Source organism: Ruditapes philippinarum, unplaced genomic scaffold (genome assembly GCF_026571515.1).
Source record: "Ruditapes philippinarum isolate M1 unplaced genomic scaffold, ASM2657151v2 ctg17_1_1_1_1, whole genome shotgun sequence".
NCBI lineage: Eukaryota > Metazoa > Mollusca > Bivalvia > Venerida > Veneridae > Ruditapes > Ruditapes philippinarum.
The window spans coordinates 288528-360616 of record NW_026865484.1 but is presented as its reverse complement, the minus strand read 5'-3'; the positions used below and the strand labels follow the sequence as shown (position 1 = coordinate 360616).

General features: G+C 33.4%; 3 protein-coding genes and 1 long non-coding RNA gene across 4 annotated transcripts; 1 reads left to right on the top strand and 3 right to left on the bottom strand.

Moving 5' to 3' along the window:
- Positions 1–5262: 5262 nt before the first annotated feature.
- On the top strand, positions 5263–12844 carry LOC132729287 (uncharacterized). The gene is made up of 10 exons (XM_060715013.1): positions 5263–5388; positions 5734–6035; positions 6670–6792; positions 7515–7641; positions 8192–8353; positions 8823–8980; positions 9732–9875; positions 10401–10441; positions 12118–12255; positions 12531–12844. The coding sequence occupies exons 1-10, from the start codon at positions 5263–5265 to the stop codon at positions 12734–12736; spliced, it is 1527 nt and encodes a 508-aa protein (XP_060570996.1). The 3' UTR covers positions 12737–12844.
- Positions 12845–22532: 9688 nt separating this feature from the next.
- Positions 22533–29355, bottom strand: LOC132729283 (uncharacterized). The gene is made up of 2 exons (XM_060715009.1): positions 28421–29355; positions 22533–27046 (listed from the first exon to the last, which is right to left on the bottom strand). Exons 1-2 carry the CDS (start codon positions 28999–29001, stop codon positions 26476–26478), a joined length of 1152 nt encoding a protein of 383 aa, XP_060570992.1. The 5' UTR covers positions 29002–29355; the 3' UTR covers positions 22533–26475.
- An 8122-nt stretch (positions 29356–37477) lies between these two features.
- On the bottom strand, positions 37478–39797 carry LOC132729328 (uncharacterized). The gene is made up of 3 exons (XM_060715073.1): positions 39354–39797; positions 38932–39119; positions 37478–38075 (listed from the first exon to the last, which is right to left on the bottom strand). The coding sequence occupies exons 1-3, from the start codon at positions 39508–39510 to the stop codon at positions 37533–37535; spliced, it is 888 nt and encodes a 295-aa protein (XP_060571056.1). The 5' UTR covers positions 39511–39797; the 3' UTR covers positions 37478–37532.
- Positions 39798–47841: 8044 nt separating this feature from the next.
- LOC132729311 (uncharacterized) lies at positions 47842–50569 on the bottom strand. The gene is made up of 2 exons (XR_009625598.1): positions 50432–50569; positions 47842–47933 (listed from the first exon to the last, which is right to left on the bottom strand). It is a non-coding gene; the product is annotated as an uncharacterized LOC132729311 (long non-coding RNA).
- Positions 50570–72089: the final 21520 nt, after the last annotated feature.

The following is a 72089-nucleotide window of genomic DNA, read 5'->3' as shown; positions in this document are numbered from 1 at the left end:
GTCATCGTGAAAGGAGGCTATCATTACAAAAATATGAATGTTTATGGTCGAAAATTTAATAATATTAGTGTTTAGGAAGAATTTAATGCATACATCAATAGCTGATGGATGACAGCATCCTTATCATTTGCTAGAAAAATAAAAATGTTTAGAATGCAAATGGAACCATCCATCCCTTGCAGTTGCCATTCTCCCTCCCTCAGGGCAGTTCAGTGCAGCCACAGTTTACATTGAACATGTCCCATTTTTCCATCAGATTTAATATTCTTCTTATTTTCTCTTTTGATTAACTTTTTAAAAAATTCCTGCGATTTTGACGCAAAGACATGTCTACGTCCCCGCGAGGGGTTTAGCATTAATGGAAAACAGACATACAGGCAGATAGACAGATAGATAAAGTGCCATGTTAACGAAAGATTCACCAAAATTTTTAAAATTTTCTATTTTTAGTAACAAAATGTAAACGACCGGTAAGGAGGAAGTAGTGCCTATGTAGTGTTAGACTAAGCTAGTTATTATCAATTAATTTCGATTCCCTGGACATCTCACATATTTCAATACACTTGACCCTAATAATGTTTTATTGTTGTTAACAAAGTTGTGAACATCGCGCATGTGTAGGAACACGTGAAGAAGTATTGCACGTTGTTGCGCCGTTATATGTCGCAACGCCGCTAAATGTCGCACTTACCGCTAAATGTCGCACCATTGCCGCTAAATGTCTCAACTGCCGCTAAATGTCGCAAAATCATTTGCCGTTAAATGTCGCAATGTTAACGTTAAATGTCGCACTAATTTCCGCTACCGTTAAATGTCGCAACACTACCGTTAAATGTCGCAAGATATAAATTCATGTTAAAATCATGATTAAAAGTAGTAGTATTTTAATTTAAAACGCTCTCATAGTTATTTTTACTGCAATTGCCATTTAACAAAAAGTATCTTTGTTTTAAGTGTTTCTTTTTTTATGAACCTAAATATCGAGCTTTTTAGCTGCTAAACAATGTTATCTTGACGCTAGAAAGCGTATTATAGGAAGATACAATTGAAATTCAAGTCTCAATAGATAAGTACTTTTCTTTTATCTCCCTTTTTCATTCATAACCCTGATTGACAACATCTTAAAAGTATTATGATATTGTCGCAATTTGAATTCGGTTTAAGTTATTTCATTGATTTGAAGACCTTTTTTTCTTGCTAGTACTAATAGTAATACAGTCATACTAGGGCAGTTTAAGCCCTATTTACACAGTCCCGGTTTTGTGTCCCGGTTTGCCACGGTTTAGTCAACCATGATCAACAGTAGTAAACCGGCGTTGGGTCGTTGAAATTCCGTGAAGTAAAGGGAAAAACCATGGTGAACCGGAACAAGAGATCACCACGGTTGTCTTCAAATGTTTAATACAACCGGGGCTCACCGGCACTCACCGAGAGGAAGCCCAAATCCGTGTTCTATCGGCTTGGAACAGGGAATTGCCGGGAAACCACCGTATCTATACTGCATCCATGCCGTGACAAATCGCAGTAAACCGGGATACGTGTCAGTCAATGTCCAAACGGCAAAGTTCCGGTGATGACACGATGTTGCCACGGTAAAACAGGCAGAGCTACGGTAGAGCCAGGGTACATTTAGGTCACTTGCAACAACGCTCCGGTTGGAGCCGGTAATGTCCCGGATGTTGCAGACAAGTACGGTTATACAACGATGATAGATGGTGGTGTAACATCCTCAAATTTAAAGAACAGGAATATATAAACTACTTTGGACCATTTTGTTTAGAGAAGGAACACGGGCATGGACAATTTGACAATATTTATAATGAAGCGTTACAGATTAAGATTTTCATTACAGCAAAGCAATGATATAAAAAGCCTAAATTCTGGCCAATACGATTAGCTGTCTTCAGCCAAATAGCAAGGCCAATATGAGCTAACCCATTATTTGTATTCTTATTATATGGTATTTACTGAGAATCTTTCATAGGATAAAGCGACTTGGCGAGTAAAATATCACTTGCCACAATGTCAAAGCGTAAATAGTGTTTGACAAATCGTACAATGTACTAAATCTTGTTAACTCATTCTAACTTTGACATCTGCTTACTCTGTGAGTATTTGCGTTTATTTATACTCGCCACCGTTTGTCCATATGGGCGAGTCCTCCAGAAGTGTATTAGTCATTAGTCATTTTAGATTTTGGAAATAGTGCAATTACAAGTACAGAAAGATGCCCCAATTCCAGAAGCTTCCCCTGGTTCTTTAACGTGTCAAGTTGTTTAAGCACCCATACATGGGACCTCTATTAAAAGTGTTATCCGAAAGACTGATTAGTAATTTTAGTTGGCCAGTCCGGGAATCAAACCCACCAGGTCGAGATTACAAGTCTCGCGCTCTAACCGATTGAGCTACGGAGCTGGCTGCTAACAAAAATTCCGGTGCATATTACATGTGTTAATCGTAAAATTCGGTCATATCTAACGCCCGACTGCGGATCGAATACTACATGATCAAGGAGTACTACATGATAATTTAAGTTATTATCATTAGCCGTGTTTGGGACTTAGATTTTGATATTTGTTTTATTCTAGAATCAAAGTTGGTAAAAACACGTATACATTGGAATGCAACGGGCACCCGCTAAATTTTCTATCCAGTCCGCGCGACAAACTTGTCGAAATAGGTCAACTCAAAAGTTGCAGAAATTTTAACAAAATCGGATTGACCTCCTTATTTTGAAAGAACGAATTTTAGACCAATGAGGACAAAGGAGGCAATCATCTCTAAACAAATCAAAATTACTTTTATAAAGCGGGTGTTCGATAGAACTTACAAAATCTAAAAAATTTATAACAAATTCTGCTAATTACAAACATGTAATTAATCATATGCATCCCAATGTATTCGGTTAATAACATTTAAATAGAAACCAACATAAATCACAGTGAGCCCACATTGAATTGGTCAGAAAACGTTCCTGACATGCCTTCTTCGCATGTAAGTATGCGAATTCTGTTAATTTTAAATGTAATATATTAAAATTTTTCGTCTTATTAAATTGACCTGTTATAAAAGACGATAACTTCTATAAACGTCTTGGCCAATTTTAAAATAAGTGCATTTTAATTATTAAATTTTAGAATTCTTAAACTAAGTATGGGATTGCCCCATCTTCCTCCCATGGCAGAGTTTGTACTTAAAGACTACCCTTTCATGGGGGATATCGTATGCACATAACACATGTACGGATATAACATTAAGTAAAGAAACATCAGCTCCCCCTTTTATAGGTTATAAATGAAGTATATGCTCCGCCCATATGGTCTCTTTCACGCGGCACGGCAAGGCACGTACGCACAACACACACACACACACACACACACACATGATGATTTTTGTTTTCGATTTTCGTATAGACCGTGCATTTCATACTATGTTTTACCTGCCAGGATCATCTGTCCTTTAGAAATGCATTAGTATATTTATATGAAATAAGTATTTAAGTTTAAAGTGAATATGTTTGAAATTAGCCGTAACCAAAAGGTTAATCAGAACGAAAACATCTTAGAGAAATAAACGGAATAACTTTGCAAACTGTATCTATGATCATCTGCCCTTTGATATTGCATCGTATGATCATAGTAAACAAATAAACCACATTTAAAGTAAATTCGGTAGTGTCTGAGAAAATAAATGAAATTACTTAAACCAAATTCTGAGAGCGACAATACCAGAGTACCTTTAATCTGTTGTCAATCAGGTTCACAAATGAAAATGGGAAACAAAAAAAATACTTATCTATTGAGAATTTAGTATCAATTATCCTTTCTAGCCTAAAGATTACATTATTTAGTAGCTCAAAACCTCGATATTTAGGTTCATAAAAGAAAACAAGTAAAACAAAGATGGCAATTACAATGAATATAACTATGAGAATGTTAAAAAGTAATATAATACTACTTTAATCGTGATTTTGAAATGAATTTACATCTTGCGACATTTAACGGTAGTGTTGCGACATTTAATGGTAAGGGAAATTCGTGCGACATTTAACGTTAACATTGCGACATTTAACGGTAAATGATTTTGCGACATTTAGCGGCGGTTGCGACATTTAGCGGCAATGGTGCGACATTTAGCGGCAAGTGCGACATTTAGCGGCGTTGCGACATTTAACGGCGCAACACACGTGAAGTATGAGGTATGCCCATGCACAGGGTGCATATTCATATCGGTGCCCTCTTTACTAAAACGGTACCCTCTGCTGGGCATTATCTGCTGAAAACAAGAAGTAGGCGACATACATCAATCAAGTAAATGCCAATTTTACTGGTAAAAGGTGGTGTGTCGAGAGGAAAAGAAGTATAACACGAAACACTAAAATGTTTAAACCATGTCTTTCTAAGGAATTTGTCCTTTCTTCAATTCCTGAAAGCCCACAAAAGCTACGCAAAATCGCGATGTTTCGCCACACCCACCGCCTCGGCATGTTCTGTCAATGAATTTATTATGTACACATCAACTATTTTTCATGCAATCATTTTAATATTATCTTCGGACAGATATAAATAAATAGTCGCAATTGCATTTTAAATTCATAAAAACACCTTTCGGTTTCTCAGCGGCACTTGTTACCTCTTTGCTTTCCTGCCACAGGTATCCTTCCTTTGTATTTGTTTAAAGCACCGGTTTCCCCTTTATCACTGTAATAATTATGTACATTTAACATCAGTCCTTTACTTTTTATCATCATAGTTTGCATTCATGTAATCATGGTTATTAAGAATTTAAGGTATTTATTTTGAAAGAACTCACTGTGACGATATTTTTGATATTTAATTATATATTTATATGTTGAATGAATGTGTTGTTCTGTTCTGTTCTAAACCGTCTCTGATTTCTGCAATCACTATCCATCACTATCACTAATTTAAAAGGTACATCAATTCTCCTTTCAAACACAGCGTTGTTAAGATAAAATATTTCAATATTTCAGTCAATATCACAATAAAGAAATACCAGTTCTATTTAAATGTCTGACCAAGTCTTTATCTACTGTTATCAACATAACACTTTCTCCTGTAGGAAAGATTAACTCTTTATTGTATTGGGTTTAACCATGTAAGTACTTCTGACCATCTTATCATATTTTAAAATGAAATTTCACACATTGTCGTAAATTAAAATATGGCCTGATGGCCACACAATATTAGAGAAAGGACAACTCACTAAGCTCACAAGTTTTATACCGATTCTTTTATAAAGATGTCTAAAATTGGTAACGTTTTAGCTTTAGTTATTTTCATATCGAATGCCATAAACAATGGATTTTCGTTGCCGGATGAAATTTATGGTGCAAGTGTTCACTGGAGACCCACTGGAGCAAATTCTGTATGCTATATTATGAAAATATATAATTTATTCGAAATGGATATTTAAGTCAAATGTCCGTTATTAAAATTAAAGATACGCCAAGAGATTATTTATTCAAAAAAATAAAATAAAATAAAAAGCAAATAGTGAGGAACTATTTTTCTTTAACAAAAATAAAAAAGAAATGTAGACATGTATGTTATTTATTGGAGTAAATTCGTTTTTATTTTCTCAATATATTTGAATGATATCCACGTTTCTTTTCCATTGCAATTAAATTCTGTATTGGTGAAAGATTTTCCTACATTTTTCAGTCTTAAATTTTCGTTCTTGTATTGCAAAGATTTCGGTTTTTATTAACAGATTGCTTTGTCTTATCGCTTGGTCTGGAAAAGAACGCTGTGTGGTGCACCGGGAAACTGGAACGGGGATACGTGCTACAAAAACACTTTTCTGACTGGTACCAAGTCTGCTGTTAGCGTCCGAAGCTATTTCAACGGGTACAAGTGGAGATTTAGGACCGGAAATGCGTCCGTTGACATTGACTTGTCAGATTTATATTTTACAGATATAGGAGTGTTACATGAAATTGCTTATGAGACTGGAGTTGGGATAACAACGGTTCTGTTTGATCCAAAAGAGGACACAGCAAACATATTGCTAAGGTACAAATGGAAGCTCTATTTCTTTATATTTGGTCCTGAAAGCGCAATGATCTCTATTTTATATTTGTCTTGATGGTTATTTTTATTTTATTAATCTTGACAAGTTTATTGATAACTTATTAACATAATTACATAATTGTCCACATATTGTATTTATATACATGTTAATATATTAAAACTATATTTTATATTCAAGTATTTTAAATTTTCTAATTTTGACATTTTAACTATATTTTTGATACTGTTAAAATCTTTGGAACTAAAGTTGGAAAAAAAATCGAAACCCAACAAAACAAATATAAAATAACAATAAATAAATTAAAAGTAATAATTATAAAAAAAATAATTAACTAAGAATACCCTGCCAAAACCAGCTAGCCTAAGACCGGATGTTCAAATAAGGTGCCCTGTTTATAAATCGCAAATAATGAATGTCTTTGGATCCTGTGATCTTCGTCTGTTGGTGAATTTTGACAGAAACATTATGACCATAGCCTTGTCGTTATGATTTATAAAATCCAACCCCATGTAATTTTATTTCTCTAGAAAAAAAGACATGGAAACATTAAGAATATAATTATGCATGTTTATTTTTTTATGTTTCAGAGTATTCAACATTTTGTTTACTTTTCAGTTTAATGGATTCAAGCAACGTTGCTTTAGGAGGACTTGGGAACGGTCATCTAAACATGGCAGTGAGAAATGACACAAAACGGGCAAATATAAGTCCACTTTTAAATGTCTTTCCTGTTTATCGGTAATCAGTCATTTGATAAGCTAAAAATAATGTCGGTTCAAAACTCTTCAATTCATGAAAATTGATATATCAAGTTATATTTCATGTAGTTGGTCATCTATTTTTTCTATAAATTATGATAAAATAACGGTAAAATTCAGACCGTATATGTCTACATCACAGATATATTATTTTTATTATACATAGATATATATTTCTTGTATTATACATAGATAAACATTTCTTAGTATTATACTAAATTCTATTTATTTATTTTGCATTGGTGTTTCTAATGTTATTTATAATGAATGCAGGTTTATAAGCACTGACAAGTATGATTCAATTAGATATTAAAAACAATCCGACGGTTTCTCTTAGAACTCACGTGAACTCTTTCCACACGTTTTTTTAATAATAACTTAGTTTTTTAGCATATTTTATTTAGACAGCGAGAGCCTGACTAGCTATATTTGTCTGTAGTAAGATATTTTGAGCCGCGTCATGACCAAACCAACATAATGGGTTTGCGACCAGCATGGATCCAGACCAGCCTGTGCATCCGCGCAGTCTGATCAGGATCCATGCTGTTCGCTTACAAACCCTATTACAAGTAGAGAAACTGATAGCGAACAGCATGGATCCTGATCAGACTGTGCGGAGGCGCAGGCTGGTCTGGATCCATGCTGGTCGCAAACCCATTATGTTGGTTTTCTCATGACGCGGCTCTTTTGTATTCGTTTTAGAATACCATTAGGATGTAGCTCTGTCTTTCGACTTTTCCCATTTGACGGGGATGGTGATTTTGTAAAATGCCACTGGGACAGCTTTCCTTTACGGAGTGATAAAGAAATTCACGCAGTTTTGAACGAGGTATGGTTAGTTATCTTTTAAACGTTATATCATGTTAATAGTTTCATCGTTTTCAGGGGCTGTTATCGCTCCGGCTAAAGGAGCTCGCTATCGTGCGTACAAATGTATTGTATTGATATTGGAGAGACATTTTTTGAACATTTTACGTCTCAGTCATGTACTTTGAAGTTTTTACATAAAATTATTGAACTAAATTGATCATGTTTTGTCTAGATGTTATTGTATTCTTTCTCATAAACAGCGAGTCTTGTTATTAAATAGAACGCAAAACCTGAATTAGTTCCCCCGTTACCTTTAATCTTAACGGTACAAACTGTGCCCTTCATCAGTGTTTTTCTTATATTTGAGCCGCCCACCAATAATTATAGGCGTTTCTGTCACGGGGACAGTACCTTAGTGTCTTTCAAGTTTTATGGTTGAAAATATGATCCATCTTGCAACTTTTTTCCGTAATAGTAAGTACAAGTGTATACCAGTGTTGGACCATTGACCTCATTGAATAAATGAGCTAAGATATATATCATAATGATTAAGCGGCTAATTATTATAGGATTTATGCGAGCTAACAGTGCAGGCGGTGGCACCGATATTTCAAGCAGGTGATACCCTCCATATATCTCTTTATGCCGAGGATTATTCAAGATTTCCAGTCAAGCTCACGGGAGATTCGAACGATATAACGACTGGTCCCTTCAGTCGTACTCCCTTAAAGGTAAAATGATTGAAGGCATATTTTTATGATAGCGATGAAGTTGCATGTAATAATTCAATTACAATAGTAACGATACGTATAAAATGATAACATATTTTATAGGGGCTTATCGAGTATGCTTCTATCTGTCAATGTTATTTCAGTTGTTTAAGTTAGGCGTTAGGCAGTAAAGCAAAAAAAGTCACACAATTAAATGGTGTTCTTTCTATTAACTGATATTATGTATAAATATTACGTAATTAAAAAATGTCAATAATCAAGGCTTACATTTTTAAATGATATATTTACACATTTTCAAGTTCTGCCCGAGACGGTGCCAGGGGCGTAGACTGTAGCTTGCAGCTTATACGACCGTCAACCAGAACGAGCATGCATCATTTCAATTTTTGTTCTGTTTTGGATGATCTTTTAAGTTAACCAATTAATTAACGCGACTAAATCAAAGAACATGATATTTTTATATTCTTAGCTTATAGTTTATATCGGAAATGCTTCGGTAAACTGCGACAAAAGTCCAACATTTACACGAAAAGGGACCTTGATACCATATTTCAAACGGTCTTACATCCTGCCATTTCAACACGCCCTGGTCAAGCTTCCATTTGAAACTAATACTGAGACTGACCGGTGAGTATCTCGCTCGGATTTCTATTCTATTCCCCTATTGATTATTGATCTAAAAAAGAAAATCATTTAATCGCCTCCGATTACCATATAGCGGAAAAATTACTACTCACTTTACTAGTTCAAACGATTGTGTTGTTACTTATATTCATTTTGATTGTAATATACTGGATTGGAAGCCATAAGGTTTTTGAAATTGAATAAGATAATTTTTTTTGTCTTGTTCATTATTTTAAAGTAGCACGCCTCCAGATTGTTGCTAATTTTCATATAAATTTTGAAAATGTATTTAAATGTGTAATATTGTGAAGTAACAAAAAGGAAGCAATTTATACATTATCAATGGCACTTATAAACCACGTAAATTACCAAAAAGTGGTAAGAAATGCATGAAAAGCCTTAACTGTGTTAGTAACGCAGTAGAAATATAGTTGTAAAAACTGAAAAATCACTCATTAATCGCACATAATATGTAAAGTATTATTTGAATCTTGAAAATTTTTACTTTTCCTTACATCTTAGTTCATTTTTCTGAAGTTTGATTTTATTGAAATATTTTGATCCATCTGGATGCATGTGGCTTTAAAAACAAAAGAAAGAGAGAGTTTTAGTAGAGTCATTTAGCAATTAAAAGTGTATAAAGCTACAATGTATATACAATTTTTCGGTTTTATAAAACATTTCATTACATATAACTTTCATTCTTTTTAATTTGATTCTGGCTCATAACAATTTATTTATGATCATTTTCTAGAATATTGACGACTGGTCCCAGGTACATGACATTTGAACAACGTCAGAATGGATCACAGATAGAGGAAGGTGTCTGGAACAATTTAATAGATCCATCAATGAAGGGAATCCATCAGGCTTGTGGCACCGCTTACACACATGATGGGTAATTATCACAAAACAACATGTACATAAACTCTTAATGTTTATTACTTCAAGAAGGATGTTGCCAATTATCTCGTTTTTTAAATTGTGCCCTTTTTTTCTGAAAATAAGTTTCATCATAAAAATGTTGAAAACATTGAGTACCTACGCGGTGCTAAAGGTGTTAAGGGATATTGCAATTTCTATGTCAGGAATCAGTCAAATCAGGACAAAATTTTTGTTATTGATTACTCCTTTCTCCAATGGTTAACAATGGTAGTAAGAGTTTTAATGCCTTAGAACAATTGTATCAGAAAAACAAAATCGTGAATATTCTTGTCATTTATATTCTTATAAAAAAATTCTTAAATTCCGTAAAGACATTCTGCAGCTTCGTTATATTCGGTCACACATGAATCATTCTACATTATATATTTAAGATAAATTTTAGAGATCACAACAGAGTTACATTGATACTTCATTATTTGTTTTTTTTGCATTACAACTTTCATTAACTCCGTTGTAATTTATTTTTCTTTAAAAAAAGGATACCCGGAGAGAGTAGATGTGCCGTTTTAATGGTGAATGGTAAGAAACCAAACTTTATTTTCTTGAATCCATTTGAGAGAACGGGTATGAAAGTTTTTTTCTTTTGGTTTTTTGTTTTATCGATTTATTGCAGGTTGGTCTGAAATTGCGTTTTTACAAGTAGAAAATGGACAGGGGACAGGTTACACGGTCGTGTCTGACCTAGCGAAAATACGACAATCTATCTGAAATATCGGTTTGTTGTTCAAAAACGGTTTAGGTGGGGGAAATAATGTTATTGTCAACGTTTAGTGATGTCATTTAGCTGCAATTTGATATACAGCTTTATATAATTTTCCTAAAAATGACTTTGCAATATTGACTTATACTGGACTAGTGGCATTCGGCCGATTTGGCGAGTTCAACCTCTTGTCTATACATGTATATTATATATACAGTAATTTTTTTTCTAGAATTACTTTTTTACACTATCCCAACACTGTGCTGGGTCCCTGTGGTCCGAATCCGCTTTGGGCTCCTTTTTTCAAGAATTTACTAAGTAGTATAATTCTAGATTACATACTACCTCTAACACTGATTTTCATATATTTAGATCTAGTCATTCTTATAATTATACTCTCTTGTACTGTAACATTTACGCATTATTTATTATGTAATAGATTCCTAACTATGTATATTATATAAAGTTCACCATATATAATCTCATGATTCAAGTTGTCCTCTGAGATATTGCATGCTGCTCATCATTGTGACTTTGTATGTTTTATTTATATACTATTTTTGTTCCTGTATTTGTATATATGCAAACTGAGCTGATATCAATTAACGAAACGAGATTACTTTGCGACAGCAGAACATAATAAAGTTCACATTTACATAATATGTTTGTGAAGTGATCAACAGTGCAATTGTTGAACATGAGGTACACGATATGACATTTTGTTTTTCTTCAAACATTTGAAACGTACCAGATATTATATTTTATAGGTTTTTAAAAATCAAATTTTTATTAAAATCAAACAGTTATTTACAAGACAAACATTTTTGGCATTATATTTGATATTGTTAATTGTTAATATACTCAGTGTGCATTTTGGTTACTTGTAAACTTTGTTTGCATGCATGAACATGTGAAAAATTTGGTTTGAACATTTGCAAAAATATATTCAACATGCAATGGTTTAATTTGAATTGAAATTTGATATATCACAACTTTGGTTTCTTATACAAAGCGGAAGGGAAAAAGTAAAGGTTTAAGAATTTGATTTTTAACTCTTTGTCTCGTTACGTGATCATTAATCAGTATCCGTTCGGTTAATCAACGAAAATGTCCGAGACCACGTGGACCTGACGTAACGCCATATGGGCTTAGGTTTGAATGATGTTACATTAAAAAATTCAAGTATTCAAACGAAGAAGGATATACAAAGGGCACAATTTTGCAATATCTATTTGTCGTCCCTTAGATGTTTACAAGTAACCAAAGTTCTGCTATTATTCAAATTTCAAGCAAAAGTCAACCATCGTGTAGTCAGTACATTTCTGCAAATTTTGATACCAAATATGCCAATATTTTGATTAAATAAGTATATAAAATTTCCCTGTAACCAAGTGCACGCTTTGTTTGCAAATCATTTTATGTGTATTTGTAAAAATGTACCTTAAATTATATTCTGTTCTATTGATAATCATGGTGAAAACAATGTTTAAAACAGATTTGGATGAATGCAAATCAAACCCGTGTAACCGCGCCCCGGGCGGTATTTGTGACAACTTGTTCGAATACTACACTTGCACATACCCAGGCGATCTGACATATGATGGCAGCAAATGGACTGCTCCCTGTAAACCAGGTAATTTTATTTAACATGACATTATTATCATCATCATCATCATTATCATTTTTGTTTCTGTTATCATTTTATTTGATGGTAAATCTTTGCGCTCAGAGCTCTTTATAAACACAAAACAATCTAATTGATGTTTCTATTTTAACATACGGGAGGTCACTGATTAAATGAATGAATAAATGAATGAATGAATGAATGAATGAATGAATGAATTAATTTATTCATTTATTTCTTTATTAATAAATTAATAATAAATTTTGTTTATCATTTCTTTTCAGAGAGAATTGTAGAAAAGGCAGACGACAATCTAGGGGTCAAGGTTGGCTTGCCTGTTGGGCTTTCTTTACTTCTGCTTTTAATTGTCGTAGGAGTAACGATGTATCTGAAAAGATACTGGACGGAGAAACTAAAGAATTCCGTGGTAGAACCAGATACTCCGGTCTGTACGTTGGACAAAAATCAAACAGAAAAAGATGTCGCTTAGACTAAAAGACCCGGTATTGACAATATGTACAGCGATTAATTTTAACATATTCAATGGATGAAATAAACTCTCCATACGACATAAAGCTTTATTGTTTTCTTGCTTAGGTAAATAGATAGCCAAACATAATTACAAGTAAAGATTTTGATGCTAAAGCATCAAGTCGCCGGATAGAAATATGATTGTATTATCAAAAATAAAAGAAAATATCAGTTTCATAGAGTGTATAAAGAAAAGAGGAACAATAAGTTGAGTAATGTTTATTCATAAACACGTTTTCATTTACTTGCCACAATTATATCTTTCTTGATGAGAGTTTTATGCAAAAAGTTTATCTTATGTTATAATAAAACATCATATTTGAATCAAACTTGCTTAGCAATTTTGTCAAGAAACTGTTATCATTATTAAATAAGCAAGTATTGTTTGGCAATATTTACCCGAGACTCAATAATTTTCGGAAGCTGTTTCGTTTGTTTACATAACTTATTATGATTAATGTAAACGATTTTATTATAAGTATAATTACATATATAATTATATCAATTAATACTGCTCGATGGCCTAGTGGTAAGTATCACGAAGTTGTAACCTACATGTAGTAGGCGCAAGTTCGAATCTCGGACAAATCCTGTGTGTAGTTTTCATAAATTGATTTTTATTATATCTTTTAACTTTATGAAACATAATAAGCATATAAGTTGATAAATCGTTTGTTTCATTTCTAGCACTTTTTTATTTCATAATTTTGATAAACGGTCAAGTTTTGCAAAATACAAAAAGTATTATAAAAGAAAACATAAAAAAATCACTTTATCGAACCTACAGTCTTCAATTTGAAACTAACTTAAAATCTAACACCTTGTCATCGAGGCTTGTAAAGCAATTGATATGATTATAATTCTACTTGTAATTCTACTTTATACATATACCGTTGTACGTATGGTTTTCTTCAGCATCCGATAATTACCGACAAATTATATCCGATCATCGAATATTTGCAAAGTGGCTATGAAAATATATATGCTTAATTATTGCATAAAACAATGCAATTCTACTGTAAAAGTGGTGTCTGCATCTTATGCAATATCGAAAAAATATATTATTTAGCTGAAATCAATATTCCTGTCGGTATTGTTTGGTTTTATTAACCTGTCAATTACATACTGATTACACGGTCGATGCACACAGTATATTAATCTTCGGTAGATGTTCGGTAAGTTCCGTGAGATTTACGCTGTACGATGGAATTTAATTTAATTTGTATCTCTAAAATAAGTGTACTCAGCGTTATAGCGCAATGGGGTAAATCACGAGTTTATAATGTAAGTGCACAAACGTGTTTTAAGTTCGAGGCCGCGTTGGTCCATGTTTTTTTCTTATTAATACTTTAACATTATTGAATCTATAATTATATGATTAATATAATATTATGTTGTTCGTTTTTTTATGTTTTACTTAATTTTGTTATGTATATACTCTTTTTAAATAACATGTTTTTAAGAATTCATATTTAAAATTAAAACGGATTAAAATCAATAAATGTCTTTTCAATGCCGTAAAACACACTACAAATCTGTTCCATTAAAATACACTGCAAAAATAAAGAAAGAGTACTAAAACAATGGCAACAGTGAGGATCGAACCACAGACCTCTCATTTATCAGGCATTCTCTTTACCGACTGTCCTATTGTGAATTAACGAAAACCTTCACATAAAGTTGGCGTGACTTTCAATCGATGACTTATATACTCCACATTAATTCTCGTAAACTACAAGGACCAAACCGAAGTGGGATCGATTATTTAAATGAGTCCTATAATGTATTTATAATTGACAGGTTAATAAAATCAGACTATACGAGTACATACGATAAAGTTAATTTAATTGCCTTTCAGTGCGATAAACTATCAACAAAAAGTAGGTTTATTAGTTTTCTCTGTGTATCCAATACGATTCCGACCCCTACTGTCATACCGAGATTTTTCATACAAAATTACTTTGATTTGCACTTTATCAGCTTTATCATTCACATGTTACCTGTATGTCTATCTTGCCAGCCATTTGTTACTATTAATAGATTTCATAACAATAACATACAACGTGTAGTCACGTGATTCTGGGAGAAACTGTTTATAATAAATAAGATAAAAAATAGAATAGGTCTCATAAGATACAAACAACCAGATAATTTAAAAGTGTCATTTCAAATATCATGCATGATTTATTTATCATAAAATAGCAACGCTTGACACTTTAAAAAAAGTAAAAGCATCCCTAAATTCAATGACTGGTCCATAGGGATACGTCATTAATTCATTTTATAAATATTGTAATGTTGCTTTTTACGATGTCCGTATTTGAATATTTCATTTCATTTAGCAACATTATTGTATGTTTGAATTTTTGAGATTACTGAAAACAATAGAAGTCTTTAATTGTTCAGTAATTGTTATGCTTTTATTTACAGAAATTAATGCCTTCTCCTACCATAGGTATAATATTAAACTGTTACAAATATAGTCGCCGGTTTCTACCGGCGACTAATAAAAAAAGAAAATCTTACTTTAAAATGATTGAAGTATTTTGAAGTCGTACCAAATAAGATATGCTTGTCATTTCAAGAAAAATGACAAGCTTAATCAATGAAATTAAGAAAAAGAATTAATCGGCACCGACATTGATTTTTATTCAATAACAAATACTTCTTATTTGAAGGCTCGTATTTAAGTCATTTTTCTATGTGCGAATTTTTCCATTTATATTATCATTCTAATTAATATATGATAGCTTAGTAAGTCCAAACATATATGTACAATGTTTATTCTGTTTTTGAAATCGTTGGAGCACATGTTAAACATTTTTGAAATATATATACTACAGTTAATTTTCTTAATTCATGTATATCGATTTTCCTTAGCATCACTAAGTATCCCGTTTTTTATGTTTTTAAGTTTGCCGTTCTGCAATAAAATATAATTACAAAAATTAAGAGGCATCAAATCGTAAATTTGCATACGTAAGGGAACACCATAATATTAAGCATTTTTGTGCTTATACAATTCCTTATCAGCAAAGATATTTCATGGTGATTTTTGTGTGTAATTTATTGCTTTACCTTTCCTTGACTTTAACACGCCTAGTTAACAATAGAGCTACCTCTTTCTGAGCTATACGATAAATTTCTCCGAGTAAGAGCTCGTTGCCGCATTAAGGTGTCAGAAAAGGTATAGTCTTGTCTCAATATATTTCAACTCTACATCGAATATCGAAAATCGAAGAATGCTATAACCATGTAGACTTGATTAAAGTTAAATGTAATGTAAAGTTGATGACTTTATGTTGAAACTGTAGTTGTGGCGGCGTATCTCATTTAACGCATTCTGAGTTGAATCGTACCCGTATATCATGAACGAATTGCTATTACCACATATTTTTATTATACATGTATTTACACCAACCCAATGTAATTTATGCAGGAAAAGCTAATAGCAGGTGGTGCCAAAAGGCTGTGTATACCGTTATCGATTACACAACGATTCTGTTAATGAATTTTACTAACGACTGATTAGCGATAATGTAACGATGCTTTCTGGTTATGCAACAAAAACAATCGTAGAAATAACTAACGTGTTCGTTATGCGATCGCTCACGCTTTCGTTAGCGTGATTTTAACGACAGCTTCTGGTTACTCACCACTGATCTAAAAACAACAAAGTCGCTAAATGGGAAAAGCCGCCACAACTTCAATTTTAGAGTAATTCGTCAACTGTACGTTTCCTGCAAACTTTAATCTGGAAACTTTTATTAAGACTACCGTCTCATTACAAAACCAACATAATGCGTTTGCGACCAGCATGGATCCAAACCAGCCTGCGCATCCGCGCAGTCTGATCAGGATCCATGCTGTTCGCTATCAGTTTCTCTACTTGTAATAGGGTTGATAAGCGAACAGCATGGATCCTGACCAGACTGCGCGGATGCGCAGGCTGGTCTGGATCCATGCTGGTCGCAAACCCACTATGTTGGTTTTGTCGTGACACGGCTCATTTGATATTAAATACTAGTATTTGATGCAAAGCTTACTAAAACAACATTATAACTTGGCTGACACTTATTCTCGGCGACACGTACTTACTTGGAACCAAGCTTCCATAAGAGATTTAGCGTACTGTATACCTCAGAAAGACAGAGTGTTGTTGTTTACCAAGCGTGTTAAAATGATTAAAAGAGTCTATATTTTTATCCTTTGTTAACATTTGTTTTATTATAAAGGATTGTTCCCTCCGATAATATACATTCGTAAATTTGCATGTTTCGTTTGTTACTTTTTTTTCCTCTTTACCTTACTTTGACCTCAAAGAATTGTTCTTTCTGAGAAGAAATATACATGTACTAGTACTAATTTGCTTGGTTGTTTTGTTAACATTTCTTTGACTTTAAAATATTGTTCTCTGAGGAGGTATATACTATCTATTTTGGTTTAAGCAATAGTTTTTTTCTTCATCCATATAATCAAAACGAAACTACGATACATAAATTATAATCAAGATTGACTACAATGTCTGAAGCATATAAGAAACTGTCCTGTAAAACATTCCAACAACTCATTTTAATAACAGCATAATTACAAAGTTAATTGAACCTGCATTTAAATCTTACATATACTAGATCAGATTGAGTTCAAACATGATCTTATAGGTTTATGTTTTACGAACTTTGGTTGAAACCAGTTTTGAAAATAAAGCAATTTTGGGCTCTTTTCAGGGACAATAACCTCATCATTATCATAATATCCTCATCATTATAATTGAATCATGCCCTTTGGGTGATACATGTTCTGTCAAAAAAAAGTATCACCATGTTCTGTCAAAAAAACAAACATCAAACCCCCCCCCCCCCAAAAAAAAAACAACAAAATAAAACCCTGCTAACGTGCGGCAAAGTAATCGTTGACAAGTAAACAAGAGCCGGAAGTAGGTCAATGTACGGAGGTCAATGAAAACCTAAATTTACAGTAACCTAAGACAAAAATATAGGAGGTAGCCCTTAAAAGGTCTGTTGGGGCGTACGCACCCTAGTACACCATCCTCGTGGACTCTGCCTTCTTTGTATCGCAACTCCCCTCGGCTTTAGTCAGGACATCGGCAGTACATGCAAGCTAAGTCGTGCCGCTTTTACGTAACATTGGTTATTCAATTAACAGCCGACGCCCTGTGTCTTTTAACGACGTACACAAATGAAGGGAAGAGAGAAGCATACCAGTTTATAGTTTATATTGTTTATTGTCTCATTTTTACATGTCACATTACATTATACATATTAAAAAAATACATAGCATTTACATGTAAAAACCAATCTAAACAGATTTATTGAGACACTTTTCATTGCTTTAAACATGCTTTAAAATACAATCATATAGTTCATAAGAAAAGAAATATTTCACTCTTTCTTTTGGATAACAGGTTAAGCACACACTTTTCACTTCTTTAACTAACATAGTTCTGTTCTGTTTAAGTAACATATAGACCTGATGACAGTACAACATTTTAAATATTTGATACAAATTTTGACCACTGAATTTTCCAATGGCATTACATAAGTCTGTTGTTATCAATTAATACCAACAATGTCAGTTAACTCAAAATGTTTCAGAAAGAAAGGGCTTCATATACTATTTGTATCATAGTACGGGGACCTTTCTGTTGAAAATGTGTCAGAGTTAAATAGATTTTATATACATGCACAGTGCGTTAATTGGAGTGCAGGTATTAGTTACCGGCACTCCAGAGCATGTCGATTGATTGGCTCATTTTTGCTGGGGACGGCAGAAAAAGGGAAAGCGATAGAAAAATCATATTCAGATGCTCGTTGATTGGTTACTTTTCTCGGGGATTCATATTTGTGAGAACAGGGAACGTGTTTTTATATTTGACTATGATACAAAAGAGAAAAAACATCAAAACACTCGGCAATCTGATTAATACTCGGGGGCTATGCCCCTTCGTACAAATCAGATAACCTCGTGTTTCGATGCTCTTTCTATCACTTAATTTAGCAATGTCTGTATTTACATAGTTAAAGATAAAAAAACAACATTTCTAATCTTTTCTTTAAAAACAGCCATATTGCTTAAGTGTGCATTATAAGAAACATTATAAAAATCATATATCATCCCTGATCATATCAGGCCCGACTGATTAGCATTGATGTTGTACACATGTTAAAAGATACATGTCTTTAAATCTACACTACTTATTTTACACTTTAAGAAGTTCACAAGTTTATTCTAAAATAAATATTCAAACCATGATCAACATGTGTATATTTATGATTATTAAACAAAAAGAAGTATACTTCTGAAACACTAATATAAGATTTCTACTTCCCATGTTGGACTTATATATAGTCCATAAATTATCTAATGTAGATCTAAGCAAAGGTATTGATCAGTTTTTATATTTCCTATTCTTACATCTTCTTTGTTGTATATACACAAATTTGGTTCCCATATAAAATATAATGCAATATATTTTGAGCTGAATTTATCTGTTTACCATGCTCTAAATTTAAGTATTTTTAATATTTACACAGGTTTATCTATATAGAAAGTCGGTTCTGTCTTGCAATATCATATGACATGATTTACTACTGGTTATTAACATGTATTCATTAGACAATACATAGTTAAGCTTATCTTGATTAGATAAATACTTAAAATTTAAAATTGCTATTGAAATTGCAGGCTTTATTTCATAAATCATTTCAAAAATTTTCATACAAAGGACACTAAAATAAGGCATGTATTTCATTTTCAACGCCATTATTACAAATAAGACATGCATGTTGCTCTTCTGGTAAATTTTCATATCTTACAGTTTCTAAACGGATCCACATCTAAACTTAGCTATTGCTGTTTTTGTGTTTTCTTGGTATGAATTTACATGCAGCATAATTTTCTAGTCCATAATTGTTTTTTACGAAAGTTATGTGCCTCTACCGGAGGGCCTGTTACATTTCTTATACTTGTATCCCATTCAGTAGTAAGAATATCCATTGAACCTGCTACAACCTTATTACAAAAGTCTCTTGAATGATGTAAGGCTGTACAATTGAGTGATACTTTTTTAAGCTCAACAAATGTAAGTGCTTCTTAAAAACATACTGCCAGTTTCTACATTTATTGGTTCCTTTAGAATCACAATATTGAAATACCTAAAAAATTGGTTCTACTACTATCCATTTTCTTAAGTCAATGTCAGTGCTGGGACACAGATCTCCATTGTTTCACATGCGGAGGTTGCCAACCAAACTCACCATATATAGCATTATTTTGAGTGTATCTACCCATTCCCAGGAATCTCATTGCTCTAGCTTGCACAGAATTAATAATAGAATAGGATTTATTCCCCCCAAAAAGTTGCCTCATAGGCAATAAATGGCCAAACTGTGATTTCATATAGTTTCATAAACACCTTGTATGGAAAGAATATGAGACTTAATTCTAGCAATGAGCAATCAAAGCGCGCTCTACCTGCACTTTGAGCTACTGACTTTGCCATAAGATTAAAATCAAGGAACTCGGTCAGCAATAAACACCAAGGTAAGTATAATTGGCAACAACTTTCAAATTATGGACCCCACGTGTGAAACTACTTAGTTATGGGTACAACTGGCCGGAACTGTCGCACCAATTATGCAGAATTTCTATCATACTTTGTCAGTCATTTTCATTCTCAGTTATGATTACAATGTCGTCTGCGTATAAAAGAATACATAATAATTCATTATCTATAGAAATACCTTTTCCACCTCTTCCATGACTTTTAAGATAAGACATTCATGTAAATACATAATTTTTTTATGGAACAAAGATTTGCATACATTTATTACACCAAGAAACAAACTTGTCTACCTTAATTTTATACAAGTTTGCTTATTTAAAAAGAAGCATGCGAGAGGTATTTTTGCTGCTGTGGAAGATTTATTTAATTCGAAAATATTTGGGGATATTATATGGCATAAAAGACAAAATGAATGGTTATAAATTACAATTATCTAACAAAATAGAATTTATTATATATATTGCAATGAAAGTTTGTTTTAAACTTCATCTTTTTTAATGATTTGAAAGATTTTATGCCGGAGAAATTGACTTTTTTGTCGGCGCAATAGAAGGATAGATGGAATAAACAGTATATACATGTACTGTTATATACTTTTATACTGTTATATATTGTTTATTGGAATAAACAGTATATAAATCTGCATGCCTCCAACCACAATATTAGAAGAAAATCAAACTTGAGGTAAAATGTGTGCCATTTGCGCCAAAAAATATCTGTTGCGTTATTAAGTCATACCGGTTCAATACACGGTTCACTCGGTCATATAATAGTGCATGGTGATATTCTAGCTATAATGTTCACTACTACTATTTGTCGGAACATGAAATAGTAAAACGTTATTCAGAAAACAATACGGTAATCGATTTATACAGTTTAAATGAATTAACGTAAATGATATTTTCCGATTTTTCTATGTACCGATTTGTTCACTTCGGTGTTAATTTTTCGTTTAAGTTAAATCGTATTTTGAAACGGGGCATGCGCAAAACAATTTTTTTGTAGACTGCTCCTAATGATTTTACGCTTTAAATGAGATTCAATCAATACAATCAATCCAATAATGACGCAAAGCAAGCCACATGCTTAAACTAATTTGTACAAGTGTACAAGAATCTAGATATATATGATCCCTCGGAAGCGTTAATCACAACAAATTTCATGAAAATTCCAGAGTCGGGTTTTGCGTTCATTGAACGCCGCCTTAAAGATCGTTCAGCACGACAAAGTCCCTAGAGAACGCCCAAACAGGCAATATTGAAAAAAATGTTGCAGGCTCGGTTTTACTGAGCCTTGTTAATGGACTTTTTTTACAATGTGCCATCGTTCCAGGGAACCATGACTCATGACAGTAATAAACATTTAAGACCCAGTGAATTCATTGTATATGACAGTAAGTCGAAATAGTCACTCGCTTTATTTAGTGAAACTTAAACAACACGCTCCCACCGCAGTGGATGGACCTTACATATTCATATTTTTCAAATCAGAATGGCGCTTGAGTAAGAAACAAAGTCCTTTCTCAAACAATGATTTTCTAACTTGTCTTTGCTTCACAATCAATCTCTTTTTTAAAGCGCCTTACATCATCTCTGTCTACATGAACACCCCGGGATACGAGTTATACACTGTTAAAAAAGCTACATCTTCATTAGTTAGGGGACGATTATGGCTAAACCGAGTGTGAAAGCCAGCATACTAACCATTGTCTTGATCTCTTAAAGTAGAGTTAGGTATTTAAACCTCATTAGCAGTCTTATGTATGCTTTCATTTTCTTCGTTAGCTGCTTCAAATTTCTCATGAATATGTATTTGCTGCTTCTGTTTTAAGCATGATCTACATATCCTAACAATGAAATGAAAATGACCCTTTATAAATGATTATTTCTTTTATTTACTCATGACCCTTAGTGATTTTCTGTTGATTTCTTGTAATAATTGAGTTTTCTTTTTTAAGTACTCAACATGGTTGTTTGGGTTATTTATTTAGTTATTATATTGTACATGTTTCTTCATATACAAGTAAGCAATTGGTGTAACTGAAAACTGGATTACACACAAAGTGGTGTATACCCTTTAGGAGCAAGGGACCTAGGCTGAAAGTTAGCAATTTTAAAATTCAGTGTGGCACAAAACAAATACAAATATTTCAAAAGCATTTACACAGATAACCAGTTACACAGTTTAATTAAATGATACAAGACATACATTTAATGATATAAGACATAATTATATTGAACAAAATAACAGTTTGCATGCATTGCTCATAAAAACAAAGTTTGACGGCAATGTGTATTTACTCCCAAAATCACACCTATAATATACTATTATGGGGCATCTTCATTAAGGTACATGATAGTCCAGAAATCGCCTGATATCTAAAAATATCACTAACCCACAGTGCAATCAATTGCGATTTCAAAAATACCAAATTAATTGTCAGTGACAAGTTTAGATTTTAATTTTTTTTAGAAAATTAATACTAAGTTTCTTACTTGTTTGACGCCAAGTGTCAGTGATCGGGTTTCAACCTAAGAGTCACAAATACATAAATATTGATAATTTTCTAAGCATAAACAAAAAACAATTTAACAGAGAAACATCAACAGTTTTCAGTACCTCCAAAACACCATGTCTGTGTTATTAATATATTTTACGGGCCATAGTTCGAATATGTCCTCTGCCCCAGTATTATAATTAAGCAGACGCAATGTTACTTTACATTACTTTACATGTTCAGATATTGGATTTCCGCTACAAATTTTGGAAATTAATTGGAAACTCAGAAGTAAAGATTATTTTACAAGATTTAGTTCGAGTTTAAAAACGACAATAGTTTCAATACTTTTGCGTCTACTTTCGTCTATAAGAGTTATCAGTCTACAAAACAAACAAGCCTCTGTCAAACATAGACTAAAGCTAGATGCATTATCTGTTTACCTCAATATGAACTGAGGATCAGGTTGTGTAATGGCTCTGTGGTTTTTTTCCCTTTTGTGTTTTTAGTGTGTGTCTTTTTTGCTTTGGAGCTTTATAATCTGACAATTAAAAATTAACGTCAAATATATATAATAATTAAACACAAGGAATGCAACGTCTCCTGTCAAACCAATACACATATCACCGGAATATATGATCTAACAAACAGGCAAGCATATTCGATAAAAGACATAAAAATGTACCTGATACAACCAATGATAATTTAAATCCAACGATTCTACATAAGTAATTCATCAATGTTTCCCCATTTCACCAGAATACTTCATTTGCTTATGTCACGAAATCTCAGCTTTGGTATGAATATTAGATATGTTTCCTTTTGTAATGATGATTTTCTACTATTGCATAAGTTTTCAGATGTATTGCAAATTATGCAGACCTAGGAATTTTGATATATGTGCATTTGTTATTAAATTTCAAAATAGATAAAACTCCGCAAACCCATAAGAGAACGTTACTCTTGTCTTCAGAGACATAGTGGTCAGATAACTCTATTGATTTTCCCCATTTCCGCATAGACGACCCAACGACTGACATATACCTTTTTGGAAAAATATGATATCCGTACAAATAACAATCTTAGATGTATATTTTATACAACAGAGTAATCATCTTTTGAATAAGTTTAAAGGAATGTTTCGGGACCATTTCTTATAAGAATATTTTAAGAACCCACCAGGCTACTTAATATATGTAATACGGTGTTCAAAATTATTTCACCTCTTAAAAGCTGCTTCCTTTTATTTCTTTTGAAAGATAAAGACATTTACATAATACTATGAGAAAAAGTAACCTTTCATAGACTGATAATGTGGCCATTCTGATATATTGCAATTTTATTAACTTGTCAATTGCATACTGATATACAGTCATTGAATAATGAATGCCTAGGTCACAAATAAAACGGCCTGCTGCCGATTTTAAAATTTACAACATCGGCGGCTTTGACGATTTTGCAAACGCCGGCTGATTTTAAATCTCATAACTTGCGTGGTCATGCATGAAACTGTCGCCGGGCGATTTTTTAGCGGATTGATGTTACAAAAAGCATTCATAGACCGGGCGGTCGCCGCCCGATGTCCTCACGGCGTCTGTGCGATTTATAAATGGATCGGATGGTCGCCGCATGGGCGCCGGGTGGTAAAGGCTTATCAGTCAGTGGTCAATATGCTAGCAAAGAAGGCAGTTGAGAGTGACAAGATGGAGGCCAAGAAGATAATGCAATAATTGTAGTTTGCCTTTTCCTTAATAATAATCCGCGTAGACGTTCAACGCGCGGCCGTACAGTTCATGTTAAATTCAAAAGAATTCACAGATACATTTAAGGCAAATACAAAAAACCGCCCGGTTTACCTTTAAAATCGGACGGTGTTTTTTGTTTCAGTTTCAGTTTTTATTAAACCAAGGCATATAATATGCAACTGGTTATAACAAACAAACAAACAGAAAAATAACAGTCAAAAATCACTAATATCACAATATAAAAATACAATTATGACTAGCTAAATAAACAAAAGGGAGATCATATTGTTCATTTCAAGTACTGAATTCAATACAACATGTATTTTATATTGTAACAAATGGGAACGGAGAATGAGAAGTATTAGTTATCTAAATTTTAGCATAATGTTTTTACAAAATAAAGATAATCTTAGTAGAACATTTTTATCACAACTATGTGTATCAAATACAATCGTCCGATCCAAAAACCGCCCGGCGACCGGGTTATCCCCCCAGATGACTTTTTCAACTCACTGACCCCAAAAATTATCGTCCGGACACCGTCATTTAGCTTTTAAGTAGTACTTAAAACTCGACGCCGCCCGCCAGATGAGGAAAATTTTCAGCCGCTGCCGTCCGATTGTCACGGTGGCTGGCAATCGCAACTACTCGGCCCTTTCCGTCAGTCTTCGGATAAGGACCTCGAACACAATAGTATGAATACACAGAACGGATGCGGTATTTCGGTCTAACCTACGCTAAGAAACTAAACATTTAACAAATAGTCATTTACTGCTGGGAGTTGTTGACAAGTTTATTTTTAATATATGTATTAACAGTACACCTACAATAAGTAAATTCATAGGTACAAAAGCAAACAATACATTATTTATATATTTAGCATAATGGTTGTAGAAACCGAAAGTACAAAAAACCAACCTGTTGACATTTAGTCGGATTTGTTTGAAATTGAACATCAGTGGGCATATTTAAATTGCAAATTGTTGTCAGACATATTTTCAAGCACAAGAGTTACCGGAACAGACATTAGATGTCAAATATATACATTCGTTTTACATTATCTGGTAGAACTACTTTCAATCCGTATTGTTTCCGAGGTTATTATAGATAATAGCCGAGGCAGTTCCGAATGGGTGGCTGGACGGACACCGGTCGATATTATGATTTTTTTTAGATATAGACGCCGCCCGGCGACCGTTTGTCATTTGTGATTGAGGTATAGATACTTAACATAGCTCAACAAGTTACAATAAAACCCAGAAATAAATGTCCACCGGTAAAGAAATAAATATTCAATTTGGCTTCAATTTTCGGTTACGTCATTACTTGTAGAAGCAAATTGGCAATAAAAAATTGTATAACGAAAATAATTTCTTATAGGGATACAGATAATTAAAGCCGCATTAATCGCATAAAATCACTCCTGATCACTCGTTTGCCTCTTTATTTCCTTACTGGTATATTTTAACACTAGTACAGAAGAAAATTAGTAATACCATCGTTCTAATAACTGTAACTTCATTATAAGGTCATTAGATCTGTGGTTTGTTCTTTAATTATAACAAATTATACTGAGTGAAATGAACAATTGTGATGTTTAGTTAGGTGGTAACAATCTTTATCAAACTATACTCGGTACTTGCTGAGAATCCTGAGAATTTAGATTTATACAATTTTATAACACTTTAAAAATATTACAACAAAAACACACAAAAAATCTTTATCGATAGCTGCACTCGAACCCGCTTCCTTAGAAATGCAAGGTTAATACCACTGTAATTAGATAGTTCATAAATATTTAAACAGTAGCAGGATTTTATCCAGTTTTAAGCACTTCATAGTCGTAATAACGTGTATGAAATTTGTGAACTTCAAATTTGTGCGGTACCATTACTACCCTTAGTGGCATCGTTAGGTGACAGGTAATTTTCCGCACCCGGAATTTGACTTAAAGATACGTTTCTAGAAGACCCAAAGGTGTCGACTGATGTCAGGGTACTATGTGGTCTCTTCCTACCATCGCTGTCTCTTGAAAGTTTGTCATGAGACAGATGTTCCCCTTGTCCGAGATGACGTCTCCTAATTAAACAATATACTGCAAGGTTCAAACAACCACCTATATTTGAGAACGTCGTCACAAGGTGAAATAACGCTTGAGGAACGTGTTCGTCATCTACTAGTGCCCATATGCCATATAATCCCATCGCCCACCATTGTATCAAGAATGCAGCTACAAACAAAGACATTGCTCGTGCAGCACGGTGTGAAGCGCGCATCGCCGCAGACATGCCACTCAATGACTTCTTTACAGCTTCTCCCTGGTCGTGAATTCGTTTCCACGTCAATATGTATAGTACTGTATTTGCCATTAGAACCAACAATAAAGGTACCGTTGTAAATAAGATGTTTGCAATCTTTCCTTTAATTCCGTCAAAATAGCAACTAGAAAAAGAATATATATATACATTAAATCTATTACACTGAATAATTGTTACTAATGATAAGTGACCTAATGGTAATTGATGTAGTATAATAAATATATATATGTATTTGTTATCAACTGTAAACAACATATTTTTTATCAATTCTCTTTTTATTAGCATGTACGAATGGAAATAGAATAAAAATGTTTTTTTTTGTATATAATGTACGGTTCATGGTTCAATTGCTTTATTACTCACGTGATTATATTCATACGCATTTGAACTCGAATCGTGTATTATTCTACATCAATGCACTCAAAAATATATCTATTTCCTAATCGAAAATAATCATACGGACAACGCTTATTATTGTCAATTCATTATGCTTTTGATTGATAAAAAATATGTTTAGGAAACTTAAATAACAACAATTTAAATGGAAATATGTACTACATTAAAACATGAAATAATACACGGATGGTGGGTAATCTAGGGTGACCTTCGGCTCAGATCAGTAAACCAACGACTCATGCAATTATTGTTCCGAAAGTAATACATTATCATTAAACATAGCATTTACTTATATATACCAATGAGGACATCATATAAATTAAAGTAATCAAGTTTAATGGTCAGATAAGTTATTCACTGCATGACCTATAATTTAAGCTATAAAGTTTGAATTGAAAGTACGTGCGAACAGTTGTAACTCGGAAAAGGATATTGTTTTATCAAGTTTGATATCGATGTTAATACAGAAGTATAAGTTTCCTGAACCTTTAACGAAGTTTAATAAGATAGGTGAATGGTAAAAACTTCAGTGTAAAATGAATATTATTTCATTTTTGTCATCCAGCATAGTAATCATATAATAATCTCATGGTATTCTAACTGGTAGTCAGCAGAATAATGTTTTATACATAATGTTGACATTATTGATACAAGTACAAACAGATCAAAGATCTATTTTATGGACCTTAATTATATCAGTTAGGATGATGATTACTCTAAAGGCAAATTTTGCCTCAGGAATCCATATATTTTTTAATTATTTAGAAATGCCAAACATGTGTTGTATAATTCTAAGAGCATGTTAGATGTTTAACAATTGAAGAAGTAGCGCTGAACTTGCAGTAATGTGTTGTAAAGATAGCAAAATGTAAGCAAAGTAGAATTTAACTTCCATACAAAATACTTATACACTTAAATCATAATAATATATAACAAAATCCGAAAAGTAAAAAAGTTTTGTTTTTTTTAAATTGTACCATTTTTGGGGCAAAATGAGCCTTTGAGCATATATTTTTCAGTTTTGAAGTTTTAATAAGTTCTGAAAACAACATAATATCTACAATAATGAAACATCAATATGTAACTAAAAATCTATACTTACAAAGTTCCATTAGGACCAAGCTGGCCAGCTATTGCAGCAATAGTCGCTCCAAGAAACGGAGCACCAAATGTCCATAGTAAAAGTCTCCAGTCACGTGATCCGAAGTTCAAGTTTTTGTCAAAATACATCAGCATAAATGCATTAATTGCCACTATGTTCACCATGAGGTTTTGTGCAGTTATAAACACTGCAAGATTGAATCCATAAAATTCGCAAAGTTCTTTCGGGTAAACATGGTTTCTGACGATGAGAATATGTAAATGATCTGTAAAATGTGACACATTAAACGCACCATCACATATTGCCAGATACACAATGAACCTGTCACTCTTCGACCATTTAGTGAAGAAGGTATGGTAAGATTGTCGTCTGAATGACAATATTATTGCAATGGACGCACATACAAAACTGCACGTTATGCACACAATTGCTGGTATGTGAATAAAATAAAATGTTTCATTTTCTAATCCATAAACTGGAAGATCATAACCACTTTGTGGAACTGTTTCTTTAACTTCTGACGCGTCCATTTCCGTCGTATTAGCCATATTATATGTTGAATCCAAAACACGCACACACATACACTTTTAGAGTTGTAATTTGCTATTTGCCTTTTTGTTCAGTAAAAATTAATTCAAATATAAATATGATAAATCATTTACTAATCATCATTTAATAGATAAAAATCAATTAATAGATAAATAGAGCAACATCTCGAAAGTAACACGATAAATCCATCATAACTTTCTCCAGGGTAACATATTTAAATCAGTTAAATTCAGCGTTGTGATATCTTTTTAACTGTTATTATCAGTTTTGTTTATTATAAATTCTTGCGTTGGCAATGTACCTTCGTCGATAAATTATATTTTGTGGAGTTTTTCCATCGCTCACTTCCTAGTTTTAATAAAGTGATAACAGTTTTAACACTTAAATCACTGACGTTTTTAATTGTTTATCGTAAACAAAATTTTACAGGAAGTAGCTTATCAAACTTTTATGGAGTTGAACCCCTCAAATTAATTTTTAGTTTTAATTGACTTTTCCGATTACGATGACCTAACAAGAAGACCGTTCAAATAAAACTTTACATTTTTTTCTTACATTAACTGCCATTCAATTTGAACTGTTCTGCATTGTTTTATAGACTTATCTTGTTCAGAACTTCACATTAGTAATTTAAGAAAAACTTGAACTAAATGTAGCAACCAACAGTATTGAATCTATTTAAATTACATGGATGTGCTGGTTAGTTGGCCTGGCCTGCTATGTAATCACCAACGCTCAACTATCATAATATATTAATATTTCGGACGACATTGCCAGAAATACAACGTACATTTGTACATTAAGGCTAAATTACAGGTACTGAAATTTGTGAAATTACGTTTTAATCAAGTATGAATTCAATAGTCATAAACAACATGCAGTTGTTTAATTCTGGCATTTATTTCGCACCTTATTAAATGTTATTAATGAAGAGACAGATAAAGAGTAAACCTTATCAATGAACTTGCGACGTTTACACCATGTGTCTCCCAATGTAACACATGATTGGATTCAATCTTGTCAATTTAGCCTTGTTTTCATTTTTCCTATTCTAAATATCCATATCAAATCAGTATACATGTAATTATATTATAATAATTATGTCCATCATGCCTCGTTTTCATTTAATGAGTCCAACAAAATCCACATCAATAACTATCGTACTTCATCTAGCCTCGTTTTCATTTTCATGGTATTTAGTCATGTCCAAGTCCAAGTCCAGTCCGGTCCGTCCGTCAGTCACTCAGTCAGTACGTTAGTAAGTGAATAAGAAAGTACTCAATAAGTATGTTACTTAAGTAAGTAAAGGCAATTCAAGTGGTCAGTTAGTGTGTTAGTTCAGTCTGAAAGAACTTTTTTTAAATGATCGTCTATCAAAATTGGTGGAATCTAACGGAGAAAGTCATCTTTAACTTATAGTGGAGAACACAGAAACGGAAGCTATCACTTTTTCGTGCATTTATTGATTAGAGACAAAATCATATTCGAAGTGTCATCTATAAAATTAAAAAAGGCTGCTGCAAGTGAGCAAGGATTTGATATTGGAAAAGGCAACAAAAAATATCAAGAATTTAAATACGCAGCACCACAAAGGAAAATATTTTATAGCGTGCAAGAAAGTGCTCCGGTACATGTAGTATCAAGACCAAAAGAATGTATGCCTAGCCGTTCGTCGGGAACTCGAGTAACCCCACATCGGTGAATCCATGTTGCTCTTTGGAAAATTTGGGAACATCAAGATATCATAGCCGCACAGTAACAATGTAAGAACAAGCATACTGACAAGCAGCGTTGTCCAGTGTAATAATTGCAAAAATAGAATCACTGGAATAAAGTGTGTAAAGCTAAAACAGTCAATGAGATTTCAGGTTTAAACTCCCCAGCAGTATTTATGCTGCTGACCGTTCCAAGGCGGCGCCCCTCTGTGTTCCTCAGATGTATGTCTTTGTTGTTTCATACTGTTTTGGTGACACTTTTGTGTCCCTTGTTGTTTTCTCGTCTACGGTAAGTATCTTCCCCTTTGCCCCTAGTTTTTATTTCTTTTATTTACCCCCCTTCCCCGGGTCTCCTTTCCCTTTCCCCTGTGCCTTTTCACTTTATGGGCCTATTATTCAATCATTTATTTGTTTTCTTTGAGTTCCTTATCAGTTACTAATTATTTCTTCTTATGTATGATTTTAGTGATTAACCTGCCCATGCTCTGCCTTGTGCCCTGTCCTGTTTTTGTTTGGGGTCCTCCTGGGCTCCTTGCCACTGGCTCTTGTTGCTGGATCGTGTGGGGGTTGCGTTCATTGAACGCCGCCTTTCCTTGTTGATCTTGTTTATCATATTTTGTGACGAATTGTACATTGTGTAGAAAATGTGGACGGTCTTGACAGTGTTATAGTGAAACACGGACAAATGTTCACTAAGGAGAGAGAAGGCTGTACAAATGAAACTTTACCGTGGCCTACAGGTACTTATTTTGCCTTTATCTACTTTTCAATGTATAAGAATCAATGCAACATTTGAAAAACCAACGCCTACAATGGCAACTCTTTGCATAGTTAGAATGCGAGTCGTACTTAGACTTTAAACAAAGAATGAGTCTAAAGGCATGTCTTACCAAAGTTTCCTTTTTGAGATCACGCTCAGGTTTTTGATGACATAGGGTTACTCTGCCGGAAATGCTACATACATCATGACACAAATGCTACACCAGTTGTTCTACGTCTCCGTATGATTCCATATGTTTTACAAAATAAAGTGAAACAGGAACTTGTACGAATGAAAAAATAGGGGTAATTGTTAAGATTTCAACATCCACTGAATGGTATAACAATTTAGGTGTTACCGAAAAAAAGCAATGGCGATATACCTCTTTGTTTAGACCTTCATTCTTATAATAGACGAATTAAACGTACACCTTTTGCTGATGCAATGCATTTCAATATTATCTAATGAGTCTTCAGTTGTTTTTTAGGGATTCTGTTTTTCTCTATTTAATATTTGACCGCCTTTAACTAATTAAGAGTATTCAGTTACCTGCGTTGTCCATATGCCTTTAACGTATCAGGTGAATAGTGTTTTTGAAGAGGAACTGATGGGTTTCGAAGGGGAAGTTACAATAGTTGATGATACTTTTGTTTGAGGTTCCACGATGGAACAGTATGACCGAAATTTAGTAGCTGTCCTTGAACGTGCTTTAAATAAAAGCATTCCTTTCAATTCCAGTAAGCTGGAATTAGGTCCCATCACAGAAGGTTTAAAGGTTTAAAATTGAAGCCATAAAGGATTTGAGAACACCCACATCAAAAAGTGAGCTACATGTGGTATTAGGCATGACTAATTATCTCGGACGGGAGAGTTACCGGTATTGCGTAAGGTGGAAAAATAGAGAAAAACCGAATCCCTAAAGAATTTTCAACACGACAAAATTAAAAATGTTGCAGATTTGGTTTGATTTAGCCTGTTCATGGACGGTACTGGAATGCAAAAAAGTTACCGTCCACGCCCCCCTAGCACCGGCTTAAACAAAATTCAACATTTAAACATGAAAATGGTAAAATTTTGAATTTAGAAACATCCGCAGATGTGTTCATGCGGCGGTCAACATGGAACCTTCAATGTGACACAGTAGTGCCATTCCATGAAAAGCGGCGTATGGTCCCCAAGTAAAAGAATGTGTTTGCTCTTAACGAGAAAACAATGGGCGGAACTAAATAAAATGGAATTTTGAAAGCATCAAAGTGATTCCTTTGGAAAAAAATGAAAAATGTCATTTGTAAGGACACAGCTTTGGATTATTAAGACCCCAACATACCCTAAACATTATAAGAAGATTCTCCTTGTTTGATTTTGGGGACAGTTACTCTGCAGGAAAAAACATCCCGTAGCTAAACTGAATCACAAAGAAATATGGGTCAAATGTCAAAAGAACTATTATCTTTTGTCTTTGCATTTACGAAATATCAATAATATTGCTATGACCATGATTTCATTGCAGCAAATGATCATTTCACTATACATTGTTTGCTGAAGAAAGTTATTCATACAATACCTGCAAAGTTACAGCTTTTAGTCCTGAAACTCCATACAGATTTGTCTGGAATACAGGCCATCGCATTAGAAGGAGCCATTAATCAGCGTAGCTCTTAAATCCTAAACTATTCGTTTTAAATTGCAGGGTGTGACTCGTTCTCACTTAATGAGTAATATCCTATGGTCATGTTTAGTTACTATTCTAGATATCCTATATGGGTCCATGAATAGGCTCAATCAAACCGAGCCTGCAACACTTTCCATTTTTCCGTGTTGGGTTTTCAATCTGGATTTTTATTTCCTCTAAAAAAATTCGAACGTAAAGAGTTCAACTGTAATTTCCCACATGAAAGATATCATGTCACATTTTGGCATATGTTAAAAAATAGTTATTGATGGCGGGTCCATGTTTTTCTAGTCAAGAATTTGAGGAGTTTACTAAGTCATAGGATTTTGTACATGTAAAATGTAGTTCATACCATAACCAAACAAATGGTTTGGTTTTGGCGATGGTCAAAGTTGTCAAACGTATACTAAGAATTGGATTTTTAGAATATCGTTTAATTCGTCTCGCTGATAAAGAAAATTTTAGTCCTGCGCGGTAAGTTCATTCAACACATTATTCTCAAATACTTAAATAGAAAATATGATGTATAAATATTACATTAAGTAATAGAAGTAATATGTAGCATGATGAGTTAATTAAACAGTATAATGAGTTTAGAATAATAAACGTAGTAAGAGCAAATATATTTATGTCGGTCTTAAACCCAACACAAAACTTTACCGTAATTAATTAATGCTCCGATAAACGCTGTTGGTAAACCTGCACTTTCCGTCCATGAACCGAGCCTAAAACATTTTGAATTTTGTGGTTTTGGACGTTCTTTTGGGATTCTTTATAGCTGATAATAAGATTAATAAGATTGTATGTAATACTGGTATGTTGAGACGACATTGTACTCATATCTGTGACTGAATTTGATTTGAAAATTAATGCCTAATGTGATGGGGAAATAAAATATATTAAATGCTATGTTAACCCGTCAAAGAGAAACATTTTTCATATCGGGCTGTATTGATAATTCAGTAGGTAGATCTTCATTTGATTTCACGTTTGACGAGAGCATAGTCTTAAATTGTTGGACAATATACCTACCTAGGTTTACTACTTGGCCAGTTTCAAGACTATGGTAAGACTGTTGGTTGTATAGCTCAGAGTGCAGGCATGGTTTTTAGGTTATTTATAAGTCAAATAAGTCATTGAAGCCCATGCCATACGATGTCTTTGTTAAGCTGTATTATTTCATGGTTAAGCCAATAATTGCATATGATTCTCAAATTTTGGATAACAAGTGCTCTTCCTGCATAAATGCAATATATAATAGGACAGTGCGTTTTAATGTTGAGGTAGCATGATATAGGTCTACAGCAGCTTTATGCGACAAGTCAGCTTGACACTAAAACAGTGGTGATTTAAATGTCAACATTTGGAATAGATTTTAAAAGATTAATGTAAATAGAGGATCTGTTCCTTTTGTTTAGGTAAAAGCAACACTAGATGTGGACATTGGGAATCTAGTTTTAATAATAACTTTTTTTTGGAAAAAGCTTGTAAAGTTATGCCAGAGTGTGTGAACTTATCTGATGATGATAAACTTATATTAATACTCCCCAACATTATACTCTTAGTTTATACGAATTAATTTTAGTTCAATTGTGGTAGAAAAAAAAAGAATTTTGAATTTCACACAAAAAACTAAACCGTTATAACTGTACTAAATGCCAAATGCGAAACATAAAATGATGACTCTGCTATGTAGTCATGTGACTAACCGGAATCTTTTTGGAAACTTTACTTTAACAGGGCACCAGTAATTTACTAATGTATGCTTTAAAATGGGCATTTAACTACCTCATGGTTTAATTTTCTAAGTCGTTAAAGATGGTACGCAAAGTGTTTATACTCGCATATTTATTTTACATCCTACATAAATATCGTCGTAGTATGCACACAATCCTTAAAAGACACGCGGTGTCAGATAGTGTCACATGACAAATTAAGTTCCTTAAGGCCTCAACAGACGGTAGGATTTTGAAGTACAACACCAATTAAAACTAAGACGTACAGACAAATCTTAATGTGTGAAGGGCCTCAACAGACGGTAGGATTTTGAAGTACAACACCAATTAAAACTAAGACGTACAGACAAATCTTAGGCCGTGTCTACACCTATTCAAGTTTCTTACATGTCACATTTAGATAAGCTAAATAAACGGCCCTGTCAACATTTTTTCAGGCACAATTTTTACTGAAATGTCTCATTAAGATAGCCCAGGATTTATACCTTTGTCTTTGCAAGACTATCATGTTTCTGTAAAATATGTGAAAAGAAGCGGGGAAAATGATGCAATTAGCTAAAACAGAATGGAGTAAATGCGTTCATTCTTTTTTAAAATTGAAAAAATGTGACAAAAATTTATTTTGTTTGATGAAACTTATTCACTAAATGAACAAGATCATTTTAAATCCATTTTGACTCTACTTGAAAAAGAGCTTTTGTTTATTTTTTTACAATGTATTTATTTTTATTTTATTTTTTTTTTGCTCTTCTGTGTATCAGCGTATTGATTTGTTCCTTTGACCAAGACATTGTAATCATTAACTGAAATTCAAAGGACATGTACACTTAATCACAACAAAAAGTCAGAAAATAATAAAAAAAAAACAACACTATCACACCTTCGGGGCACATGTTTTGTGTCAAACCGGTGTTATCAGTGTCTTGACAGCCAAAAACTTGTAGAAAAATAGAACGTGTTCTAACTTTCTTGCAAGGAATTATCTTCTTGGATGTCACATAATTTCTCTTTAAAACTCATTCAAGTAGGGTGTCTACACTATCCAATACAAGAGAATATGATACTTGCATTCAAGACTTGGATAGGTGTAGACGGGCACTTAATGTGTGAAGGCTACTATTTCTTGAATTCAGAAACCTTAGGCCGTGTCTACATCTATCCAAGTTTCTTAAATGTCACATTTAGATAAGCTAAATAAATGGCCCTTTCAATATATTTTCAGGCTCGTTTTACACTGAAATGTCTAATTAAGATTGCCCAGAATTTATACCTATTTTTATTAAGACTATCAAGTTTCTATAAAATGTGTGAATACAAAAAAAGCGGGAAAATGATGCAATTAGCCAAAAACAATGGATTTCATGAAATGTGTAAATTCTTATAAAATAAATGGAAAGTGTGAGAAAAAATATATTTTGAGTTTACTAATTGATAAAAATTCTTTAATTGATGAAAGTTATTCACTAGCTGAACAAGATCATTTGAAATCCCTATTGATTCTACTTTTGGAAAACAGATCTTTTTTTTTGTTCTTCTGTGTTGAAGGATATTATAATCAGAATATTTGAAGAGGAAGATATAGACATTGTTTTACCATTTTATTTACTGGATTTTTTGAGGTTACTGATAGACAGGGTAAAAGTGTATTTCTATGAAAACAAATTGCTTAATGTAAATGTTGAAGTACCTTTGGAATATTATCATATGGTAACTGCACATTATGAGATTACAAACAGGTCTGATGATATTCCTACTCTAACATCACTTAGTCCAGCTAGTCCAGCATCAGATGCAACAATTACAGATATGTTTGATAAGCAGTAAAAAGGAATGTTGTTATCAATTTATTTTCAATAATGCCAAGTATTGAAGAATTAACAACAGTTGCAGTTTTGAACATACTAGCATTAGTTATAGCAAGCCGGAGACGGCGCCGTTCTTATCGAAGGTCACTATGGGTAAAGCCCTGGCTATTGAGGAGAAACAAATTTAGTGTTCATTCAACATTAATGAAAGAACTTCAGAATGAAGACCCCCTTTCGTATAAAAATTTCCTGCGAATGAGCACAGACATGTTCGAGGAGTTAAGGGATAAAATTTCACCCATAATTTCTAAACGTGATACACACTTCAGACGATCAATATCAATAGAGGAAAGACTATCATTAACCTTGAGATTCCTTGCTACTGGTAAGTACTATACTATATCAGTATAATTATGATGATTATTTTAGATGACTATAATATACATGAATATACAAATTTGCCTTCACATTTAATACTAAAATACTACTCATTTTAATTATTGATTTATTTTAAATACATGCATACATGTAGTTATACAAAATACATTTATATAATATATAATACATGTTCATAAACATTTTGCCTTTTCTCTTTATTGATTAATGTTAATATTTTGTTTTAGGAGAATCATTTCATAGTCTTCGATATCAGAACAGGATATCTGTTTCCTCTATCAGCAAAATTGTTCCAGAGGTTTGTGATGCTATCTACAACGTACTTAGGGATGACTATATTAAGGTAAATACAAAAAAATATACACATTAACAAATATATATTGTTTTCATTTAAATCAAATATTTTTTATTTTTATCTGTTGAACTACAACATAGTAGAACCAGAGTGTCCTTTTTTTGCAAAGATAAACAGGTCATCCTTATTGGTCTTGACTAACAGACTCGTGCAAGAACGGAGATTGTGACCTGGACTGTAGATCAGCCTGGCTTGTACTACATGTAGGATGTTTGTAAAACGGATGCAGTGGTCTTATTGGTGTCAAGGCCTCGGTTAGTGGGCTTGGTGACGAAGGCTGTGATCTTGAGTGATATCTCAGAAATCCGGATCTGTATTGAGATACAGGTGTTTGCATGGTATTTAGTGGTGGAACTTGAAATGTAGACTGTGTTTGATTTTCTGCGCGTATCAGCTCATGTACAACATTCATCAGTGTAATATGTGCACTCCTCGCAGTGTCTGCATTTTTCAGTAACCTTAACTGATCAGCTAGATATCTTCCAACCAAATCATGCTCATCTCCCCGAGAGGTTTGGCTTTCTCTCAGTGCTTTTAGACTTTCACTTGCCTCTTTAAGAACGATATCCTCTTGTTCCCTTATTGACCTTTTCTTACCGGTTGAAGTGCCAGCAATTGTTCCAGCCATCTGGCCAGTTTGATCATCATCTTCTGTCAGTTTTTCATTCTGAAAAGGTAGATAATAGTTTCGATTATAAATAATTCACACATTTTTATTTATTTTCAGACACCTGAAACAGAGGAGGAATGGAGGAATATTGCATCGGAATTTGAACAAAAGTGGCAATTTCCTCATTGTATAGGAGCACTAGATGGCAAACATATTACAATTAATCCACCAGCTAATACTGGATCTTACTTTTTTAACTACAAGCACACATTTAGTATTGTGCTCCTAGCACTTGTTGATGCAAATTATAGATTTAGATTTGTTGATGTAGGGTGTAATGGGCGGGTGTCGGATGGAGGAGTGTTTAGAAATTCTAAACTATATGACTGCCTAGAAAATGACAAACTGAACATTCCAAAATTGGAACCTATCACAGGAACACAGTATTCCAGTAACTATGTCATTGTTGCGGATGAAGCATTCCCTCTAAAGCCTTACTTACTTAAACCTTACAGTGGAAGGGACTTGAACAACCCCAGGAGGGTATTCAACTATCGATTATCAAGAGCAAGAAGGGTAGTTGAAAGTGCCTTTGGTATTCTAGCAAGTCGGTTTAGAATTTTCTATTCTCCAATATCTCTGAACGTGGAATCTACAGAAAAAGTTGTACTTGCTGCTATAGCATTACATAACTGGTTTAGAGAAAGTGGCACACATGAAGAAAGATATCAGATGGACGAGTCTAATGATGGAATACCAGAAGAGCCCCAAGCATTCGATTCTATCGGTCAGCAAACTGGCAATAGAAGCTCCAATATTGCACAAGAACAGAGAGAACAGTTATGTAACTTTTTCAACACAGACGGTCAAGTACATTGGCAATGGAAAAAGGCCTTAGGAAAAGACTACGTACCGATAAATTAGAAAGTGATCGTCGTGGAGTTATGTGATCTGCAAGGAAGTGAAGCCTGTTGTAGAATGACCATTTTGGGGTGTACACATTGTTCGTCCCTGCTCCACTTTTTGCTGAGGATAGCACTTTCTGATGCTCAGCACTGTACTGTGTTCGAAGGCTGGTAATTTTCTTCTTCACTTCCTCAGCTGTAAAACATAACATTATCTTTTGTGTGAACACAAATCAGTGCGAAGCTGAATGAATGAATGTCTACAGTAACTGTACTTTATTTCTAGCTTATATATAATAAGTAATGTATCAATATGTTTCAGTTTTTTGCAGTGTATTTTACATAACTATATACAATACAATAAACTGCATTTACTCTTACATGCATGCCAAATACCATAAGATAGAAATAAAAAATAAATATTATTTACCTGAAATTTCTAAAACAGTTGCAATGTCATTTATTCCAATTTCCCGCTTTTGTTTGTTGTGATAATCTTTCAAACTGTTATTATATAGAAATGGCCTTTCCTGATATAAATCAATCAATGTATCGATTTGTTCCTTTGAGAACGACATTGTAAACATTTACTGAAAATTCACAGGTCATTCACACTGAATCAACAAGAAAAGTCAGAAAAAAAGTAAAAATTTTCTCATCTTCGGGCACATGTTTTGTTTCAAATCGGTGTTATCAGTGTTTTTGACAGCCAAAACTTGTAGAAAAATAGAACGTGTTCTAACTTTCTTGCAAGAAATTATCTTCATGGATGTCACATAATTTCTCGTTAAAAACCATTCAAGTAGGGTGTCTACACTATCCAATTCAAGAGAATATGATACTTGCATCCAAGACTTGGATAGGTGTAGACGGGCACTTAAGTCTAGATGTAAGGGATATGACATGTTCTATTTTGAAAATCTTGTCGTACTGATTTCTTCAGACCTCCCACAATGACAAGTAACAGATTACCAAATTATCTGCTGATAATGGGTGTAATGAATGAAATTCCAGAACAATTAGGGCTAAAAGGTAAACATAGTAGTAAGATGGGGTAAAAATGATGTTGAAAAACTCTTCAGGAGACCCAAACTTGTGTTATGTTCAAATCCCAAATTGTTCCGAAAATGATTATGTCACGGTATTGAACTGTTCTCTAATCGGGGGGGGGGGGTAGTTTGTAGGCGGCCAGATAGCACAGTCTGTAGAACCGCAGTACGGTATTCCAAGGGTCCCAGGTTTGAGTCTCGATCAGGCTGCACATTAAAAAAAATTAACAATCTTTTTGTTTTTATTAAATGGAGGTGTTTCAATCATTACTCATGGAGAGAAAAAAACTATATAGTGAGTAAAATATGTAAGGGATCAATTTGGAGGGAAGTTTTTTTTAGGGAAACCTGAGATGATTCCTACAATGCAAAATTACCGTCTGAATGCAAGCGTTGTATTGCTTTGAAAATTGCACATCTTATCTCTAATTAGTGTTGTACGACTTAATCCTACCGTCTGTTGAGGCCTTTAAACATTGTCTCACTTCAGTTCTTCAAATGTCCTCTAAAACACAGGTGGCATGTGCAAGCTTCTTAGATAATTGTAATACACAATTACACATACACATATTGTGAGTGATTCATGTTCTTCTGTTATATGTTATTTTTAGGTTTGTTTGTTATAATGTTTATATTATGTAATATTTGTCTCTTGTAATTCTATTGTAGTATTGTCACATGCATCTTTACTTATTTTTACTATGTTTTATTACGTACATTATGTATTTGAAAGATACTTTAATAAATCAACTAATTACATTTAAATCAAACGAAATACATGATAGTTAATTATCATATTAAGAAGACCAACAAGTGACGCAATAAAGGCAATTTTAAATACACTTCGTTTTAACATTCTAATTAACTAGCCATTCAAGTCAAATAATATTGCGGTTTTATATAAATGTTTACAGTGTTTATTTTCTTTTTATTACACTGTACTTACGAGTATATTTAATTGCCATCCGTAAACAGGATATTGCGTCAAAACGTTCTATAAACTGACCTTACTTTTTACTTTAAACTTTGGAGGATCTAAGATTACAATGAAATAATATCCTTCATTAATGCGGCGTTCACACAGTGCCGATTATGGCTCCCGTTTGAGATCAGACAGCGCTACGACACGAAAAGCGAAAAAGTCGGATTACTATCCTTATTAATGATCTGGAATGTCCTATCATTGTCTGAACGCAGTCGTATATGTTCCTAACAGAGTCCAACGGATCGGAAATGGTCCGGAGAGGTCGGCCAAGCACTCCCGACAGTTAGGTGCGTCCCGTAACATTGGGGAAACTCAGCCGATTTTGTCTAGCCGGATTACAAACGTGACTATGTCGTAACAGATTCTGCTGTATCGGATCAAAATCGTGACAATGACCTGTGTTGTCTGGTCAGTGTCCTGTGGAACGGGCATGATCTGGAGAAATTTTGCATTGCCCTTTCTTGCCGATTGAGTCCAGATTGCGTCCAGATCTTGCCGAATGCGAACCGTCTTTGTCGAATCCGCTCCGGAACTGTTCTGTAATTAATACGAAATTCGGCAGTATTACCCACGTCAGAGTCACGACAATTACAGAACACGATGCGACTGAGTCCAGACAAAGGCGTGTGCAATGCGGTACAGCAGACTGTAATAGGATTGCGTTCCGGCATTGTCCCGATCATCCCGAATATGGCAACAGGATTTCAGATGCATGGGAACCCAGATTCGGCTGAGCTGCTCATAAACGGAGACTTCTGCAGCAGGTTGCTCTCATGGAAATGGAAGAAGAAGAAGACCTTCTGTTTGCCAATTATTATTTGAACAGAAGGGCACTGCGACCTTGTAGAAATAGAAGATACTGGGCTAAGCCCTGGATATACAGAAGGGAACAGCTCGGCCAGTATGACACATTGATGAGGGAGCTGAGAGAAGAAGATCCAGAAGCTTTCATCAACTTCATGAGGCTGCCCATGGAAACTATACGATGAAGCCCTGGCTCAGATCACACCCAGCATCACCAAACAAGATACCTGGTGGAGGCAAGCCCTTGATCCAGGACTGAAGTTTGAATCCGCCGTCGAACGATTCTTATAGGACGGGAAAATCACGGGACTATCACGTGAAACGGTTTTCTTACGGATGTCTTCCGCCAGAGTCGGTACATTGTCTGGTCACAGTCTGATCTCTGTCAGCTCGCATTCGGGAGAATCGGGACGCTGTCGGGACAGAATCGGTCGTTTTTTACCATGACAAAGATACAAAGTGGATCAGAATCGGATTGAGAACGGGATAATCGGGACGAATTCTGCTGGAAACGGCTGGATCGGGACGCCTCCTGAACAATATCTGATTGTTGTCGTGATTAAATAAATGTTTTTACAAATTTTAATAAAAGTTTGAATTTCCAGCCACGAATCACAGGATCTTGATCAGACTTTTGACACATTTTAATCGGGAATGGTCCTATCAAGGACGGCAGTAAAAATCCTGAATGTGTGACTTAGGCTTAACATAAAAAGTTGTGGGTTGACGATCTCGTTTTTTGAGTTATGTGTCCTTGAATTTTATTTGATTAAATTATCTTTATGGATTATCAAACATTCGTTTATTTTTCCGTTAGCAAGTAACATTCAAAGTTTATTTTGTAAGTGGAATGGCCTATAATTGGCACATTCGCCAAAAGAGTTTTGAAATATTGTAAAAAAAAAACTAATAAAGTTTTTCTTTCAAACATGTTGATAAGAGTTCTGAGTGATTAAAAATGAACATTTTCATGATAAATAATAACATTTTTTTCTTGGAATATTTATTATCATTTTTTATTTACAAGCAACATCCAATCATAAGCAAGCATATTCCTATCACTTTTGCGACAAAGGTGGAACATGGAGGCCACAATTTTAGCATGTGACTGAAAGTAGTTATGTCAAAGGTCCAAAGGATAATAGCCGAGGAGTTTATAAATTGCTACTTCATGTCATCCATAGTATATCATTGTGTTTATTCTTTGTTCTTTGCATATTATTTTTGCTTTACTTTTATTTTGGCTTTCTATTTTCTGAATTTAATACTAATTTATTCATGTGAAGTCTGATATTTTTTCCTCAAACATTTCATAATGAATTTATTTGTCAAGCAATGATTGATATCAATGATTTAAAATAAAAATTGGTCAGTAAAGAATAGTGAAACTTTGTTGTTCAAAAAGGTTATTTTATTTAATCTTGCTTTTGGTGTTTCATGAATTATCTAGAAATTTTAGTTTCATATAAACTTTACTGTAACATATACTAGATAAATGATATAAAAATACATTGTAGTATTTTCCTTTGTGTCTACTGGGAAGACGAATCAGTCTACTGACTTACTACAAAGAATGATACATGCAATGGATGTCTCACTCTTGTAAATTAATCAATCATAATATGAGCCGCGTCACGACAAAACCAACATAGTGGGTTTGCGACCAGCATGGATCCAGACCAGTCTGCGCATCCGTGCAGTCTGATCAGGATCCATGCTGTTCGCTTACCAACTCTATTACAAGTGGAGAAACTGACAGCGAACAGCATGGATCCTGATCAGACTGCGCGAATGCGCAGGCTGGTCTGGATCCATGCTGGTCGCAAACCCACTATGTTGGTTTTGTCGTGACGCAGCTCATAATAATTAATAGTACAGAAACCAATTTCTCGGAGTTCTATGAAAGCAAAACATATGACTGTAGGAATATAAGTATATAATCATTTGTTATCATTTCGGTAGATATGCATATTTAGCATTTATCTTATAACCATCCAAGGTAACATCTCTTTTATTATAAAAATGATACAAATGATACAAATACATGTTCATAGTTTCAGTTTTATTTTCTTATGAAATAAGATTCTTTTATCTTTTTGTTTTCGTGACATTAAAGGGACTCCACAGAAGTTTAAAAGCCTAAAACATAAAATTTGAATTTTTTTACATAAATGAGCTGGGGCCTTTAAACAGAAATATATGGAAAGATAGTTAAGAAATATACTTTGAAATAAATTGAAAATCGTATTTTTATGCTTTTCTTAGCCCGATTTGAGTGAAAAGTGTTTAAACGCTTTTTATTTTGGGTCACTTTTTTACAATTTGAATAATTATTCTGAAAAAAAAAACAAAAACGAAGTGCGTGAATGATCTTAAATTTTGCACAAAGATAAGTGGTCTACACCTACATCAATTGGTACATTTATCTGGAAAAAATATTTTCAGTCCCACCATGTCAAAAAACCTCAGTGGAGTACCTTTAAAGTCAAAGTCCAAAGTTAACTGAAAATTAGGCGTATTTATAAATAATTTGAAGACTAAAACATCAGTTATTATGACATGAGAGGATAAATAGAATTTAAAGTACAGCTAAACTTGGACATGCATTGCATTTGTAATTAATAAAAACTTCCAGACACATCTTGCTCTATAAAAACGACATTAAGTGCATACAGCCTAAATGTTTGTCAAAACTTAAGAATGTAAAATATCCCTTTGAACATTGTTACATAAATAGCAACATAATAGATGAAGACCGACTTATAGTTCATGTTTTGCTAAATGTTACTTAATATTTATAGTCATTCATACAGTATTTAAGGGACGTTTAGTGACTTGCAAGAGGATGAATTAATATTTTCCAACATTCATTTATTTTGTGTTTTAAAGATTTCCGAAGTTAAATGTTGTTGTTTTATATGATGATTGATATATGAGCCGCGCCATGACAAAACCAACGTTACACGTTTGCGACCAGCATGGATCAAGACCAACCTGCGCATCCGTGCAGTCTGATCAGGATCCATGCTGTTCGCTATCAGTTTCTCTACTTGTTATAGGGTTTGTAAGCGAACAGCATGGATCCTGATCAGACTGCGCGGATGCGCAGGCTGGTCTGGATCCATGCTGGTCGCAAACGCATAACGTTGGTTTTGTCGTGACACGGCTCATATTATTGATATGTTAGAGGCCTTGCCAAAAGGAAATAAGATTTGATTAACTGGCCATCAAAAGTGATCACATAGTTCTTATAACTTGTATAAAAGCTTGGAAAAGTGTTGACCTCACAAATTAGTGTTTGCCGGCTTGCCAACAAAATAAAGTTCTGTTGTACGCCTATAAGACATCTATATTTAGGAACATATAAAACAACAGAAATTTCAGATATTTCATGAATATTCAATACAATTTATCTAGTCTAACGAAACACTTTGAAATAATCATGAAGACGATGATGTTGCTCATACGCTCCATAGCAAATCAAAAATGTTCCGCGGCATCCATTGTTTACCCACGCATGCGCACCATATGTTCCAAATGTTCTCCCGAGAATACAGGAACTGATGGAATGTTGCTGTAAAAGCTGAAATAGTTTGACGTAGGAGTAAAACATATTATATAGATATAACGTAAATTAAAATAATTAGTAGAAACAGTTATAGATAAATTAGCAGAAACAGTTATAGATAATGGTATAGTAATGAAAGGATATTAAACAAAATGATTTAGATTAGAGATACAATACATGTAATATGTTATCAAGATAATATAACTTATGGAGCGACTGTTAGGGATAATATCGAATTTGTAATAAAAGGTCGCTGGTGAAATTTCGTCGTTAAAATTGGTCTCTGACATAAAGCTAAATTGGCGGATACCCTAGGGACAGTAACTCCGCTCTGAGCCACAAACTCATGTCATTTTTCTTGAATAATCTACCATATTCTACCATATTTGAAATGGATCACGTCAATAAATAAATTTTCATGGAAATTTATGCCATTCTATCCGTTTCTTTTATCACTGACATTAACGTTTGAATTTACAACTCCATTTATAACGGCGAAATGACGTGATCGTTAAAACGCCCTTTCATTAAAAAAATGCGCCAAAATGGAATTTCAAGCATTGGTACTAACGGAAACAATAGTGTTATATGCAAGAAAAGCCGATTACGTTGACCAACTGCCGAGATATAAAAAACAGACAAACGAACTATATCAGTCCCAAGTAGCCTGTAATTTTGTTTATTTTATAGTATCGTAATGACTGTGTCTTTTTCAGTATGATCTGTAAGAGTGAGCTTTAAAGAGTCAGTTATTTTCACTCCGTCGTTCTTGATATATTGGGATTATCTAAGTATTTTGTGTTAACAAAACTTTATACTTGAGTTATATCATGATAATTATTGGATGTTGTTTTTGTGTAGTTGTAATTTAGAAATGGATGATCCAAAAGAAATCTTAAGCGTCAAAGATAGCTGTGAAAGTGAGTAATTTAAATTGAGTAAACAATATTCGTGAAATAGCCAGTTAAAGAAACAAAAGTGGACAAGCTAATTTTCAGTTATACTTCGAGAATGAAGAAGGCCTAATTCAATGTACTAATGAGCCGTGTCATGACAAAACCAACATAGTGGGTTTGCGACCAGCATGGATCCAGACCAGCCTGCGCATCCGCGCAGTCTGATCAGGATTCATGCTGTTCGCTTACCAACCCTATTACAAGTAGAGAAACTGATAGCGAACAGCATGGATCCTGAACAGACTGCGCGGATGCGCAGGCTGGTCTGGATCAATGCTGGTCGCAAACCCATTATGTTGGTTTTGTCGTGACGCGGCTTAAATAGATTTTCTACGATTAACAAATTGTCAAGCATCAACATAAAATTTTGAATACATATAATTTAAATCATCGTCGGATACCCACGATTGATAAACATGTCATATAACTGATGAATGTTAATGGTTCGACCGTGGGTATCCGACGATGAATTTAAATATATGCCAATTAATACATCATATAATATATAATATATCATTTTATTCATCATTTTATTCAACACTTAAAGCCGCAAAAATCCCTGCCCTGGTAGGGAGAATTTTGTAGGCGTGTTTATCAAATAAATCATGCAAAGGACGCTGTACCTGTGCTAAATTTAGCTGATGTAAACAAACACTGCCACGTGTATTTGTTTACAACCTGCAGTTCATGACCCCATTTACTCCGCCCCGGGATTTTCAAATTTTTGACAGTTAACTGATTTTTTTTTCACAAAGTAAATTTAAGTGAATCTTTTGTGATATTTTCTCTGCCATTTTATTTCAAATGTTGCAAAGAAGTTAAACAAAAAGTTTTTAGGCAAAATACTTCTTGGTTATTTTACTATTTCAAAAAAAGACTGTTAGATGTGAAGCATGTCAAAAATACCATGAAAATCTGCCCCAGCGCCAGCTAGTGGCTTAAATAGTCAAGTTGCAGGTTTAATGTATATTAAATAAGTAATATATCTTACCTTTATGTTACTGATGTAATCTTTACCTTTACAAATTACACGAGACAAATTCAAACTGCTCACACAATGGATGATTTCACATCTGTTTCTATCTTAAAAAAAATATAGTCATTTACAATTAAAGTATTTATTAGCGATATCAACTAATCTGCAAAAATAAAACAAAACAATAGAATATATAGAGATTTTATTGTGTTTTTAATACAGATATACAGATGTTGTACATCTTTTGCATTGTTTTGGTTTGGTTTTACGTCACACCAACACAGTATACGTCATATGGCGACTTTTCCAGCTCAGGTCCTCAGGTACCCTTCCGTGCATTATTTCAGGTACAAACGGGCACCTGAGTAGAACCACCGGCTTTATGTCTTTGCAAAGTACAATATTTATTCTTTTCATCCATCTGATATAAATGTAACAAAATTATTATACTAAACAATGGCATATAATTTTGCACGTTGTAACACACATTATTTTATTACGGGTCGAAACGAGACCAAAACTTAAAATATAATTACTGTTTTATACGACTGTTTATTTATTTAAATTAAGATGGTAAAACCTACTTTGTGATAAGCCAGCTGTTGTTGCGCATAGAATCAAAACAACCTGGACAACTCGCTCAAACATCATGATGAAAATATCTATCTGCAACTTATAATATTAAAAAGAATATAATAAGAATATAATAAGAGAAAAACATAGTAACTTATTAGCCACAATCAATGATTAAATATCTTCATCTGACTGGTAGCTTCTACAACACGTATTTATACATGTATGTCAGTTAACAGAAAACTGGAAATTAAAGGCACATTATGCCTTTTTAAAAGAATTTTTTTTTACTTCTTAACAATGGATTAAATTATCATTAAATAATGGTTTACAGCAAGCTAGATGCTTATTACCTTTGGTTTCTTTGCTCAGAGAGCATGCTAGATGCTTGTTATCTGAAGAAAGTAGCCTTAAATGTGTGGGGGTTTTTTTTTGCCCTAAAACCAGCAATTTGAAAGTAGTATTTTGACTTTTATACAAAATAGCAAATCACTATAACTGTACTTATTGCCTAAACAACAAAAATATACGATGGTTCAGATGATTGAGTAGTATTTTTGAAATTACTAAAGGACAAAAAAAAACTGTTAAGAAATATAATAAAAGAAGATCTGGGGCAAAATGGGCCTTTAACAAGCTGTTGTAGAGTACATAGTATTTGGCAGTCAGCCAAAATTGTTATTAACTTAAATTCATTGTGTCACGATGTCCAAAGAAATAAACAAAACGTAAAAGTGCCGTATTAATTATAAAAAAAAATACATTTTGAAATAATTCACATAACATGCCTTTCTTTTGATTTATTCGCAAAAGAAACGACATAAATGTTGCATTAAATGCAAGAAAAATTATTTGTCATGTTTTGCGGCGTTCATGTGTCAACATACTTTGTATCAAAAAGACCAGAAAATGTCTGTCTATTAACGCTAGAGCTGTGGTTTTAAACCCCAAAGATTGAATTTGTTTCCTGTTGTTTCTTATGACATTGAAGAATAAACATAGGTCTAGTGGTTGTGTCCTTTGTTGATTTTTTTTGTATAACTGCTTATTAAAGTGAGAATTTGAGAATTAAACTTCAAATTGCCGAAATAGTACAATTAATATTTTTGGAACAAGAAAACATATAACTAGAAATGTGTCCATAGGACACGAATGTCACCAATCTCCACTATCAACTGACGTACAACAGGACAGTATGACAGAAGAGCACAAAGGCAATTCTACATAACTGCCCCTACCCCTTGGTTGGTGCATAAAAACGACATCCTTTTTTTCAGTCTTGACATCTTGATTATTCCCAATGGCAATGCAAAACTACACATGCTGCTCAACAGTCCTGTAGAGTTTCTTGACTTTAGTTCAAATACTTTTTGAGTTACGCAAGACACAAGATGTAAATTGCAAATCTTTCACTAATTAGTAAAGGGCGATAACTCTACAAAAGAGAATAAATCCACAAGCAAACCCCTAGGTGCGCGACTAAACATGCTGACCAATTGTTCTAGGCTACGCGTGTCACAAGTTGAAAATTGTCAATTTTTATAAAGTCTAGGGCAATAACTCTGACATCTGACTGAATCCATCTATATGCAAAACCCCCAGTTGCACAACTTCACATGCTGATCAACATTTTTGTAAAGTTGCATGACTCTAGGTTAAGTACCTTTTTGGGCTACGCACGACATTTGTTGAAAAATGCAAATTTTTATTAGGTCAAGGTCAATAACTATACAAATACTGAATACTGAATAAATGCATAAATAAACCCATGTGCACAACTCTCATGCTAACTGAATAAATCCACACGCGAAAACCCAGGCGTACAAGTATACATGCTGATCAACATTTATTTTTATGACCCTAGATCGGCTACGCTCGACACAAGTTAAAAATACAAGTTTTTATTAAGTCAAGGGCAATAACAGAATACTAAATAAATAATCACACAATCCCTGAGATGCTTATTAAAATGTATGTAAAGCTTGGGCTATGCGAGACACAAGTTGAAAAATGCAAATTTTTACTAAGGGCAATAACTTTAAAAATACTGAATAAATCCGTATGCAAACCACCACTTTTAGAGGTTCATGCGACACAACATAAGAACGGACGGACGGTCGCATGAACGGACAAGGGCAAATCTAAATGCCACCCACACCTCCTAGAGTGGGGACACAAAAACACACGTCAAAATTAAATTCAATAAGAATTCTGCTATGTCCTTGAATAGGCAAAAGTTTGTAGTGACGGAATTTCTTTTATTAAAATGATTTGCATGTTAACGAAAAACATTAAGTACTATTAGCAATAAATCGCATCAGAATAAAGAGCACATTTTTTTAGAGAAAAATACAAAGTTTTTTATTAGTCGACAACTATATAATTCATATCTGAAATATTTTAATTTTGATTAGTGGTAAAGTAAAATATGTCATTAAATATAAATGAAAATACTCGTTCCATTTTTTTTATAAAATACAAATAAGATTACATTTACTGTTAATCAATATTTTTATTATCCATAAGCTCACTGCATAACATTTTATATAAAGCTTTGTAATTAATATAAGTTTCATGAAACATTTTAAAATACTTACGAGATAATTGAAAACTCATAAAAGCCATACCACACCAAACATGGAAAATTACAAAAACTCGAAAGGTAAATTGACGGTGAACTTGTTCGCTAATGATTATAATCCTGCCCGTTTGTAACGTCAATTTTCATTGGACAGTCGTGATGTTTATATTATCTATATACACGACTGCAACATATTGTATTAATCATTTTCAATTTTAGTTGAAAGAAAAGCAATGGCAAAGTATTCATAGTCTTTCTCCAGCAAAACATCTCGAGGGGCGTGTCATAGGTGTTGAAATATAAAACAAGTGGCTAAAGACTACTCCATATACATTATTTTGTCAAAAATGTGGAAACAACATGCACTATGCAAGGGATAGTTGTATGGACGATTTTGATATGGAGAGAAGAGTTAAATAGTGTCCTTATTTATATGATAAAAAGAGTACAATTAGACATCAACTACGACAGATAATTTACGTTTTTAAGAACCATATCTCCATGAGGCGCTACGTTAAGGCTCTCTTCAACAACGTCATACTTCTTTTACCGATGGTAAAGACACAAGCTCAATGATAAGAGCTGAACACTACCTCAGTCCTAGGCAAGACGTATTTTGAACATATATAAACACCTTTAACGACATTTTGTATGTGCGCTAATTCACTCGGTCATTATGCAAACTTAATGTCAAGTAGCAAGGCAGCCGAAATAGCATATTGACCTAGTTCTTGCCATACTGGCATAACATTACCCTAAAGTTTATTACTGTATGTAGTAATTTAGCCAATATTATTCTTTATTATATACTTGTACTTGCAACAAACTTCACAATAATGTTTCCAAAGAAGCATAGCAATTGGTCAATCTTGGCTATGTCTATTTTTGTTGTTTATAATGTTTAATACTTTTTAACGAGAATACATTTTGTTTCAGCATGAAATTAGATAATAAATGCATTATACCATCTTTATAACATCTTTATCATGGTTATTAACATGTGGTATATCAAAGAACTATTCGTTTCTGAATTGCTTCCCTTTTTGTTTAATGTGCCAGTATATTAGTTTAAGTTTTCTTAATTTAATCCTGCCATCAGGAGAAATGTAAATTTTGGTATCTAAACTACATTTTAACAATAAAGTAGCACTGTTTTCATTTTTTTATTCATTCATTTTACAACGTTTAAATTTGACAAAGGTGTGTGCTTTTAGGAGTCTTAGGCTGGTTGAACTTTCAAGAAAAAGGAAAAAAGAAAAAACACAAACTTAATGAAAATTTCAATTAAGTATGCTTGTTTTGTTGGTCACCCTGAGGTTTATCAGCGTCCCGCTAAAAAGCGTGTTTTCGCTCCGCGCCCCCGCCATTTTAACTTGTTAATACTCGACTTGGCGGGGTTGCGGGGCGAAAACACGAACGGCACAAATCAGCCACCAAACTTATCTACAGTTGTAACAGTTCCGGTCTTAAAGGGTTAAAACCCGCGAATATGAACTGTTTACAGGGAAGCGTGCCTTACTATGCTGCAGCCATTTTGATTTGCGTTGCACACTGAAGTCTCGTTTTATCCTTGATGTTGTATCCCACGGTTTAAAGTATCAAAAATATGTTTGTCATTACAAATCTGATACGACACATAAACCAACATTACAGGGCTTAAACCATAAAGCATTCCTGTACACAGAATCAGAAGCCTTCTTTAGGTCTGTAAAAGCACAATAAAGGCGTAACTTTTGTGATAAAAATATTCGATTAAAGAATTTCAAACGAAAATCACGTCGACTGTACTTGCACCGTGACGGAAACCGAACTGAGCATCCGAAGATACGTTAAATTGACATGACCAATTTTCAGCAGTCTTTGTTAAAACACTAGTTAACAATTTTCCGAAATTACTATTAAGTGTTATTCCTCTGTAGTTATTGGGAGCATTTTTGTCCCCCTTTTTCTGTACGAAATCTGCTGTGGTCATAGTATTATTTTCTGTACGAAATCTGCTGTGGTCATAGTATTATTTTTACAATAGGTTTATCTCTTAGATTTGGTTTGCTAAATTGCTAATCATGGTCATGCAACTACATAGTTAGGTGAAGAAGCAGGCGCTTGTTTTGGTTGAGTCTATTATGTTTTGTTTAGGGGGTTGAGTTGTCATACACAAATTTACAATTTATATGCATTTATTTTTTTCCAATGATTGCATGTTATTATCTTAAATGCTTCTAGTATTGTTGTTTTATCAATTCATTTGTAAATAAGATTGTTATATGTCTATTAACGGAATAATTTTAATGAACACGAAATTAGTTCACACCTACATGTGTATTGGTAACGTGATGGTTTAAGCCAATGAAAACACGTCAATATTTTTATACTCAGGCAGAGAAAAAGTGTGCAAAGAGTAAATCGATAATCTTTATGTAGCCAGCAAACTTTGAATTGCAAGTATTTTTTCATATCTTTTCTGTCCGAGGATTCGTATCGTAAAATGGCTGCCATTTACAGTATCAAGTGATTATCCCAAGCACCACCGCGACTTAGCGCGGGAATTTTAATTATAGCTAACCTCGGCGCGTATACCTTTTTCATATTTTATTGTAATAAATATTTACAAACTGTGTCTATCGGGGTTTTTTTTTATCAATATATAACCAGTAATAATGTTAATATGAATAAATAATCATATCTCAAATCTTTGACTATGATTTACAATGAAATTCTACCTTAAGTGTATTAAAAAGGTTTTTAATTTCCTGTAATTTTATTTTGTGATTATGCTTCAAAGCAGTCAATTGACCGTGAATTTTCTTTTCATATTTTGATTTCCTTGAAATCATTTTTCTCATCTGAAGGCATGCAACTTTAATATGGTGATACATTAATTACATTCCATGAAAATGTTTAAAGATAAAAAATATCTCATGACATGTTTGTTCATTTTACATTACACCTTTAATTCAGCAAACATAAAGTCTTCACAAAAAGTAGTATGCAATCGATTTGCAATCGTACCTATATTACATACAAATGTATGTAATATTTTTCTTGTTAAATTGGGACGATATAACTTTGGGGAAAAGACCTGAATCAAACATCTTATTAAAACAGTCGGTTAAATGTTCTTCAGTTTCTATAAAATACTCATTAAGTAAATTATCAACAGGACATGAGGCTTTATTACGATTCATACGACTTATTGTTTCACGAACTTCTTCTGTGGTTATTGGGATATTAAACGACTCAAACGTAGGATTACTTACGTTAAAATCATTATTATTTACAAAGTTATCCATAACTGTGTCGCATGTAATTCTTAAACATATTTGAAAAGTACTCATGAAATTCTGTTGGCGTAATATTGCTTGTATTATTTTCTTTTTATTTTGTTAAAAATGTTTCCACAAGTCTCGGCGTTTCTTATGTCGTAAATCACTTAATTCTTCAGACTTACGTAACTTAAATACACCGTTCTTTTCTCTTATCAATGATTTATACTTGCATTTAGCATTACGTAGTAAATCCCTGTTTGATTGCATTTTATTAAGATTAAAGGAACTAAGAGCCGGTTGATATTCTTGCCGCGAAACTCTGCATCCATTATCATACCATTCTTAGTTACAATTGCTATAAACATTACAATTCGAATAATGGGACTCCACTGAGGTTTGAAAGCCTATAAAAACATAACATTTGAATTTCTTACATAAATGATCTGGGCACTTGAAACAGAAATATATGCAAAGATAGTTAAGAAATATACTTTGAAATAAATTGAAAATCGTATTTTTATGCTTTTCTTCGCCCGATTGGAGTGAAAAGCATTTAAACGTTTTTCAACATGGATCATTTTTTTACAATTTGAATAATTATTCTGGAAAAACGAAGTGCACGAATGATCTGAAATTTTGCACAAAGATTAGTGTTCTAAACCTACATCAAATGGTACATTTATCTGGAAAAATATTTTCAGTCCCATCAAGTCAAAAAACCTCAGTGGAGTCCCTTTAATATATGGATCAGCAGTCCTTTGAATAATCGCAGAAAAAGAATCAACCATTTGATCAATATTATCATTACGAATATTATCAGCGTTTATTTGAGACAAAAAATCATTAAATTGCGGTAGCTTAGCGATAACATCCTTTCTAAATGCAGATTTACTGTGTACCGTTGTTTTAAAATTGGTATCCGGTTTGATTAGTGTTTATTAGTCGCCGGTAGAAACCGGCGACTATATTTGTAATAGTTTAATATTATACCTATTGTAGGAGAAGGCCTTAAAATCTGTAAATAAAAGCATATCAATTACTTAACAATTAAAGACTACAATTGTTTTCAGTAATCTCAAAAATTCAAAGATACAATAACGTTGCTCAATGAAATAAAATAATCAAATATTGACATCTTAGAAAGCAACATTAAAATTTTCTGTACGAAATCTACTGTGGTCATAGTATTATTTTTACAATAGGTTTACCTCTTAGATTTGGTTTGCTATTTCTAATCATGGTCATGCAACTACATACTTAGGTTAAGAAGCAGACGCTTGTTTTGGTTGAGTCTATTATGTTATGTTTATGGGTTGAGTTGTCATACACAAATTTACAATTGATATGCATTTATTTTTTTCCAATGATTGTTATTATCTTAAATGCTCTTGGGATTGTTGTTTTATCAATTCATTTGTAAATAAGATTGTTATATGTCTATTAACGGAATGATTTTAATGAACACGAAATTAGTTCACACCTTTATGTGTATTGATAGCGTGATGGTTTAAGCCAATGAAAACACATCAATATTATTACAATCAGGCAGAGAAAAAGTTTGCAAAGAGTAAATCGATAATCTTTATGTAGCAAACAAACTTTGAATTGCAAGTATTTTTTTCATATCTTTTCGGCAGGATAAACTGTCCGAGGAGGGCCAGGCATTTTCGTATCGTAAAATGGCTGCCAAATACAGTATCAAGTGATTAACCCAAGCATCACCGCGACTTAGCGCGGGAATTATAAAGCTTACCTTGGCGCGTCGCATAGGATGGAAAATATCTTTTTCATATTTTATTGTAATAAATATTTACAAACTGTGTCTTTCGGTTTTTTTTATCAATATATAACCAATAATGATGTTAATGTGAATAAATAATCATATCTCAAATCTGCGACTATGACTTACAATGAAATTCTACCTTTAGTGTATTAAAAAGGTTTTTAATTTCCTGTAATTTTATTCTGTGAAAATATGCTGAGCAACCTGCCCATAAGGTTTAAATGACTATGTCAAATCCAAGTTGAAAATTGCAAAATCTTCTAAGTGAAGGGCAATAACTCTGAAAATACTAAAAATATCCAGACGAAAATACCCAGGTGCACAACTACACATGCTGATCAACATTCCTGTAAAGTTTCATGACTCTAGGTAAAATTCTTTTCGAGTTACGTGCGACACAAGTTGAAAATTGCAAAATTTTACTAAGTCAAGGGCAATAACTCTGAAAATACTTAAAATATCCACACGAAAATACCCAGGTGCACAACTACACATGCTGATCAACATTCCTGTAAAGTTTCATGACTCTAGGTCAAATACTTTTTGAGTTACGTGCGACACAAAAGTGAACGGACGGACGGACGGACGGAAGGACGGACGGAAGGACGGACGGACAGACGGACGGACGGATGGACAAGGGTAAATCTAAATGCCCGCCACTAACGTGGGGGCACAAAAATAACTCTTATCCAACTTTAACTATAAAATAGTGTCAAAGTTATTTTTTAAAGTTTTTACTCCATCAATCAAATCACTTTATGTTTGGTATCAGATTAGTCAAAAATGTTGGCTTTAACAAGACAAATTCATTTATGAAACTTTCTTTTTCAAACTGAAACGGCATTTAATTTATAGATCATGACACACACGCTTAAAGGAATCAATGTACTTATGACCAAAGGGATCTCGTTCGCGCTGTTTTCTTAGTGAATTCAAAACTATTAAGTTTTCCTTTCCAAAATTCTGACAGAATATCAGGTAGTATTCCCAAAGAAAATCCAGTCTTATCTTTAGAGGTTGAGAATGAAATATCAATGATTAAAACCGATTCAAAGCAGGGCTTTGGAATTACTTGCACCTAGTTGTGCATTAAAATAGCACTTGTAATGAATATCTAAACGCTCTAACGGAGTACATGCCGGCAGTCAAATCGAAGTCACCACACTGTACGTTCAAAATTTTTCAAAACATTATTGTTCAAAAATTCTAGGCCACCACAGACCGCTTGTTTTTGTTTGTTTTGGAAGAGTTAACCTAACACGCACCATAAGAAAAAAAATATATCTCTTTTTTCTATGTTTATTTTTAAATATTTATACAGAAAATATTCATTTAAAGAGGTTATTTAGTTGAATAAAGTGAATAAATGATGCAATTAAAGAACAGCCATTAAGCTCCATTGAAATTCACGAAAAATTGTTGCTGTGTCGAGTTTACCTGGGAATTCTGTTCGCGATACCATTCATCAACACTACTGTTGACTTTGTTCATAATTTTGTTGATAAAAAAATCTCTTGATGTTATAACTTCATTGCAGTTACCAATAGTGACTTCCCTTCGTATAGCTCATGTTTGGATGGGAAACTAAATAATATCTACACATTACAAAACTAAAATTACTTATGTCTTTAAGGGAGCCATCTATATAATTCTGCTTGACAAATGAAATAACAGCTGGCAAAGTTGAGTCATAAATAGACCCTGAAACAATCAAATTGCACTCGCTATTAAAATCACATGTTTCAAAATAACAAAACGGTTGTGATTGAAGAGTATACACAAGGAAAATATTCTTATTTGAAAATGCATATATTATGTACGATTATGCTGATGGTATAAGACAGATTCAAGGATATATCAATGAGATTTCTTATCCTCCCTTTCTTTGCTCCAGATCCCGAAAAGATGTATAAATAGAAAAGACCATTTCCATAGATGTATACTTCAAGGAATGTTTGGTTTTACGGTGCACCAACATAGGTTAATTTAATACAAAAATGAAATTCTGATAAAAAATGTACTTTTGTCATTATCAATAAAAAAAAATAAATGTAGCCAGCTATAATCTTTGCTGAACATCTCGTTTCTGGCATCTTCAGATAAAATATAATTTTAAGTCATTTATACAGAAAAATAATAATATGATTCTTTACCACATATATATATTTTCTTTGCACAACTACCTCAATACAGATCGAAATTTATGTACTTTTGAGCGATGGATCGAAATCTCTACATTCTTTTGTAATATTCACTTTGATGCAGCGACTTTCATATAAATCACAACGCGATAATTTTTTATTTGAATGACATTTAATATTGACATTTAGTATGTTTGTTACAAAAAATATAGTTTGAGTCAGAACGAGAAATATTGTATTATAAAACACTAAAGGTATAATGATACCATGTGATGTTGACAATATACGTACACTGCGAACAAAACATAGAGAGCCCGTCACCGCTACCGGGTACATAACATAAATAGCTAGTTACAACACAATGATTTATATGATTTTACAAAAGTGCTGGGAATGTGTGTGTGTTTTGACAGGTTATATGACCTATTATAAATAGTTGTTATATAACCCATGTTGCTAGACAATGGTTATACGGCAAGCAACCATTTATATTTGACGTGATAACATTCATTGTGGACTTCTAGTCAAAGTTTTGAATGTGTTTTTCACAAAATTGTTTTTATTTTCGTATATCAATAAGTCAAATTATGTAAGAGAATGCATTACTTTTATACAGATCTATATAAAGATTCAAAATTGTTTTCCATATCATGCTTTTCTGCCGCAATGATGTAATATGTAACACATCATTAAATGGTGTGGGTTCAGACCCTGTCAGGAGCAAGGCGTTGTATTCGTGAGCAAGAAACTTTACGCCTATAAATACATAGCTTAGTAGGAATTGATTTGAAAGTGTTTCAATATGTTTTTACTTCAAAATCATATCACGTGACCACACACACATGCGCGCGCGTGCGCGCGCGCAAACTTGTTTCTTTTAACAGTGTGAGGTACTTGTTCTTTGTCAACTGACTTCTAACTCTAACCTTAACCATTAGCCTAAGCTTACCGTAATGCGTTCCCAAACCTCAAGTTAATGTCTTTACAATCTTAGGCTCCTTAACCTAATACTGTATGTGTATTTAAATTCGCGGAAGCAAATTTTTTGCGGAAAGGTCCACTTTGGGGGTCTATACAAATATTCGCGCTATTTTGAATTCGCGGAGGTGACTGCCAAAAATCATAAATTCGCGTGGACCACTCAGATTAAAAAAAGGAAAATTACTGTGATCATCGTGGGAGTTCACAGTTATTTTTAATACCAGGTGTCAAACAATTCTCTATTGTACAGAAAAAAGACATTGTCTAGCGGACAGATTATAGAAAACAAAAGAATGCCCGTTAACGTGCGTAATTTTTCACAGTTTGCGTCATAAACGTCTTGACATCTGATCAGAGCATGTTTTGGTTTTTCTGAACAAACAATTAAAAAAACACAAATATAAACGATTTTAAATGATCAATAACTTTGAAAACAAAACACAATTACACAGTAAAAAAATAAATAAAAAGTGTGAAAGCATATCACATACTGATAAACATTGTTCTATAGAAGCGCGAAAATATGACTTTTAAGAAATTATTGGTGTTAGAAATGTTCGCGCTAAACATGAATTCGCAGATCGAATGTCACCGCGAAGATCGCGAAAATTTGAAGCCCGCGAATATTTCTACACATACAGTATGCCTCTAGGAGGGAATGCTACAGTTCATATTAGCACTTTTCTACCTCACAATGTAGGTTAAACCTCACTTTGCATTGGTAAAATTGACACACTGATATCACCAGGTTATGTAAACCCGTTCATTGTGATATTAATGAAGCTATAATTCACAACTTCAATGGAGCAGAAATTAAATCTAAAGTTCATAAAAATGCAATCTGAATTTGCTATATAATAAATATAGTACTGTTGAGGTATAAGTACTTTCATCTAACACAGGGTTTCAAAAATTAATTATCAAAATGGTGTAAATTATGTTAAATGATAGATGTTTGATGATCCATGTCGTTGATAGAGCATGTTTTTGAATGTCGGACTAAGATGTTGGCTCTACTAAAATGAAAAGAAACTAGTAGGTATATTGAAATGTATTTATTAAATCTTCCCATACATAATAATTATTTAGTTCGTTGAGTCTGAGAATATCAACAACTAAATTAGATATCATTACGGTTTAGCATCTTATTTCAGTTACAAGGGAATACTACAAAAGGTGAAAAGAAGAATAGTTAATGCACTGAATTATTTTGTCGTCCAAAGCGATACGTATATATCAATCAATTGGTTCGACCTTACAAGTGCAAGGCGCCAATGATTCAAAGTCAGTGTAGAGATATGGTCTTAGCAAGTTGTTACATGGCTTTTTAAATTATTTTATAATCGTATCGAGAGACTTTTTATTAAGAGAAGAATCTCAATACTTCGTCAATTCTTTACAAATTATATCCTGCTTCACAACAACTACGTCAAACCCTTAGATCTTCTGTCTCTTTTTCAATATGCTTCTGTGATTTCGTGTAGTGGAATATTTACAAAAATAGGTAGGATTTAAATGCTGCCACAAACATATGTTTTGATAGCTAAGATGTGTATGTGTAGCCCCAATTGTAAAAACTGGCATATCAAATTTGTGAGACATCTATTGTATATCGTATTTCTTTCCCAAAAAAAATTACGAGTTTTTATATTAGCTATGGGCTGTTTCCTTCTAAATATCAGTGGAGACATATCTTACAAAACTGTGTTATGAAGGGAGAGAGAAAACTTCATTGGTGAATAAACTGTCAATTGTTTTGGCGACAAACACTTAGAATCTACTATGCGTCGATAAATGTTCTTCTTTCTAAACCATTCTCGTTATATGAAAGATAATTATATGAGAAAAGCAATCAAAAATTTTTTTTTCGAAACAGTTCATCGGACGCTGACCTAAGTGTTAGACAATTTCCTTCAGTCACATGTTACATACACAACGTCTAGGACTTTAGCATACGATTATTTCAACAATTGGCTTTAAAGCTATATACAATTTGTGTAATCACTCAGATTATCGACATCCAACGATGACAAAGGTCTTACAAATGCAGATGCAATGTTCAAGCTCTCTGACATCGCATTTATAACCAAATAAACAGGTAAGCAGTACAGACAGTACTTTTGTTTTTTTAAAACTCAATAGTTAATACATTGTATATAATAATGTACTTTTACTTCTTTATCTATAAATACAATTAATTGAAGTCGACTTGTGCACGATATTATCGCATGGTTTGAAACTTTTTCTATATTATACTCGCTCTCATAGTACACTTTCAATGAGCATTTGAAAACTGTATTGATATATAAAAGTACATTTTTTTCATTGATTCATATAGGAAAAACTCAACTAATATATAACAGTTGAGGTTTTTTTCGCGCTTTGTATATATCAGTGTAGTTTTTTTTCTCAGAGGCTCCAATGGGGCAGAGTAAACGAACATTCCCAATAGCAAAAAAATAAATAATAATAAATAAAACTAAGATTAATTAAATTATATAAACAAAGATAATTAATAAAAATAAATTTATTCTCTTATATACAACTGCTACAAATCCGCTGAATGAATTAATTCAACTGAAAAAAGTGAAAGGGCACAAGACAGAGAAATGCACCTGTTTTTTTTTATTTGCTGATTTCTATTACAAAAAAATATGAAATTGCGATAAAACAGTTATAATATATGAAACTAGGTAGTGGGGTATAACACTGGCTGGGGCGACATCTCTGGATGTTTCTGGAAAAAAATCGTTTATTTTAGCAGAAACATTCCCTCGTTGTCGCCCCAGCCAGTGTTATATCTTCTTTTTTTTTTGGTATTTAATCTTTTTCTATCTCAAATCCATATATACATTTAAACAACAAACTCTAATTATTATTTACACCCAAATTAAAGAACTCTGATCATTATTTACACCCAAAACAAGCACGTCATTTATCAACCACTTATACGAAATATCTTTTCACGTATACGTCTTTTATACGAAACAAAACTAGACACCTGAATAACTGGCGAGCCCAAGCTCTAAACAACTTATGATCAAACAAAACAATAAAATCACCACAAAATCAAGAACACAAAAATGAATATTTTTACAACTCTAAGATACAGTATCAAACTTCACACAATGTAATCAGCATTAGAAAACAACTTAAACTAAAGCACCCAATATTTACATATATTCTCAAAACAAAGCATCAACTAATATAATCTTGACCAGACAAACATTCAACCAATATCAACCAATTATATCTTCACAAACAGATATCACTTAACAACCATAACAACTAATTACAACCAATAAACCCTGATCATTTAAGATCACCACAATTATAGTCAACCAAGTTCAACAAACCAACAAAACGCCCTTCAAAACAACAAATTCTCTTCTCAACAAAAAATAAACGCTACACACTATCAGCGTGTCTCTCCTAAACTTACGTAAAATCTCCCTCTTAACCGTGTATACAACCTGTAGTATACCTGTAGGAAAACATTCACTCTTTGTAAAAAAGTATGTACAGTGAAACTGTATGATTGTTCTGACAAACATCAATCAGATTAACAGGAGACACATTTATAGAATATTCCATGCTAAATTAATTTAAAATACATGTAGTATTAACATGAAAACTTGAAGTTGTAACCATATAATTATAATACACATCTCCAAAAAGTAAATTAGCCGTGCCATGACAAAACCAACATAATGGGTTTGCGACCAGCATGGATCCAGACCAGCCTGTGCATCCGCGCATCTGATCAGGATCCATGCTGTTCGCTATCATGTAATAGAGTTGGTTAGCGAACAGCATGGATCCTGATCAGACTGCGTGGATGCGCAGTCGGCTGGTATGGATCCATGCTGAGCGTAAACGCACTATGTTGGTTTTGCCATGGCGCTGCTCAAATATTATGTCCAAATAAACACTACTCTACCCAGCTCTGATGATACAACATATATGATTATTATGACATGACGCAGTGCACAGATTTTACAAGGAGTTTAAAATATCCATTTTCTCTTTTAATTGTTCTCAATCCGAGTCCATTGATTTCATAGTATGGTACCTCTTGTTTCTAATTACTTTGAGGTATAATTAGTAATAGAAAGAGCATCGAAACACGAGGCTATCTGATTTGTAAAATGGGGTGTAGAACCGAATATTTATCAGATTGCCTGGTGTTTTGATATTCTTTCTCTTTTGTATCAAAGTCAAACATAAAAACACGTTCCCTGTTGTCACAATATAAACCCCAGAAAAAAGGGAACCAATGAACAGCATCTGAATATGATATTTCTGTCGCTTTCACTTTCTCTGCCGTCACAATAAGTAAACCTTAGCAACAATGAGTCAATCAATGGGCATGCTCTGGAATGCGGGTAAACCAGTAAACACACTGTGCATAATGTATGTATACGATTTAACTCTGACACATTTTCAACAGAAAGGTCGCAAAACTATGATACAATTCCTCTTGAAAAACTTTCACAATAGGTAAACAACATTGAACATAACTTTGTAACAATTGATTACAAGTACATGTATTAACATAAACTCAGCCGTTCATATTTGAGTCTCATTTGTATTGCATCGTGGTGAAATTGGCACGAGCTTGTCTTTTGTTAAGAATTTCTTAGCCAAACATGAGGAGAATGTTGATCTTGTAAACAGTATTGCAATTGCGGTTACTGCTGGATAACTCAACTCCATCCATTCTGTAACTAACCAGACGACGGGAACGATTTCAATGTCATATATGCTTGGATCTGCTTCGCCAATAGCTGTTATAACGGTAATTGGAAGCCGGCATATGAAGAAAGCCCCAAATGGGAATAAAAACATACGTATAGCCTGAAATAATAGAAGAATTTTTTGTAAGTTAAGTTTTACATGTTATTGTCAGTAAAGCACTTAGAAATCTGTAACTTGCTGAATTTCTTAAAACGACTTGCCATTTTTCAGCCGGAGGCTTTCTAATTTCGGCTAAACTTTCTCTGCGTCACAATAAGTAAACCCCAGCAAAAACGAACCAATCAACGGGCATTATCTTGAGTGCGGGTAACTGATACCCGCACTCCAGTTACCGCACTGTGCATGTATATGTATACGATTTAACTCCGACACTTTTCAACGGAAAGGTCCCCAAACTATGATACAATATTAGAACATCGCACCATTCAAAACACAAATAAACATTTTCATAAACGTACACGCATTATCAACTATTTTTTTTTTAGACTTATTGCATATTCCTTTAAACACTTTCAAATTAGTTGTTTTGTTTTTCTCTTCCTATTTTGGTAAATAACATTTTCATCTTCATGTATATGAGGTATCGCAATGCAATAAGTAATATATATATAAAAAAAGCTGACCAGATCGCGATGGTGGGATAAATATTTACACAAGATATATTTATTTTATATCTTTTCTGGGTCTTTTTTATTTAAATAATATAAAAGCATCCTTTACTTTTTATTTTTTAATTATTATTATTTTGTAAATCTCTTATAAAAAAAATTGACATTGAATTTCATAGAAATAATTTCTATGAGCGCCTAGTAGTTATATTCTGTCTGGGGTAAAAATCCTTGCCATAAGCAAATTGTGCATGCACGAGAAAATTGAGCACAGAGCGCGCCGTGAAAAGGTTTATAGAGCGTGGTTATAAAGGGTAAAGGTTAAGATATCACTGTGTAATAACTCCAGTTTCAGCAAAGTAAAACTCTAGGAAAGTAATGGTCCCTCAAAAGCAATAAAAAACAACAATATTATATGAAAATTGCAATCGGTTTGACATTAACAACATTAATTATGATATTATGTTAGAATGAAGTGAATAATCCTCCATGTGAAGAACTCGCTTAGTAATTTTCTGTTAAATTATATTACGTAATTTATTTTGAATATTTTGTCTTAGAGATTAGGAGAAATTTATGATATGAAATTTAACTTACCCGTTTCTTGGCATATGATCGTCTGGAAATCATTAGTGCATATTCTTCACCAGGAGGTTTTTTGTCTAATGTTTTGTAGATGAGACCGAATGTGACCAAAAGAAAACCTAAAGGTACAACGTATGTAAGTATCATCATAACTGCAGTAAAAAGCTGCATGTTTTCCGTCGTAGGCCATGCTTCACGACAGGCCGAAAATTAATGCGATTGGTAAAGGTATAATGCCTGACATTATCCAGATTCCCACAATCGTGAGACAAACCTTCCTAGATGATAGTCGCGTTAAAAGGGGCGACAATACCCAAATATCTATCAACTGAAAAACTATGATTATAAATGTTCGTATAAAGGGGCTGTTTATGTAGTTTTTAAAACAACAAGGGTCTTCCGGAATCCGTACTGATTATCGAGATTTTTAAATAGCTATACAAAACAGTATTAACAAAATCCCCACTCATGCAAAGCAGAAATATGTAATTTGTTTTTCGAACGATTTTTTTTTTAACATCACATTTTGTAGATTACACATGTTTGAACCAAGCGACAAAGGGCAGACAATCCGTTAGTGCTTTAGACCCCAAAAACGATTCCTTTTTGTTTAATAATTTTGTTCCCCGTTCTCCTTTTTATTTATGAAAAGATTTTCTATTTTATTTTAAAAAAGCCATTATTGTTTCCAACATCTATTTGACATGAAGTGTCTGACAATGATTAAATTATGCGTCTCAATGCATTGACCTGCCTTTTAATATTAATGTTCTTGCGCAGCCAATAAGAAATGTTCCCTCCTAAGAACTTATGAATTACGCAATGGGAAAAAACTTTTTATATTGGATAGTTACTAAGATACTCGTATTGATCTATTTTTCAAAAGTCATTCCTTTTTTAGCAAGTAAGTCAATTACCTATTGCAGAGAAGTCACGTAGTCATATGTGATTTTTTGTCAAAGAAGAGACTATGGTCATTTATACTGTAAATTGTAGTTATACATTTATCTATGATCTGGTAGTAAATACTAGTATTTTATTTCCAATTATATTAAGTGGTATAAACAATAAACCAACCAAAAAGATATTCTTAAACAGCTACTTGGTGCAAGGAAGAAACATCACATTGCACAATTTTGATACATCGACAACAAACATGCAACCGCCAACTTGCAACAATAATAACGTTCGTGTGCGATGTGTGTGTGTGTATGTGTTTATATTTATGTATTGTCCAAGATCAGGGTTACAATCACAGGATAGGTCGAACTCGTTAGGGAACAAAGGAAAACAACACATGATTTGAATGAAAATCGGGCATTTATTTAAAATGCCATAAACTAGCATTATTTATACTAAATACACAAATATATTTAATGACATAGTTTAATAAAAGATTCCCGAAAGGAACTAACTTGGAGGCAAAAACCGCCCTTACAAAGATTCAAGATGTAATAACATAAGACCCCATGTATTAACGAGAAAACAAAAGAGACTAGATCAATAAGTAAAAAAGCATGCATCATATTTACATGGACCCTGATCTTGGCAATATTTCAAAAGAGGTGGTGGAGTTGGAGGAGGTTGTTTTATTTTTCTTTTAGAAAATTGGCAACAAAACTATGGTGGCATATTTCTGCCACAAGATAACCATATAACTAACTAGTAAATTAAGAGGTTAACTAGTTACGTAACTAGTTAACCTCTTAATCAACTAGTTAGGTATCAGATTAACAAGTAACGTAACTAGTTAACCTCTTAATTAACTAGTAAGGTATCAGGTTAACTAGTTACGTAACTAGTTAACCTCTTAATTAACTAGTTATGTATCAGGTTAACTAGTTACGTAACTATTTAAACTCTTAATTAACTAGTTAGGTATCAGGTTATCTGGTGGCAGAAATATGCCACCATACAAAACGATGTACGCCAAAATGAACAAAGATATGGCTTATCTGCCTATCTATTGGCTTAGAAACATCACATGCTAAAATGTAAACATCTGATTGGGTAATAGCATAATTTATGCATTTAGCTAAAGTCTGATTAACATCGTTAAGTTCCGGACGTCACAAATAGGGTCCAATGACATAAAATCTTTTATGTGGGCATAAAATATTATTTATGTATTGTCCAAGATCAGGGTTACAATCACAGGATAGGTCGAACTCGTTAGGGAACAAAGGAAAACAACACATGATTTGAATGAAAATCGGGCATTTATTTAAAATGCCATAAACTAGAATTATTTATACTAAATACACAAATATATTTAATAACATAGTTTAATAAAAGATTCCCGAAAGGAACTAACTGGGAGGCAAAAACCGCCAAAAGGGATAACCCGCCACCCAGGGAGACTAGACTGTGATGTGAGCTCGACCAATGTGATTATCATAAGACTAATAATACATATATTTGGTAATATCAATAAAATTAGTACAAAATGTGTACTTAAACAAGACTAGAATAAATCAAATTCCAAAAGTTTTATGTCATGCAACAAGTATATATGTACATAGAAACAGTTTTCCAATTATTACATGTAATAATAAATAGTAACACAACCCTTTTAGCAAGTACCTTGTATTACACTCCAGAATTTAAAAAAAAAATATCTGTCAAAATGGACAGTAAGTTTCGTTGCATCATAATTGTGACGAGTAAACTCTCAATTTAGAGACAGTATGCCAATTGTAAATTCATATGTATATAAACATAAAAACTGTGAGGTTCTGAATAAAATTATTATATGTACACCAATAATGTAATGTTAAAAAAGGTAAAAAAAAAAGGATAACACTTTTTAATAAAATTTCAAAACCCCTGCAGCCTTTTATGTCAGGAAGTTAAAAATATACAAGCGTACTTGTCAGAAAAGTAATATAAAATGATTTGCCTTTAAAATTGATACTGAATAAAGTAAAAAAAATGTTGTCATTAACTGTTTTATTTTTTTTAAGCAAGTAACTTTTTCAAACTAACAAATTTTGTTATTTTTTTTCGGCCTTAGTCAACAAAATACAGTAGTTGCGGGTTTGTCGTAAAAAAATTAATAACATATAAAATGTTGCCTTAAACCCCGCTTTAAAAATAGAAATTTGGGAAAGAGATTAGTTTGGGTACAAGAGTGTATATTAGATTGCTGCCCCTTTGACGAAAATCCCTTAAATTTTTGATATTGGTGTATACTGTACTATAACCCCGAAAAATTGCTAAAAATTAAATTTTTTTCCCGTGTATTAATATTGAAAGCGTTGTAGTTATTTTTAAGTATGCAGTGGGCTTCCAAGACCAAGTTTTGTATTTGTTACTAACTGTTAGAAAAGTAAAGGGGAGTTGCTCCCAATCGAAAAGTTGCTGTGAAAAAGATGGATCCATATTTTAGCAACTACACATGACGCAGACAGATTGAAAAGTAAAATGGTTTCCTGCGGTGACATTTTAATGAATTTTATAAAGATATTTTTTTTAACTTTTTCAAATTTGGGGGAGGGATAAAAAAAGTTTGTTTAGGGATAAAGTTGAAAAACGATCCCATGGAAAAAGGTCTTTGGAAATGGTGCCCCTGAAAACGGAGAAGGGGGCATTAAAAAAATTTTTTCTTTTTAAAAAAATTTAAATAGGCATTCATTTTATGAATAATTCCGAGAAAAAATAAATAAAGTAAACACACAAGTTTACGCAGAAAATATCTCTATTTATTATGGCTGATGCCAATACGAATATTTTAATTTTGTAGATTTTCAGTATAAACAATTTATGGTTTGTAAAGATTGAGATAGATATCAAAGAAAGATTGATAATTTTTAAACATATCATTCAAGTTTTTACCAACTTTAACGGTAAAATAATTATAGAAAATTAGAAATAAACACCGATAAACACTTTCAGAACCAGCAGACGACTGGCTATTTTTCGAGTAAAGATAACGGATTGCGTGTCTCACTGTATAAATCGTATGTAAAATGGTCTGACATATGGTAGGTTTAACAGTTAATTAAAATACTTGAAGTCCAAAGATGTGTTGGATTTTATACAGTGACGAAGCTAAGATCCAAAGCTTTCTATTGGTGTAATACATTTTAAAATCGGACATTTAATCACAACAAACTAGCGGTTTAAAACAGCTTATTTTGTATTGTCTTAGCATAAGCGATATCGATTTTACTCGCAGATTAGAGAAGCAACTCGCATTTTTTCACTCGATATACCTCGGTTATTTACGTAGATCATATTGGCCTCGGCCCGGTGAATTTTCGTACTATTTGTTCTATAGTAAATCAGTCAAATTTCAGGCTTAATTTTGGATTCAATTGTACTTGATGAATTATATACTGTCTTCAATTTTAAACGTTAACACTATCTAAGCCCAATGAGGCCCAACATATAATAGGTTAGCCATCTACTTTTTTCAGAAATCTTCATTCTGTTGTAACACTGTTTAAATTCACCACTTTAAAAACTCCTGACAGCTGGTGGGTAGTACATCTTTAATCCTTCCACCAACAAATGAGTTCCTGGAGAATACACAAAAAAACAACTTTTAAAGTCATCATATAACACACAAAAACTACACACAAATAAATACACTTTAATTATGACCAATCTAACTAGAGATGACTTAAATTGGGCCATTTCAAAATTTTAAAGAACTACTTTCTAGACTACAATGGGTTTGGTCTAATTCCGTACCGGGTTGAGACCATTGAAAGTGTTTACAGGTAAATCCGTAACGTACCGCCAAACGGTATTTAGTTAGGTTTTCGAAAAGGTCAATTAACCAATCATGTACGGTTTACAGATCACATGCTCCTCCATGTACCGAAAACAGGTCACGTGCTCCTCCATGCCTCAAAAGTTAAACGCGTACCAATACCCTGCGGTCTCCAGACCGCAGGAAATAAGATGTAGAGACTGGTTGACCATTGCTATGTCTGAATAAATAACCATTTCCTACTGGGGCTGCTTTAAGGTACTTTATTAGAGCACTTATCGGACATAGTTTCTTGACTGTCTGTCTATTAATCGGAATTATTGACGACTGCCCTATTGAATGTTTGTAACTACGTATAGTTAATGACACGTGAGACACTTTAGAGTGGTTGTGATAGAAAACTATGTCCTCCTTCTTAATGACATTTTGGGAATTGTTTACTGAATAAGCTATTTCGCCTACTCGGAATAGGCCAAAAAAAACGCTGTTAAGAACATAGCACGCATAAGCTTGAAAGTGTAATGGTCTGTAACCATAGAACATAGTGATCAACTATCAGCCCTAGACTGGTCTTAGTAAAAGGTTGACGTTTATCTGACTGTTTGTGCCGTCTTATACTGTGTAAAAGTTTTTTAACCAAGAAAGACTCTGAAGGGGAAGTAAACCCGTGGAGTTTATGTATGTAACTTATAGCTGAAATGTATGAAGTTATTGTTGAAGCTTTAAGACTGCGATTGTGACATGTTGTAATAAATTGAGCAAGTTGTTCAGTACAAATTGGTAAGAGTGGGGAATCAAAATAAAATGTATCATGAAACTTTTTGTAATGTTTCAAAGCATTCTTATAGCTACATTTAGTAGAGGGAGTTAACGCTGAATCAAGGAGGTGATATAGATTTCTATTCAACGAAGCTGAAGTAATTCCTGGCGAACAAATGTGGGGGCTTTGTCCATGTTTGGAGCCAGAGCCTGGAATTTCATGATCTGTAAACGAGAAAGAAGATCCAGTAAAATGTTGTATTTTCCAGGGATATGTTCTGCTCGTATTAGTATATTATACTTCATGCTAGTTAAAACTAAACGACGTACAAGGGCCATAACTACAGAAACCATGCAAGTTTGCCTATTGATAATATGAACTGCTGCTTCATTATCTGTATGTAAAACAATGCATTGATTCCTCATTTTTGAGCCCCAAATTTCTAATGACAAAACAATAGGAAGGAGTTCTTTAAACGTTATGTCGAATGATAACCAAATTTCAGACCAAGTAAAATAAAACCAATGTGATTGTACGATTGCCCCATAACCTATAGACCCTGATGCATCTGTGTGGAGATGTAATGCATCGGAGGTAAGCCAACGTTTTTGGAGGAGTAGATGTTTACCATTGAAGTGATCTGCAAACATTTGCCAAGCCTTAATGTCTTTACGGCTTTCCTTATTCAACGTTATTCTATGAAATGGCTTTGACACTCTTTTCGTCAAATCCGTAAAACGACGTAGAAAACATCGGCCAGGTACTACAACTTGACAACAGAAGTTTAAAAGACCTAGCAGAGATTGAAGGACTTTCAAAGTAACCTTACGATGTTTGGCTACTGAGGCAAGTTGATTGCGTAACTTTAATAACTTGTCCTGCGGTAATCGTGCTTCCATTAAGTTTGAGTCAAGTTCGAGACCCATGAATATGATCACTGTTCTAGCATTTTCAGTTTTTTCCTTTTTAATGGGAACACCTATTTCCGAACACAAATTCAGAAATTTGTTCAAGTCATTTTGACAGCAAGGGGAATTAGGGGGACCTAGTATAAGAAAATCATCTAGAATGTGAACCATATGCTTGATGTGTAAAACATTTTCAGCAATGTGGTGTAAACCTGAGCTGAAACGTTCGAAAATAGCGCAAGAAGACGATGCCCCCATAGGAAGACATGTATCAAAATAATAATGGCCACAAAATCTAAAACCTAGTAAATGATGGTCATCTGGATGAATTGAAATTAAACGAAATGCTGAAGCTATGTCCGTTTTGCTGAATAACGAACCAGGACCAAGATCTAGCAGTTTATTAACTGCATCGTCCAAGGAACTGTAAGTAACGCTGGAGAAATTGAGGTCTATGAAATCATTGACAGAAGTACCACGTGGATAACTTAGATGGTGTATTAACCTAAGTTTACCAGGATTTTTCTTTGGCACAAGGCCAATCGGGCTTATGCAAAGATTGTTTATTGGCGGTGCATTAAACGGGCCTTTTACCCTACCTGAGTCAAGTTCTATCTTAAGTTTAATATGAACTGCCTCAGAATTATCGTCACAAGACTTAAGGTTTGGAGATACAGATGCTGTGTTGGGACCTATGTAACCAAGTTTAAAGCCATGTAAAAACCCTTGAATCAAATAATGAGCCAATTTGTAGTTCTTTAAATATTTCCTAAGGGCATTGACCTTGATTGGGGTAACCAAATAGAACCTATTTGGAAGATTTGGGGTTGAAAGAGGCGTTTGTTGGTGTTTGCATTTTTGCGGCATGTTCTTTACTAGAGTATTTGCAGTTGTATGCCGGGTGTGACCCTCTACAAAATCCACATATGTGTGGTTGTGAGCATTTTGTATTTTGGCAGTGTGTTCGCTTGTTAAAGTTCCAGCAGGTTTTGTCAAGGAACTTTTTTGGACCAGATGGTGAGTGGCTACGGTTGGGGTGGTGAGTGCTCCGAAAGGACTGTGTTGGCTGAAGAGGGGTACAGGCCATTAACCAATATTCCGTATGAATACGGTCCCAGGGCATAAGAGAAGTTTCTCGCAGCATACGAAACTGCGAGTCATAAAAAA

Coding starts and splice junctions, on each gene's coding strand:
- LOC132729287 (XM_060715013.1), top strand. CDS start 5,263: ATGTCTAAAATTGGTAACGTTTTAGCTTTAGTTATTTTCATATCGAAT. Junction 5,389..5,733: donor GACCCACTGGAGCAAATTCT/GTATGCTATATT, acceptor TTTTATTAACAG/ATTGCTTTGTCTTATCGCTT. Junction 6,793..7,514: donor AATGTCTTTCCTGTTTATCG/GTAATCAGTCAT, acceptor TATTCGTTTTAG/AATACCATTAGGATGTAGCT.
- LOC132729283 (XM_060715009.1), bottom strand. CDS start 29,001: ATGTGTGTGCGTGTTTTGGATTCAACATATAATATGGCTAATACGACG. Junction 27,047..28,420: donor CTTGGTCCTAATGGAACTTT/GTAAGTATAGAT, acceptor TTCTTTTTCTAG/TTGCTATTTTGACGGAATTA.
- LOC132729328 (XM_060715073.1), bottom strand. CDS start 39,510: ATGTTTACAATGTCGTTCTCAAAGGAACAAATCGATACATTGATTGAT. Junction 39,120..39,353: donor AACTGTTTTAGAAATTTCAG/GTAAATAATATT, acceptor TATGTTTTACAG/CTGAGGAAGTGAAGAAGAAA. Junction 38,076..38,931: donor GATCACTTTCTAATTTATCG/GTACGTAGTCTT, acceptor CTACCTTTTCAG/AATGAAAAACTGACAGAAGA.